Genomic DNA, 72089 nt, shown 5'->3' on the forward strand with positions numbered 1-72089 from the left:
TGGCTGGCAATGTGACCAGCACTGTTGGATTTATGTGGCTTTCTCTGCCTAGGTATGCTACAGTGACGTTGCTAGAGCTTCAAAGGTTAACTTCACTTAGAATTTGCCTCTGACAACTGAGGGACTAATCACACAAAGTGAAGTCTAGTGGAGTTACACCATAGGGTTGTGTGAGTCTGTGGTGGTGCTAAGTAGTGGTGGGATGTAAGGGTGGAGGTAGGTCAGCCTGACAGAGACAAAGAGAGGAAGACAGGAGTTTGGATGACATTTGGCACAGGATTTAGTGATGGAGGTGGGGGGTGTAAGGTAGGAACTGGGGTAAATTAGATTCACGAAATTGCAGCGATTGAATTGCAGCTGGAAGGCAGGGTTGTTTGTTCACTCTTGAGTAATCAACTGAATCTACTTCGTTTGTTGCTAGAAACTTTTGAATTTGAGCAGACAAAAAGTGTGAGTAGACAAATTTCAAATCTGAGTAGGCAAATTTCAAATGCAGCCCTAGTTCCTGCGGGAGTGTTGGGAGTTACTGTGCTTGAGTTTAAATAATCAAGTCCCTACGTGGCAGGCACAGTCTTATTTGAGAGCTACTTCCCTCCCCTGGACAGTTCAGTCATCTCAAGAAGGTATCACTGTATCACTGTAGCACTGTCATCCTGTTGCTCATCAATTTGCTCAAGTGGGCACCAGTAACATCTCCATTGTGAAACTTGTTGTTACTGTTTTTTTTTTTAGTTAGTCTTTTTTTAAAAGTTTTTATTTTATTGAATCACCGTGAAAAAAATTACAAAGCTTTCAGGTTTAAGTCTCAGACATATACTGATTAAACCCCCATCCCTTCACCAGTGCACATGTTCCACCACCAAGAACCCCAATATACCCCCCTCCCACCCTCCCACCTAAGTAGCTAATGATCTTCCCTTTATTTTCTCTATACTTTGAATACATTCAATATTTCAATAGAGAAATCACTATTATTGTTTGGAATTTCCCCCCAACAATCAGGCCTGCTGAAAAGGCATCATTTAATAATTTCTCTTCATTGTTGAGAGTGAAGACTCTGAGTTCACACGGCCCGTGCGGTTTTGGGTTTCTGATATTTTAGCTCAGTTCACAGTCTAGATGCATAGCTGCAAGAAGCCGCTCTGGGTGCCAAAATGGGTTAGAAGACCTCTCGATCAAAGTCTTTAGGAGCAGAGGGTCCGTTTCTCGAGCCGCAGCTCCGGATCATATCTGGGCAGAAGGCGTTTGTTGTTACTGATTTTGGCATATCGAATACGCCACGGGTACCTTGCCAGGCTCTGCCGTGTGGGTGGGATACTCTCGGTAGCTTGCCAGGCTCTCCGAGAGGGATGGAGGAATCGAACCTGAGTTGGCTGCATGCAAGGCAAATGCCCTACCGCTGTGCTATTGCTCCAGCCCATCTCAAGAAGGTGACTGATAGTGAATGGTGATGTGGGCCTGTATTAGTCGATGCCTTGATACTGGACATGCTACATTAGTTTCCTCTGTTGATGCCACAAACTGCCACAAACCGGCGGGGGGGGGGGCTTAAAATGAATAAAAACAAAACAAAAAACAAAAATAACTATGGAAATAAATTTCCTCCTCATTCTGAAGGGTATATAAAAAATCATGCACTTTCTGAGAGCTTGAGGCAAGACCTTTTCTTGACTTTGATAGGTTTTGTTAGCAATCTTTGGTATTCTTGGCCTGTATGTAATGAAAGCAGAACTTGAGTTTCTGTCTCTGTCACAGCAAGGCCTTCTTTCCTGGATCTCTCTTGTGTCTTATATTTTCTCCCTTATGAGAATATTTGTCATTGGACTTACTGCTCACTTTTCCCCAGCATGCCCTCATCTTAAACTGATTATATCTGCAGAGACTTTATTTCCAAGTAAGGTCACATTTATAGATAGAAAGTGTTTTGTACCCTTTTTTAGGACACATGATGTAACTCATAACAGATATCAAGGTGAAGAGTGGCTAGAAGAAGGAGAGAACATGGATGAGGGGAGCAGGGATGACATCTACTTGAAAAATTATTTTTTATTGAATCACAGTGAGATACACAGCTGCAAGGTTGTTCATTATTGGGTTTCAGTTATATAATGTTCCAACACCCATCCCTTCACCGGTGTATGTTTCCCCCCCCAAAAAAAATCATTGTCAAGATATTATCTTGAAAATGATTAGGATTGAACTCTCAAGGATGGAGAATATTTGGGTGGGGAAGGGGAGGGCAGAGCTCCACGGTGGGAGGAAAGTAGGAAGGGAAGAAGTGACTGTAGTGGCAGAAGTTGGAATGTGAGAAACATATCAGGTGAGACCAATGTGCAGGAACTGAGGAATCCCCTGGGAGGGTAGAGATTGATACTGGAGAGAAAAAGTGAGCCAGATTAAGGAGCCAATCAGGTCTCATAGAAGAATGGCTGATCTTGGTCTTTTTTCCATTACTCTGGAAAATCATGCTCAAAGGTCCCAGATGGCTTCAGAAACAATCCTGCAGGAGGAATATTGTACTCAATAGAGAAGGGAACCACCAAGTAAGTGATGCTTGGAGGGCTCGCTCAGGATGGGAAATGCCTGCTGAAAGTAGACTATGGACCGAACATGATGGCCACTTAGTACCCGTATTGCAAACCATAACACCCCACAGGAGAGAGAGAGTAAAATAGAATGTACCTGACACAGAGGCAGGGGTGGGGGATGGAGGGGGGTCATGGAGGGAGGGATACTGGGAACATTGGTGGTGGTGAATGGACACTGGTGGAGGGATGGGTACTCTATCACTGTATGACTGGAACGTAATCATGAAAGTTTGTAAGTCTGTAACTGTACCTCATGGTGATTCATTAAAAATAAAAAAATTAAAAAAAATTAGGCTGGTGAAACTCAAAATAATAAATAAATAAATTAGGTTGGTGAAACCTAAAAAGAAAAAGAATATTATACTCAAATCTTCTGAAATACTTCATTACTTCCCTACTTCCATTTGACAGGAGCCTATTTTCCACCTAGGGAAGTGGGTGCTTTGATTTTAGGCTGGAGATGATCTGCCAGATCTCCCAGGGCACAGTGATCTTGGCCAACATGTCATCATGTTGGTAGAGAGGCCGGGAAAGAGCCCAAGCGTTTGCCCTTTTGTCTCTTTGGGCGCTTCAGTTTCCCTAAATGTAAAGCAGTGATTTAGGCTGTGACACCTCCCAGTTCCTTGTCTCTATGGTACAATGGTGTAACTTCTCTTTGAATAGATTGACTTGTAGTTGATGTGTAAATATTGCTTCATTCAGTGTAGCATCTCCATAAATTGGATACATCAGGGGAAATTTTTTTTTTTTACTTTTTGGGTCACACCCGGCGATGCACAGGGGTTACTCCTGGCTCTGCACTCAGGAATTACCCCTGGCCGTGCTCAGGGGACCATATGGGATGTTGCGATTTGAACCCAGGTCGGCCGCGTGCAAGGCAAACGCCCTACCCGCTGTGCTATCTCTCCAGCTCCACATCAGGGGAAATTTTAACCTCATTTTGAGAGATGAGAATGGAAACTTGTATATTAGACTCTCCTGGTCTTTGAGAGAAGAAACTGTGAGTTTTCTATCTCACATTTTCTACAATATCTTTATTTTATTTATTTATTTTGCTTTTTGGGTCACACCCAGTGATACTCAGAGGTCACTCCTGGCTCTGCACTCAAAGTCACTCCTGGCGGTGCTCGGGGGATCATATGAGGTGCTGGGAATCGAAAGCCGGTTGGCTACATGCAAGGCAAACACCCTACCCACTGTGCTATCGCTCCAGCCCCCCTATAACATTTTTAGTCTTAGTGATGGAGACATAGCAGGGGAAGTCAGGCACTTGTCTTACACATAACAGACCTCAATTCTTTCCCTGGCACCTCACAGTGGTCCCCAGCCCCATGAGGGGCACTCCTGAGCACAGAACCAGCAATAGCTCCTGAGTACTGCTAGGTGGGATCTCTCCTCAAAAAAAATACTTTTTTTTTCTTTTTGGGTCACACCAAGCGATACTCAGGGGTAACTCCTGGCTCTGCACTCAGGAATTACTCCTGGCGGTGCCTGGGGGACCTTATGGGGTTCCGGAGATCAAACCGGGTGCTGGGATCGAACCCGGGTTGGCTGCGTGCAAGGCAAATGCCCTACCCGCTGTGCTATGGCTCTGGCCTCTCTCCTCAAAAATTTAAAAAAAATATCTTTTCTTATTTTTGTAATGTGGACCAATTAGTGAGGTATAACTTGGGTGATCTCAAGTAGATGGAGTCTTCTTTTTGTAGTGGCTTTTAATTTGGTCAAATTAGTATCTGAATTCATGAAATCAGATACCCAAGGTCATGACTGCTGATTTCGTGACTTCCAGTTCAGACTTCTTCCAGAGGGCCTGTTCCAAGGGAGCAGAATCCAGGGCTGGAGACATTTCTAGGCAGGTCAAAAGGGAGGTTTCTAGGAATCCCAGAGTCAGCCCCTTGCTCAGAGATCAGCCTGGAGAAATGACATTAAGAAGTATGGCTTTGTTTCACAGTTAATATTTTAACGGAATTTGGCAGAATGTCTCCAGACTGAGAACTAAGCCACGACCCGATGCTCGCCCAGGAGGGGAAAGGTATTTCTCTCTCTCTCTCTCTCTCTCTCTCTCTCTCTCTCTCTCTCTCTCTCTCTCTCTCTCTCTCTCTCTCTCGCCTCTTCCTTGCCAGGGGTGAAGGGCATAGTAACCGCCATATTATGACGCCCACAGATGGGGTTTACAAGCTTGCAGTGATCCAATACCTGGAAGAAATCTCCCTGGACTTAGTTGCTAAAGTACAGAAATCCAAAACCTCATATCTCTTCACAACAGGTCTGACTCTAGTGGGGTACTCCTAACAATAATGGTGAGGTTTGTGTTGAAATATTGAATGTAACCAAAGTAAATAGAAAGTGAAGTGAAATTTATCAGTTATAAGGTGGGCGTGGGGGCGGGATGGGAGGTGTACTTTTTTTTTTTTTGCTGGGATATGGGCACTGGTGACGGGATGGTTGTTTCAGCATTGTATAACTGAGACTTAAGCCTGAAAGCATTGTAGTTTTCCACATGGTGATTCAATAAAAAAATAAAAATAAATAAATAAATAAAAATATTTTAACGGAATTTGTTTGGTTCAGCTTGTCTGAAGTTTGGATTTGGCTATTACATAAGGATAATTGCTCCCTTCCTCGTCCTCTCTACCAGTGATAAAGGTGATCCAGAAATATGTGAAAATCCGGGAGCATTTAGGAAGAGTCCTTAAAATATGATTTGCTCCCAAATTGACACTCAGGGTCGGAGTGTCATGAGCATAAACATAAAATTTAAAATGAGGAACAGCGCATGTCTCAAAAATGGCAAAGCCAGGGAAGCAGGAATTACTCGTTCTCGGTCCTGGCACGGTATCCGGCGCTTTCTCGCCCTCTCCTACATCTCCGCGGGAAGCAAACCCACCAGAACTGGCCGCCAGGTCTCCTGTATTCTCCTCTGTTGGAAGCACGCCATGAATCTCGTCTCCTGTACCGTGACCTCCCAAGCCCTTTGGGATGGCGCTCGCTTTATGTTCATCCTGCACACCACTGTGCGGAAGACGGGCTGAAGGCCCTGGGGCCTCTGGACCCGCCTCTTGGCCAGGTGAGGGGGGGAATGAGTGCCAGGGGCTGACCTGCTGTGAGAAGCCGGGCTCCGTTGGTTCCAGCCAGCACTCAGGCTCACATTCTCACCACCACAGAGCTCCTCAGGAGGCCCCTGCTTTGGGAGGGAGAAACAGGGATGTCCTTTCCTCACCCAGTGAGCGGTTCCAGGAACGTACTGAGCTGCAGAAAATTGGCTGAATTGGGAAGATGGAGCCTCACCTTTCTGGGACTGTGAGGTCGTTAGAAACCTTTTGGATTTTCAGCTGGATCCAGGTGTGCCTGGAGAAATAATTCCTGTTCCTTTGGAAGAGGAGGAACACTGCACCAGGCTCTGGCTTCCGTGGATTCGAGGGGGGGGGGCCCTGGGACTATAAATCCAGCACCCAGGCTGAAACCTGATAGGGCCAGAGGAAGCAGAACCGGGTTCGGTGATGTTTGCGGGCTGGCCATGCCCCTGCCTGCAGGGCAGTGCCTGAGATGGGCGCTCCGGAGGGAGGCGTGGTGAGATTTGTGGCAGAAACAGTTGTCTTGTGTTTGGGTGAGAGGCAGGGGTAGAGGAGAGCGGAGAGGAGGCTCTGTCTAAAATGCTCAGTTGGACTAGAGACAGACTCGCGGGGCTGAGAGTATTTTGCCTGCTGGAGGCCTGACCGCCACTGCCACCACTGCATGGACCCTCAGCCCTGCTGGGGTGACCTTCAAGCACCAAGCCGGGAGCAGCATCTGAGCACTGCCAGCTGTGGCTCTCAAACCCAAACTGCAGTGCAATACGCAAACACGTCACCTGTCTCTAGGGACAGTTCAGTGTCACCTCGCTCTTGCCATCTTCCCAGCAGTGGCGGCGGTGCTCCCTCCTGTCCCAAGACCTTCAGAGTGCTCAGGTCACAGAGCTCATCCTGGTGTCCCCTGCAGCGAGTGCCTGTGGGTTTCTCCGGACTCTTCAGAGAGGCTGCAGGTGGCTTGAGGGTGCTTTGGAAGGCTCTTGCTCCTTCTCTGACTAAGCAGACCCCAGCAAGGAAGCTGATGGCCACCCCCCTCCTCCACGGCTCTTTATCCTGATCTTTTGCTGATGACTGTGCTCAAGGCAAAGACACCACCGAGTGGGGGGTGAGGGAGGTGTTCCAGCGCCCAGGGTATGAAGCGCATCCTTCTGTGCCTGATGCCCTCTGGAAAGTGGCTGGAACCGGGCAGTTCTAGGGCTCCCTACTCCCCAAATTTACAAGGACTTGGTGGGCCTCCTATCCCGGAGCGTATGCTTACATGGCTGCTAGCTCTCCTCTTGCCCGCTGGGGTTACCTTTCTGTTGTGGGCACCATTATCAAGGGTGACCCACACTAGCCCGCTTGTCAGAGTCAACCCATTCTCACCTTGAGTGTGACTCAGTGACTTTTAAAAAAAATTTTATTGAATCACTGTGAGAGAGTTACAAGCTTTCATGTTTGGGTTACAATCTCACAATGATCAAACACCCATCCCTCCACCAGTGCACATTCCCCACCACCAATATCCCCGGTATAGCCCCCCATTTCCCACCCTCCCCCTGCCCCCATGGCAGACAATATTCCCCAGAATCTCTCTCTACTTTTGGGCATTATGGCTTGCAACACAGACACTGAGAGGTCATCATGGTTGGTCCATTATCTACTTTCAGCACATATCTCCCATTCCAACTGATTCCTCCAGCCATCATTTTCTTAGTGATCCTTTCTCTATTCCATCTGTGTTCTCCCCTCCGCTCATGAAGCAGTCTTCCAGCTATGGGGAAATTGCCCTGGCCCTTGTATTTACTGTCCTTGGGTGTCAGCCTCATGTGATGTTATTCTATATTCCACAAGTGAGTGCAGTCCTTCTATGTCTGTACCTCTCTTTTTGGCTCATTTCACTTAGCATGATACTCTCCATTTGCTTATAAATCATTAAAATTATAAGCAAATTTCATGACTTCATCTATCCTAACAGCTGCATAGTATTCCATTATGCAGATGTACCAAAGTTTCTTTAACCAGTCATCTGTTTGTTCTAGGGCACTTGAGTTATTTCCAGATTTTGGCTATTGTGAACAGTGCTTCAATGAACATATAGGCACAGATGTCATTTATACTATGCTTCTTTGCATCCTAGGTATATATTCCCAGAAGTGATATTGTGACATCACTTGGTCATATGGAAGCTCAATTTCTAGTTTTTGAAGGACTGTCCATATTGTTTTCCAGAAAGGCTGGACCAGTCGGCATTCCTACCAACAGTGAAAGAGCATCCCTTTTTTCCCATATCCACGCCAGCACTGGTTGCTTTTGTTCTTTTGAATGTGTGCCAGTCTCTGTGGTGTGAGCTGATATCTCATTGTTGTTTTTATTCGCATCTCCCTGATGACTAGGGATGTGGAGCATTTTTTCATGCTCAGTGACTTCCTGTTCAAATTGAGTCATAACTGTACCTGCTGAGCCTGCTCACATCACTAAAAGGACCAGGAGATAGGCAGCGGTGTGGAACACTAGGACTGTGTGTCCTGATCACCAGGTCTCTCTGTTCGAATTCTGGCTCTACCATTGATGGACTGACTTACCCCTACTAGTGAGTACAGCTGAGATAGGAGAAGAGCCAATGAAAATGTGGGTAGAGTTTATCTCAATAGAGAAAGGCCTAGAAGTCTCTGCCTTTTCTGCAAAAGTGTTTCTGTGAGCAGACACTGCAGCCTAACAGCAATTTTACACTGTGACTCCCTGATGCAAGCATCTCTTTGCTGATAAAGGGACTGGTAACTATTGTGACCTGTCATTTGACATATGGGCATTGAGCAACATTGATCAATTCCCCTTCGCCTCTTTGACCCAGCTTTCTCTAGGTTCCTGCACAGAGCACAGAAATATGGTTCTGTGAATGTCAGCAAGGCAGATGCGAGACACCCAAAGGTGGAACAACAACAGGCCCTACAACTGGTTGAAACCAAATAAATTCAAGATAGAAGACCAATGGATCGATAGATGGCCCTCACCTCCATTCTATAGTCATCGTACTGAATATCATTATGTAATCGTACCCATCGGAGCCATGAGAGTTTATGATTGCCATGGCAACCCTGGGAAGCGACCACATATTGCTAGAATCAGAAGGCATTTTGACTTCGAGAACTTACTACCCTACTGTCTTCCCTCTTCTCTGAAATTTTATATATATTCTACCCCTTTTTTATCTATTCTGTTTATTTATATCACTGTATCACTGTCATCCCGTTGCTCATCAATTTGCTCAAGTGGGCACCAGTAACGTCTCCATTGTGAGATTTGTTGTTACTGTTTTTGGTATATCAAATACGCCACAGGGAGCTTGCCATGCGGGCGAGATACTCTTGGTAGCTTGCTGGGCTATAGACTGAAAAAATTTAGAAACAATGCCACTCTTGAGCATGCCCGAACATTTATTGTTGAGTGTGTCTCTTTGATTTAAAATACTGATTGCCACCCAAAAGGAGACAGAGGGTAAAAGGGAATGTGCCTTTTATAGAGGCGGGGGGTGAGGGGGTGGGGGCAGGGGAAAGTGGGGAAGGGGTGGTGGTGGGAGGGATACTGGGCACATTGGTGGTGGAGAATGGGCACTGGGTACTTGATCATTGTATGACTGAAATGAAATCACGAAAGTTTGTAAGTCTGTAACTGTATCTCACGGTGATTCATTAAAAAATACTGCTTATTGTTTTGGTAGCTCTAATGTGCTCTTGAATTCTTTCCTGTGGCAACTCAAGAAACAGAACTCCTGGGGAAAGGCTCACAGGCTTGGTTCTAACTCAACCTCTTTGAGCTGTGGATTTCAGAGGGTCAAAAGAGCTCCATAATGCATCTTCCACCTGGCCTGTGGCAAACAAAGTAGGGCATGTCCAAGAGTGCTCGACCTACCTCAAGCACATACCTTAGATTCATCTTGAGGAAGTTTCAAGGGATTCGGTAGATCTCTTGCCCCACCTCCTAGCTCCTAGCATTGTCCCGGAGCACGCATTATGTTATCAAAGGTGTTTCCACTTGGTCCTTTCCTTTGCTAAGTTCTGACCCCCGTGGGGCAAGAGACAGTCTTTTTCATCATGAGTGTGTTTGACAGAGAGAAGACATTTGTGTGGGAAACATCAGCAGGGAGGTGGGATCTTAATGATGAGAGGTATTGAGAAGTCTTGGCAGAACAGAAGCAGTTTTTATATCCTTTTTAGTGAGCATAGGCTGAAGCTAGAAAGACCTGGGTTCTGTCTTTTTTTTTTTTTTTTTGGATCCTCTTGTGCGTGTGTGACCTTGAGTCAGTTACTTAGTGTCTTTTATTCCTTCAAGCTCCTCTTTGTAAAAACGGGGAGAATGAAGGACTCCAATACATGAAGCTTACAGCTTCAATACATGAAGGTGAAATGAGATGATATAGAAGAATTTGGTATATAATCTATTTTGTAAACACTCAAAAAATGTCCTCTCTCAATATTGTTGGTCAACCATATCTGTAAAAACTATAATACATCATCCCCAACCCCCCCCTTTACCTTTTCTCTTGTTTTTTTTTTTTTTTTTAATTTTTGCTTTTTGGGTCACACCTGGCGGTGCACAGCGGTTATTCCTGGCTTTGCACTCAGGAATTACTCCTGGCGGTGCTCAGGAGACCATATGGGATGCTGGGGATTGAACTCGGGTTGGCCGCATGCAAGGCAAACGCCCTACCCACCGTGCTATCGCTCCAGCCCCTACCTTCTCTCTTGGTGTTGTGACCTGGTGTTTACACACTTGCTTGTGGTGTCAAGGATTGCACCGGCAGAGTTGAATATCACATTCCAGGAAGACTTGGCATTCTACCCATGACCTTATCCATGGAAGAAACTCTAGGATTGAGTCACAGCCTTGCCCCAGCATCCAGTACTTTAGTTTATTGAATCCTCGCAAGAGTTCACGGGTCGCCTGTTACCCCAACCTAAAGAAATTTAGAGGGGGTGGAATAAGACTATACATCTCATCGTGTCAGTGGTGGGGTCCAAGATACAGTGCGAGGTCTGTGTGTACTGCGGCCCACCCAGCTCTCTCCACCTATGAGCTTTGTGCTCTCTACTGTAGGATAACACTGGCTTGTCCTTTCTCCCTTGCTGCAGGGAGTTTAGGTTAATTGGATTGTGCCCATCACAGTGCTCCTGAGGTGCTCCCATTCCTCTGTGTTTATCTTTAACCTATCCTCTGTGCTCTGTTTCTCATATCTGTTAATCGCCGTTATGCCCAAATCAGACTCTATTATGACTTGTAAGGTCAGGTTCTTCTAAGGACTCTGAATTTTGTATTTGTGAGTGAAATATTGCCTTTCTCTTTCCCTTGTGTCCTTTGCATAGTTTATTTTAGAACAATGTCCTTTTTGTATAGACACAGGAAGACAGTGCTATGCTTTTGTAACTTGGGAGTTACAAAATAATATTCACACCTGGGCATTGGCCATATTTACTTGACTTAAACCTCAGTTTCCCTTAGTTCCTAACACCCCAAAAGCAGGGTCCCGACAAAGGGACTGGATGGACCCAGGGCAAGCTGTAAGCTAGCTTGGCATCGAAATGGGACAGGCCAAGCACCATAATACTTAACTCTAAATTAAGAGCATAGTTATGAACAAATTCTGTCATAATCCAAAGAGAAATAACTAGACAAGGACGCTGCTGGGTCTTTGTGCTCATCTGGCCTGAGCACTATAGTCTGGAATCTGTAGCGAGATGTCCCCAGGAGAGCCACCCTAAAGCTTAATGTGTCTCTTACTGTGTCCATGTAAAATGACTAATATTATTAAGAATTAGAGTTAAGATGAATGTTTGAATGGTTATTAGACTAAGGAAAGGAGAAAAGCACCTCTAGATGGTATTTCACCCTTAGGTGGGTCATCTTGCTGGATGGGAGTTTGTCCTAGAAGAAGCTGCCCCTGAGGGGAGGACTTTACATCTGTTGATCGTATAACCACACCTATGTGTAATTGCTACACCAACCCCACATGAGTTTGGGCTATAACTAAGACTGTAAGAGTGGGCACAAGGAGGAGGAAGATAGGAGGAGGAGGAGGAATATGGGAGTGGGTGAGACTGGAAGGAGGCAGTGAGAGATGAGGTTGGATTAAACTGCACCTGATCACCAACCAGCCTGGCCCTCATTTCCTCCTTCGTCTGCCCATTGCCTTCAGTAGTCCAGGGTGAGGGTCAGGCCCTAGACCACCGAATGCAGGTGGCAGGAGAGTGCCGTGTTTTTTTGTTTTGCGAATACACACCCTACCACATCCTGAGCTCTGTTCTCCTCACCCTCCTGAGCTATTCTCCCCACAGCCTCTCTCTGCCCTCTCCACCCTCTGCTCTCTCTATCCTCTGAGATCTGTTCTCTCCACCACATTATTCAGCGAGGATGTGCTTTGGGGCATCTGAAAATTTTCTGAGTGATGGTTTGCCAGTGCATTCCAGAGCATAACAGGATAATTTGTAGGACATACACACATATGTCTATGCATGTGGGCGCGCGCGCGCACACACACACACGTCAAAAACTAAACTTAGCCCCCTTACTTGCTGTTTCTCATTTTTGCCTTCTTCATGACCATTGTCTGAGTTCTTGAGAGTCTGTGGCTCTTTGAGTGTTCTAGACATTTCTGAAGCAAAAGAGAGTGCAGTTTTACCTGACGTGGTATATGCTGTCTAGCTTCTACTGCAGACTAACTCCACCTTCCCTTATTCCGTCACTGTTCTGATTTCAAAGCTAATGATTTGGGGATGTAAATGGCATCGAAGGAATAAAACAATTTTTGGTATTTTTGCATTAAAACATTACTAAGAGACTGGTATTTGATGTGACAGGATATTTGCTATCAGCACTGTGCATAAGAGAAATGTTTTCTTTAGTTAGTCTAGAGATTAAAACAACTCAAAGCAACTTTGCATTAAAACTATATTAAAAGGTTGATCCTGGTGTCACCTAGTAATTTCTATCATTAACGTGTATGAGAGAAACACTTTTCTTCGGTTGGTTTTCTCTTTCTGGTCTGTTTTGGGGAGAGCCGACGGGAGGTGCAGAGTCTAGAGGCAGTCAGATATGAGTTTGGATTCCTTTGCTGTCATTTACAGTGAAACTAGAACAAGTTCTTCCAGGTGTGAAAGCATCTGTGATTGTGAGAAGGGAAGGACAGTATGTGTTGGCGTGTTTATCGGAAGGAGCAGAGAACCTTAAAACACACGCAAGGTATGTGGTCTCCCTTGTCTTGAATGGGTTAGTATGGTGAGTTGTTTTCCTTAGGTCTTCTGAACTTACCGGTATTATCCTATCTCCCAGAAGATAGCCTTCCCATTCTGGGAGTTTTCCAATAACTGAAGCTTCTGTAAGAAAAGGAAGGGATTTTTAAAAAAAAAATTTAGGATTTTAGGACAGTGCCCATTGCAACTAGGCTTGCTGGGTCCTCTGTACTATGGAGAGGAAATTACTTACACATCATTATTATCATCCCCTCCTCACCCCTGTGATTCAGAGAGAAGCATAATAAAATTGCATCTCGTGCTCGTTGGGTCTTTAATCCTATCTATCCTTCCTTCTTACAGTTCTTACAAGGACTCCATGAAGAAATTCATATCCTCATTTTACACACCGGGAAATGAAGATTCAGAGAAATTAAACCAAGAAACATAGGAAAAGCCCAAGGAAACTCCGGCCACAAATGGTAAACCAGGGTTTGAATCCTGGTGGATTTATTATTTTATTTTAGGAATCCCAAGCACTCTACCATGATTTGAACTCATCTAATGGTAAGTTCTACATTCCCCTGTGGAGATAAGGTACAAACAGGAGAGGAATGGGGACTGCTCACTGATTAAAAAAAGTTTTAACTACAACTCACAGAAACCCACCACCTTGCTGGCCCCCAAGAAAAATGGTACAGTGTGGATATTTGTGCAATGAGTCTCATCTGTGGCTGGAGAAGCAAGAGCAAAGTAAAGCATCAAAGGCTCCTCTCTGGGGTCACCCATTAATTTTCATCCAAAGCACTATTTAGAATTAAGGGGCGTTTCTGGACTTTGGCCTTGGGGTGTCTACCTAGACTGCTAAAGTTCAATGCGTTCTCTCTTTCTCTCTTTTTGTCACTCATCATGGAGACCAGCTCACGCTTGATTGGTCACTTTGGCTTTTGCATCAGAATAAAGCAACCCCAATTGGCTTCCCATTCAACAACTGGAAGACAACTCCTTCCCTCTGCCCCAACAAAGGCATGTTCCTAAGTCAGAGCAACAATACCGCATGGGGAATCTGAGCTTTAATCAATGAGGAAACGTGCAGGCTTATGATTATCAGTGTAGGGGGTGGGGATTGGGAGGTTGGAGTGTTGGGATTTCACAATGAAGGGGAGCATTTTTGTGACTCCCTTAGAGGGACATGTTAGGTATCTGTGTAGAAATATGAGGCATCGCTCCAGGTTGAAAACTGTGCACCTAGGGAAATCTCTGTGATGGTGTGGAGTTTGGGAAAGACAAAGAGACCTTCATTCTTGGTGGAATGCAAGTGAGGTTTGTGGTAGGGGGCTGTGGGGGTGGGTGGGTGCTAGAAAAGTTCCTGAACAATGCATCAAAATACAAATATAGTCAGAGGCATGTGGCAAGATCAAGGAGAAGAGAGTTTTTGGCAGAGATTGCTCCCGTAATTTATCCCAGACCCTTTAATTCCTGACCATGAGCTTGGGGAGGATATTATCACCTTCCCCAGCCAGCACAATCAGTTAACTTGAGAAACGCACCAACGATAGTGGTGGGCAACTTCAAAGTCCACTGTCTTTTCCAATGAGCTTGTTGTGAAAGGGTTTAAGTGGAATACTAATAACAGCTAAAGATCTAGCTGCAGGTGGCTGTCTAATTCCCATCATCCCCTCTACACCCCATCTTAGAGGATGAAGGGGAGGAATTAAAAGGGGAAGGGAGAGCAGTTTTGGGTTTAGGTGCCAAGGAGGTTGTGGAGAAAGACTATTGGTGTTGTCACTGCAGTTAAGTTTCCCTCAGCAACACGGGGTCTCTCCCTTGCATGCACGGAGATAGCATGCAAGGTCTCCACCCATGTCCTCCTTGGACATGTCCTCCGCCCTGTGTCACTTGTACACAGCTGCTCACAGCAGCGTTAGTACCTCTTCACAGTCTGGATAAGGACTAGGCGTGTGCATTTGTGAAAACTCAGAATCATCATAAACAAGCATGGCGCTGCCATCTCTAGGAGCTTCCATGCAGACCTGCATGTGTTCAATTTTAGGATGATAGCCCTGATGTCATCCGAACTGCTCGCTTGTAGTGGTGGTGGTCGTGGTGGTGGTCTGGGTAGCGTGTGCCTCACCAATGCCCGTTCCAAGTTTCTCAGGCCGGGCTTCTCCATGGTGAGTATTTACTTGGGTGAGAGTGTCGGTGTCAGATAAGCCTTGTGCCCAGTGATCAGAGAGAACGGAGCCCGGATTTTCCTACTGAGGGGCTTTTCAGAGCCTTTGATTTGTCATATGTTTTGGATCGTCTGAAAGGGAGACAATTTGATTCCCCAGATGTTCTGACCCTTTGCTTCACAGATGCATCCTGGGAAGTGCTGCTTTTTTTTTTTCCCTTCAAGGGCAGAAGGGCCTCCGTGAAAAACCAGGTGGAGTGGCCTTTCACCATTGCCATGTGGCTGACAGAGTTCCTGTGTCATAGTGCCAGACACTGTGTGTGTGCATGTGTGTGCGCGTGCGTGTGTGTCTGTGTGTGTGATGTGTGTGTGTGCGCGTGTGTGTCTGTGTGTGTGATGTGTGTGTGTGCGCGTGCGCGTGTGTGTCTGTGTGTGTGATGTGTGTGTGTGCGCGTGTGTGTCTGTGTGTGTGATGTGTGTGTGCGTGTGTGTCTGTGTGTGTGATGTGTGTGTGCGCGTGTGTGTCTGTGTGTGATGTGTGTGTGCGTGTGTCTGTGTGTGTGATGTGTGTGTGTGCGCGTGTGTGTCTGTGTGTGTGATGTGTGTGTGTGCGCGCGTGTGTGTCTGTGTGTGTCTGTGTGTGTGATGTGTGTGTGTGTGCGTGTGTGTCTGTGTGTGTGTCTGTGTGTGTGTCTGTGTGTGTGATGTGTGTGTGTGCGCGTGTGTGTCTGTGTGTGTGATGTGTGTGTGTGCGCGTGTGTGTCTGTGTGTGTGATGTGTGTGTGTGCGCGTGCGCGTGTGTGTCTGTGTGTGTGATGTGTGTGTGTGCGCGTGTGTGTCTGTGTGTGTGATGTGTGTGTGCGTGTGTGTCTGTGTGTGTGATGTGTGTGTGCGCGTGTGTGTCTGTGTGTGATGTGTGTGTGCGTGTGTCTGTGTGTGTGATGTGTGTGTGCGCGTGTGTGTCTGTGTGTGATGTGTGTGTGCGTGTGTCTGTGTGTGTGATGTGTGTGTGTGCGCGTGTGTGTCTGTGTGTGTGATGTGTGTGTGTGCGCGCGTGTGTGTCTGTGTGTGTCTGTGTGTGTGTCTGTGTGTGTGTCTGTGTGTGTGATGTGTGTGTGTGCGCGTGTGTGTCTGTGTGTGTGATGTGTGTGTGCGCGTGTGTGTCTGTGTGTGATGTGTGTGTGTGTGCGCGTGTGTGTCTGTGTGTGTGATGTGTGTGTGTGCGCGTGTGTGTCTGTGTGTGTGATGTGTGTGCGTGCGCGTGTGTGTGTCTGTGTGTGTGATGTGTGTGCGTGCGCGTGTGTGTGTCTGTGTGTGTCTGTGTGTGTGATGTGTGTGTGTGCGCATGTGTGTCTGTGTGTGTGATGTGTGTGTGTGCGCGTGTGTGTCTGTGTGTGTCTGTGTGTGTGATGTGTGTGTGTGCGCGTGTGTGTCTGTGTGTGTGATGTGTGTGTGTGTCTGTGTGTATGATGTGTGTGTGTGCGCGTGTGTGTCTGTGTGTGTGAGGTGTGTGCGTGCGCGTGTGTGTGCGCACACGCATGCGTGCAGGTGACCATGACCATCCTGTGTACACGCAGGCCAGTGAGTGGTACCAGGAAGGCAGAAAGACAACGCTGGCAGAAGAGAGGAGCGTCTGGTCTCCCCTTCCGGAACACCCAGGTGTAGGGATTTCCTCACGCACACCTCCTTCCGAGGCCTCAAGTGCCCAAGCCTCATCAGAGGTGGAAGAATTAGAAAAGTTGTTCCCAAGAGGCTCAGTATTTATAGCTCTCATTGACGTCAGCAGATTTCTGTGGCTGAAAATAGCAACATGCAGCCATTTGGGTCAATTTGGGAATAGTCCTCAGGGACGTGTGCTCAGGGAAGTCATTTTACGGCAGAAGAAAGTCTCTGGAAATGGTTGTTTCCTGAGCAGTTTTGTTGGGAAAAACAGCCTGCAAAGTGTGTGGTGTGGTGTGGTGGTGGTGGTGGTGGTGGTGGTGGTGTGTGTGTGTGTGTGTATGTGTATGTGTGTGTAGGGTTGAGGAGATGCTTCCAACATCACTGGTTGAGGCACCCCTAACCCGGAGGACACTGTTTCTCGGTGGGGTCATTCCTCCACTTGGCTTATCCAAAAAGGCTGAAGATTTGAGGGTCATTGTGTGCTTCCACAGTTTCCATCTAACTCTTTTTTGTTTTGTATTGGTTTTTCAACCATACCCAGCAGTGCTCAGGGGTCACTTCCCCAACTTTTTTTTTATAGGATGGTGGGGGTGGAACCAGGGTCAGTGGGGTGCAAGGAAAATGCCCTACCAGCTGTACACCGACCCTTCTATCTCACTCACGTTTTAAAAATCTCACTGGACCACAGGGAGAAACTCACAAAAGCCCTCACTCACCCTTGGTTGCTATCACAGTGGCAAGGGCCATCCTCCCCAACACACACACACACACACACACACACACACAGACACACACATACACACACACACAGTAGCATGTGGAGCAAGGCAGCCTGAGAACCACACCGAGGCAAGTTTTGAAAAACAATCTGGAATCAGAGCTTTCAAAGGTTCTTGTTTGGCCACGCCAAATTGGATTCCCTCGTCGTTATGTAGTAATTATAGGGAAACAGCTCCCCCAGAACTGAAGACAGCAGCTAACTCAGGTCAAACAACCTGGGGGGCGGGGCGGGGGTGGCCGACAGATCCGACTATCTCTTTCCCAATAAAATCCCCTACGGCCTGCTTGGGCATGCTACCTTGACATTCTACCCAGGTCTGTTGGTTATTTATGTAAGATGTTTGGCCTGTTTGGAAATTAAACACTTTCTCAGATTTCATCTCCTTGGGCCCCCGGGAGACCTATGGGGGTGGGGGTGATCTTAAGAGGCTACATTGATAAAAGCTTTAATAGGGGAGCGCAATGGGAAAAAGCCAAAATGAATTAGCTTGCTGTGACATGGCTAACATCATTGCGTTTATATATGTTTCATTAAGCGGAGGCTTGACAGCTTTATGAGGAACCGGGGAGGCGTGGGGGGGGGCTTGCCGTGGAGGGAGACCCTGTAACCCTGCCAAAGCTGATTGCGGCCTGTGCCATGCGTGTTCTTTAATAGAATAATATTTGCGCAGTGAAAATGTCATTTTAAATGACTGGTTTGATAATCCCTTAAGCTTTTAAATGATCTGCAAAGTCTGGAAACTCTACCCTAGTGTTTAAAATTGACGGGAACATTAATGAAGGCAAACATTAAAGGATGGTCCCCAGCTTTGTTTCCTGAGCAGACAGTGCTTACTGGGGCGCTCTTCTCTTTTCCCCTCTCTCTCTCTCTCTCTCTCTCTCTCTCTCTCTCTCTCTCTCTCTCTCTCTCTCTCTCGCGGGGTGCTCTTCTCTTCTCTCTCTCTCTCTCTCTCTCTCCCTTTCTCTCTCTAGCGCGCACCACCTTTCTGCAGCCCCTGTGCTTTCTCCCAGCAGCTGTCTCTGCCGGGCAGGAGCGGTGTGGGGAGGGGAAGCTCAGTCTGTGGTGGGGCCTGAAGATCCCAGGGTGACTGCCAGCCCTCAAGCTGCTTCATGCAGAGTCCAAAAGGCACCCTCTGTGGGAGGGAGCTGGCAGAAAGGGCCCCCTCTGGGCAGAGCAATTAGCCAGGGCTCGCTTCTCTCCAGCTGGTGCTTCCCTCGCTGAAGTCTCAGATCTGGAGCAGAGGCCTGGAGCCACTACGGCTCCTGCACCCCCCTAGGGCATGTCCTGTACAACCTCATGCTGCATCCCTGTGAGATCTACCTTGTTCCACTCAAGCCCTCCTCTGGGCCAGGATAAAAGCCTCTTTCTCTTCCCTCGGACAACTGTTCTGTGTGTGCCTATGAAATTCCAGGATGGCGCTTTCCCTCGGGTGGATGGGGAAGTCCATTGCCCCGTTTCCCCCCCGCCCCCAACACCCAGATGCTTTATTTAATGAACTGGGAATAGTGAATAGGACCCAAAGGTAGATGTACAGATTGTTTCCCTCAAACAGAGTCAGTTGATGCAAGTCTTGGTAAATGTGCTACAGTCCAATACCCGAGTTTATAAATAAAGTTTTATTAGAGCACAGCCATGGGGTGTGCAATGGTCTATGGTGACTCTTCCTGTTACAGCGATGGAGTTGAACAGTTTGCAATGGAGACAGTATAATGCTTCACGATCATGATCACAATCATGATCACGAAATCCTGTTGATCATTGATTTCTTGAGCGGGCTCAGTAACCTCTCCATTCATCCTATCCCTGAAATTTTAGAAACCTCTCTCCACTCGGCCCTCCCAATGATGTGGATGTCATACTGGAGGCTCTTTCAGGGTCAGGGGAATGGGATCCAGCTTGTTACTGGCTTTAGCATATGAATACACCATGGGAAGCTTGCAAGGCTGTCCCATGTGGGCAGGAAACTCTCAGAAGCTTGCCAGTTTCTCCCAGAGGGAGAAGTAGGCTACGAGATATCGCTTCTGGGAGCTCGCTTTTAAGTCTCTGGATGTTGGCCGTTGATGGGATTACACACACCTGGGTTCCTCTGCCAGTACCTTCATGCATGAGGCCTGTCCGAACGTGTGGAGAGGGGCCTCGAGCATGGCTGTGGTTAGGTTCCGGTGGTCTTCGGCAACCGGGAGCTCTGCTTGGGGCGGGGAGGGAAGCTGGAGCCCATCCCCTCCGAGGGGCCCCGGGGAAGACAGCCAGGCATGCGGGCAAGAGACTCTCTGCTTCACACATCAAGATATTTGTTATCTGCCTTTTTACGGAAAAGTCTGTGAACCCCTGATTCAGAACACTATGCAAAATGAGGCAGAATCTCTGGTTTCCATTCTGACTGCCAATTCCTGGTGTGTTTGGAGGCAAGTTATGTATTTACTCTGTTCTTCAATTTCCTTGCAATAAAACAGGGATCATGTTTGTGCTTTATTTTTGATGGAGCTGGAGTGAGGATTAAAGAAAGGAATCCGGGGAAAGTGTGCTCTAAATGTTTTCTGTGCGAGATCAACCAGAGTCTCGTTAATGGAACTGGGTAGAATGCCCTTGGCCTCATCAGAACTGTTTTCTCATCTGTCAAACAAGAGGGCTGGCTGTTCTTGTTGAGAACTCCTTAAGCTGGAGAGTGCATACACAAGTTTCAGATTCTGATTCCATGGGCCTGGGAAGGGGGAAGGAGTGGAACAGGGAGTAGAGAACCTGAATTTCAGACCAATTATCCCCTCCATGCATACGCTGTTGAACGAAGAGCCACTTGTCAAAACATGACTTTTTGGGAAATATCCTGGTGGAGATCAAGTTGTGATCAATGAGCTCTTTGGCAAATGCTGCTGCAGCTACTCCAGAGATAGTCGCTTCCCATCACACCTTGGCAGAGGGGACCTACACAGTTTTCAGAGTGCCGCTGAACCTTGCACCTATTGCAGGCTGCTGCGGGATGAGATAGGTTTTCTCTCTCTGATTGAGGACTGTGCCATACTCCCCTTCTGGTCATCAGGTGGCTTGGCAGAGGAGTTGGTGGCAGGCCAGATGCTTCCTGACTGGCCTCTAGCAAGTCTGGGAGGAGGTGAACTGGTGGATGATGAGAGAGCAGCTGGGGTTAGCTCCTCTCCCTGCTTTTGCCCCAGACAAGAACCCACTAGTGAGTTTAATCTTGGCCTGTGGTCTAGTGCTTCTGCACTCAAGTAAGATGCTCCAACCAAATGCCAGCAGGCACAGCATATGGCTGAGGACCTTTCTCAGGTTTTCATTCCAATCCTAGGCCGAGGGATATTTCAAACTCTTAGTTACAATTGCAACCTGACACAACTTACAAACCTTTTACAGAGATGTTGTTCTATGTTGGTCTCTGAGCTAGAGGGTCGCTTCCATTGGGTGGGGTAGCTAGAGGAGGAGCAAGCTGGGGGTGGGTTAGGGAAGGTAAGGAGGATGACGAAGAGTAATTAAGGGGCTTGTTTATGGGTTGCCCATCAGATCATTCTCCATTCTCCACAGATAGATTAGGGATGCTACACGATTCTGGTGTGAAATCACATACCTTAATATTCAGAACACTGATCAAATCCTACCTTCATTTTTTTTTCACCTCTGCTCCCCTCTGGATCCTTAACCTGTGCCCTACCTTCATTTTACTTTTTTTTTTAAAATTTTTATTATATCACCATGTGGAAAGTTACAAAGTTTTCAGGTTTATGTATCAGTTATACAATATTCAAACACCATCCCTTCACCAGTGCCCATATTCCACCACCAAAATCCCCAGTATACCCCCCGCCCCCACCCCCCCAACTGTATAACTGATGAATTTCACTTCATTTTCTCTCTACCTTGCTTACATTCCATATTGCAAAACAAAACTCACTATTGTTGTTGGAGTTTCCCCCCAATGAAGACAGCCCTACTAAGGAAGCATTTGATAATTGGTTTGTCATTAAAAGATTGTATGTTTTCAGTTTTTAGAAAAGGTGTTCCAGTCCCGCAACCCGGAGCCGTGTTAGTTGCTTCTCAGTGTCACCAGGGCTCCATCCGGAGAAGGTGTGCCTGCTGTACCTCCTCCGTCTGGATCCCTGGTGTTGTTGGCCCGGATTCGGGTCCGGAGCATTTCTCCGGCCGCGTTGCTCACCAGACTGCCTGGCCTCTTCTCTGTTGAAGGTGGGAAGATCTTCATTTTACTTTTTGGGCCACCCAAAGGTGCCCTGGTTCTTTCTTTGGTTGGAGTGACTCCTGGCAGTGCCAGGGTACCAGAGATTAGAACCAGAGTGGACCGCATGCAAGGCAAACATAATGCCCCTGTACTATCTCTCCAATTCCCTGAACCTGTTTTTTCCAGTGGTGTTTGGCCAACATTTTCAAACTCTGAATTTCCTTTTTCTCACAGATTTTTGAAAATGAGATGAAACATACATATGTCTCTGTTCAAATCTCATCTGTTTCAGACATCCCTCTGACTGGATCTCAGGTCTTACTTAGCTCAGTTCCTGGCATGAATAGAATTTTAGCAACAATTCCAAGCTCAGAAAGTGGGTCATGAAGATTCTGTGCATGACATGCTTTCCCAGAGGATAATAAGAGGTCTGAAAAACGAGTTTGCACCATTCACAGTGGTATCAGATGTAAACACTCTGGTGAGATCTTTAACATCTTTGTGCCTCAGTTTCTTTATCTATGACAGGAGGCTTCATTGTGCTTGTTTTGTGAGATTCTAGGGAGTAGTAGAGGAGGTTGTACTGGAGTTTTAGTTCAGCCTGTACAGGAAAAACAATCTATGATCCCAGGGAGTCCTCAAATATGACTTTAGGTAAAAGGCTAGTTTCATGGAGGGAGGGAATGGAAGGAGGAAGAGAGGTTGACTTTGAAAAAAACATTTGCATGTAAGCTTCACCTTATATTAGGGAAAATCTAATCGGATATTTTCAATGGAGTAGGTGGATCTGTATAACTTTGTATTGGGGGGGTTTTCATTTTCTTGATAACCTATCCAAAGACTCTTCCCTCTACTTCTTTGTACCTTATTTTAACTAAGGTACTTAAAGATGGCATCTGAAACCATATGGCAAGATACTATCCTTGCTGGCTCTCTTTCATGGATAAGGGAAGTAGTCATGCTATTCACAAATTTCTTCTAAATTCATCTCATCAATCTGTCTGACATTTGTTTGATAATTTGTCTTGCCTCTGAAGAAATATAGGATATAGTTCAGTAGAAGATGAATTTCTTTGCTCGAAGTTCCCCTCCCCGCCCCCACTCTCCAGTCCCCCAACACACACACACACACACACACACACACCTGGCAGAGAGCAAACACTCAAGAGCTTTCAGCCCTCTTGAAGTTATTACTTCAGGCAGCTGGACCATGACAAGATAATGCAGCTGAGAAGTAGCTCTGAGTTCCTTGCACGGTTGTGGTCTTGAAGGTGCTTTCAAAACTGGCTGGGAGATTGGGATGAATGCCCTGAAGTGTGCTGCTTCCCAAAATATTGGCAGAGAAAGACTCACAACAGACCTTGTAGCCAGTTGTGGGGGGGACTGGAGAAGCCCTTGTTCCAAATCTTCCTAGTGCAGGGTGAACTCAGAGGCAGACTATTTCAGTATCAGTTTCAAAACTTTAGCTCTGGGCAGTGCCTCCATATCAAAGGAAGGGATGGGGAAAGAGGACCTGGGCAGAAGAAACCAGACTAAACCCATGTATGTGAGATAGATCTCAGCGCTGGCTCCTTGGAATTTTTATTTATTTATTTTTGCTCTTTTGGGTCACACCTGGCAATGCACAGGGGTTGCTCCTGCCTCTGCACTCAGGAATCACCCCTGGTGGTGCTCAGAGGACCATATGGGATGCTGGGAATCGAACCCGGGTCAGCCGCATGCAAGGCAAACATCCTACCTGCTGTACTATTGCTCTAGCCCCAATTTTGCCTTTTTTTAATGGGAAAAATTTTTAAAAAGCTCACCAAATAAAAATAAAGTAAAATTCATACTCAAGGGGTGGAGATTTAATAGGCTAATGAGATATAGGACCTATTTTAGGGAATGATTCTGAGCAGGTCCTGCAACTAAGAAATACTGTCTCCACGTGCTCTGACAGATCTGAGGGGCAGGAGTGTTGCTGCTGCCTGTGCTCAGACATGAACCCTGGGGACGGAGTCTCATGATATTGGGTTTCCTGGCTGTCTCTCTTTGTGCTCAAGCATGACGAATAGGAAAGTTGGGGACTGAGGAGATAGTAGAATGGGCAGGGAGCTTGACGCGCAGTGTTCAATACTCATATGGTCCTCTGAGCCCCACCGGAAATGGCTTCTGAGCACAGAGCCAGGAGTAAACCTTGAGCACTGCTGAGTGTGTCCCCCAAAGAAACTAAAAGAATAAGAAAGCTGGCATGAGTCACTGTATTTCTGTTTTCTTCCTCATTTCCATTTGAGGAAAATAATGACTGAACCCTACTATTGATTTGTAACAACCTGACTCCTATTGTCTCAACCCTGGACTCCTCTTTTTTCAACCTAATTCCTGCATGATATCCCTATGGCTGGTTGCCTCTTGCCCATTAGAATGGGAAAACCCACATTGAAAGTGGCAGCTACTGGGCTAGAGCCATAGTGCAGTGCTTACCTTGCACGAGGCCGACTCAGGTTCGATCCCTGACATCACATACCCTTGAGCACCCCTAGGAGTGATTCCTCAGTGCAGAGCCAGGAGTAAGCCCTGAGCATCACTGGGTATGGCCCCCAAACAACAAAAACTATGATAGCTACCATAGATTCCCAGGAGGGCCTTACCACAGTGGGACTTCATAGCTTTCTGGTGTCAGTGAAACAAGTCTTGGGTTGGTATCTTGACCTTCTAAACTGAGGACTATCAGGCCTGCAGAGAAATGAGGGTGCTGGGGGAAGGAGATGGTTAGAATTTGAAACTCTCCACTAGTTCTTGCCCTGTTGTCTGGCTGATGCAGTATTTCTGCAGCAGAAACCATGACCTCACCTGAAACGAGCCTTGTAGCTAAGCTGCTTTCTCACAGATGACTGTTGGATCTGTTCATCAGATGGCATCAGCTCAGGCATGTTCATGAGCCTCTGGAAGTCACTGACCACCTGCAAATGATGTGGGGGTACTAGAAAGCACTGGGTACTGGCATTCTGCCCAAGACTGTCCTTGTCCTAATATGCACACAGTCTCGATTGCTTCTTGACCTCGCCTCTGCTATTTTCTTTAGTCCTTGTGCCTAGTTTCTATCAGATCCTGATAGATCCTTCCTCCCCTATGCACCTCAGGGTCCAGCTGGTGTTTCCTGCTTCTCTCAGCCCCTGCTTGCCTTGGCCTTTCTCTGACAATCACTTGACACCAGCTGCTTTCAACTCTGACCACACCAAAGTCAACTGGCAAAGCTTGAAAAAGAAAATCCAATGCCAAATGCCCCCAATTCCAAGATCCTGACTCAGCGAGTCAGGGATGGACCCTCAGACATCTGTGATAGCACATCTCCCCAGGTGATTCCAATTTTCAGACTGGGCTGAGAACCTCTGTGCAAGGTTTCCCTTCATTCAGCTGCAAGATCAGGGGCCTGACAGCGTTTATTCCTTGACTTTGCTCACTCCCAGAGCAGAGCTCATGCATTTGGCTCTGATGCTTTAGGTGTAGCTGAAACGCCTCCTCCTTCATCAATAAGCACCACTTTCCTCTATGATCTATTATGCCTTCATTGCATTGACTGACTTCTGAACTTATTGTACATTGTTAACTTTTTTTTTTTTTTTTGCTTTTTGGTTCACACCCGGCAATGCACAGGGGTTACTCCTGGTTCTGCACTCAGGAATTACTCCTGGCAGTGCTCGGGGGACCATATGGGATGCTGGGAATCGAACTTGGGTCAGCCATGTGCAAGGCTAACACCCTACCCGCTGTGCTATCGCTCCAGCCCCACATTGTTAACTTATTGGGAAATTAAAAAACAAAACAAAATTGCACCTACCCCAATATTTAGAACAGGTCTTTTTCCCTAGTAAATATCTGAGGTACATGATCATTGGATTGATTTAGGGTCATATTTTCCATGCAGTTTTAAGAGCTTAATAAACACTCAGCAAATGGTTCATCACTGATTCTAAAAAGGATCCAGAGAGGTTTCTAGACCTGTCATTACTGAATGACTCTAGCCCAGTAATTTAATTTTGAATGACTTCAAATGACCTCTGGTGAGTACATGGGAGAGCTTTTGGAGACAGACAGACAGACACACATACACACACACACACACACACACAGCTCTTGGACATGCAGGCATTAGTATAGTTAGATGATCCTATCACTGCTATGTGAGGAAAAAGCAAACATTCAAGTGAGTATAATAGTTTTGGTTTAGTCATGCTTAACATATGATAATTTCACATCAAAATACTTTTGAAAAGTAGTACCCACATGCAAGTTGTACAAATAAGCTGGGCACTGGAATGCCCATGTCCTGGCCTAAGAACTATGTTGTGTGTTTCACACACAACATTGGCCGTGCCCCTTAGCTTCCCTCACCCTTAGTTTCCTCATCTGGAAAGTCAAGCTTTAGGTTCCATCAACAGTTCTGGTCTTTTGAAGGGCATTCCAAAGGACAGTGGCTTCTTACGCTCTGGGAGATGCTAATATGTGTTTAAAATTAAGCAGCAATGAAGAGAAACTGGGAGGAACAAACATAAGTTGTTTGGAAAAATCTTGGCCAAGATCAATGAAATGGCCTTTTTTTTTTAACCATAATTTATTTCTCTTTTGGTTTTGTGACTCACCCAGGGGATGGAGACATGCTTCTCTCAAACTATTTGGCTCTGAAACAGTCTACCTTCCCCCAACCCCTCTAATCCTGTCACGATCTGAAGAATGTGGACATCTACCCTCAGTGGCTGCGGCTGAGTGTTCCTGGTTTCCTGTTAAGACAATCAGCCCACCGCATTCCTATGTACTCTAAGGAAAATATTCTTTTTAAAATTTTTTTAATTTTATTTTTAGATTTTTGGGTCACACCCGGCGATGCACAGGGGTTACTCCTGGCTCTTCACTCAGGAATTACCCCTGGAGGTGCTCAGGGGACCATATGGGATGCTGGGATTAGAACCCGGGTCAGCCGAGTGCAAGGCAAACACCCTGCCCGCTGTGCTATCGTTCCAGCCCCAAGGAAAATATTCTTGCTGGGGGTGTTTTTGTTTCAGCTTCTCTGGCATCTCAGCCATACCTGAATTCCTTAATTCATCAATTCGTTGGATTGAGGAAGTCTTCCCACCTTGCTCCATCCCACAGAGATCTCCCAGGACTCTGAACCTATTGACAAGTGATCCATCCATGCAATGGCTCACTCTTGAGTATGGCTTAATGAACACACATTGCAGTACTGATGTCAATTGGGTTAAGGCGGGGCTTGGATCCCAATGCCACTAGCTGTACAGCTACCTGCACAAGTAACTGAGCTTCTTCTCTGAGTCTCATGGTGCTAACCTAGAATTCATGTCTAGTGCTATTTGTCATTTCTTTCTTCTCCTGCAAAGACTGCATTTCTCTTTCTTCTAGCACCACAGTAAATTACATTTCTCTCCAGGGCTTATGCCAGCCGTACTCTCACACCTAAGACAATGCAAACATTACATTTCAACTTAGTCTCAACAATGGTGGGCACCTGCACTCAGGACTAGTAACATCACTTGTATCGCTTGTCATCTCGTTGATTTTCAGTTTGCTCGAGCAGGCACCAGTAATGTCTCCATATGTCCCTGTCGTGTGCTAGTGTAGCCCAATGATATCTGCTCGCTCCAGGAACAGGAAGAGCCTCAAACCGTTCATTCAGCGTTTTGACGAAGAAGTCTGACTAGGGAGTTACAGGTAAAATTTTTCTGGCACTTTTAGAAGAGGCCTTTGCTCTTTTCCACTTAATATGAAGCTTAGGGAAGATAAGGTATGAGGATGCTGCAGCCATCTTATGACTGTGAGGGAGAGCCTTTCTGAGAACAAAAAACAAAGTGGAATGAAAACTGAATGGCTGGAGTTTCAGCAGCTACCTTGAGCCATGAGGGCCTTTGGAATGAAAGCTAGTAAAATGTTTGGATCCCTGTGACCAGGGACCGCTGGAGCACCATTGCAGTTTTAGCAAGTTCTTATCTTTTTGAAAGTCAGAAATAAACTTGCTATGTTTAAACTATGATTATTTTGCTCTGTTTTTCACAGCTGAAGTTAATCCTAATTCATCGCTGAAGATAGAAAATCTATTTTCTTTTTTTTTTTGCTTTTTGGGTCACACCCAGCATTGCACAGGGGTTACTCTGGCTCTGCACTTAGGAATTACTCCTGGCAGTGCTCAGGGGACCATAAGGGATGCTGGGAATCGAACCCAGGTCGGCTGCGTGCAAGGCAAACACCCTACCCACTGTGATATTGCTCCAGCCCCTCTTTCTTTCTTTTTTATTCTTTAGATAGAGCCCTATTTGACATATTTCCCTTTATAGAATTGTTATGGACTGAAGTTTTCCCAATATGTTCCCCCCACCTCTCTCTCTCTCTTTCTCTCTCCTTCTCTCTCTCACTCTCACCCACCCACCTACCCCCACACACACACACCACAGTTTCATATTTAAACCCCTCATATGAGTTAGTATATGCCTTCTCCTTTACCTTCAGAAAAAGGTCTTTAAAAATATAAGTTAAAATTAGTCTGATTCTGACCCGAGAGCCCGAGAATAGATAACTGGTTAAAGAAACTTTGGTATAACTATGCAGCTTGAAGCCATGAAATTTGCATATAGGTGGACCAACATGGAAAGCATCATGTTAAGTGAAATGAGTCAGAAAAAGAGGGACAGACATAGAAAGATTGCACTTATTTGTAGAAGTAACAGAATGGGAGACTAACACCCAAGAATAGTAGAGATAAGTACCAGGAGGATTCCTACACAGCTTCGAAGCCAGCCTCAATGCTGGGGGAAAATGCAGCTCAGATAGAGAAGGGACCAAGTAAAAGGGTTAGGAGGGCGTGCTCGGGATGGGAGATGCAGGCTGGAAGTAGACTATAGCCCGAACATGATGGCCACTTAATACCTCTACTGCAAACCACAACACCCAAAAGGAGCTAGAGAGAGCAAAAGGGAATGCCCTGCCACAGAGGCAGGGTGGGGTGGAAGGGACAGGGTGGGGGTGGTGGGATGGATGCTGGGACCATTGGTGGTGAAAAATGGGCACTAGTGGAGGGACGGGTACTCGACCATTGTATGACTGAAACGCAAGCACGAAAGTTTGTAAGTCTGTAACTGTACCTCACAGTGATTCACTAATAAATTTTTTTTTTTTAAAAGTGAGTGTGATTCTGCATGGCTGGCACCTTACTGGAAGAGACTATTTGGACACAGATATGCCTATGTCCAGAGAAAGACCCCAGGAAAATAGGGGAAGGATGATCGCTTCCAAGTCCAGAAGACACTGCCGAGCCCTTAATCTTGGACTTCTGGCCCCCCAGTCTGGAAAGAAACAAATTTCTGTTGCTTAAACCACTCAGCCCTTGTACTTTGATAAGGCACACCTTGAAAACACACACAGATACTCTGAAATCATCCAGCCCAGGATAGGGCACGGAGCACAGAGTTTGCACCCTGGGGGCCCTCAGCAAATGTTCCATCCTTCCCGCCCCCACCGCATACACTAACGCATGCTGTCAGGAACTCCTCCTGGAGGCAACGTGCTCCATTTTCCTAACTAGATCCTCGAAGGCTCCGCAGTACCTGACTCAGGACTATTATGCACATTGGAACACTCAATAAATGCTTATTGATTAATTAGGACTCCCCAGGCCATGCTAGGCAGGCAGAGATGGATGAAGTTGTTTAATAAAGTCTGTTCTAATGCAGCACAATCCTCTGGCAGCGTTTTCTTGAAAGGGAGAAAGCAGAGGAGGCAGCCTGCCCTGCTGGTTGAAATACTGGAAGGAGCTGTCAGGGGAAACGGTCCAGGAGATGAAATTGACAGAGGGATGGCCAGGCAGCCCTTGACTATTAGTTTTGAGCTACCAGTTAAGTCTGTTTTAATCTGAGAGCTGCTTTGGTAAGGAAGTGAGCCTGTCCGTGGCTCTGGGTAATGCTGAGTTAATGCTCTTAGCATTCCTGGCTACCATAACTTCACTTTTGTCAAACAGGGACTGTAGGTTTTTTTCGTGGTTTTTTTTTTTTTCGGTTTGTTTTAAAAAAAAATCTTTTGCAGAGCTGCAATGTGAGGGAAATATTCTGACTGTTATTTTTGAAAACTGTAAGCGAGTGTTGGCCCTCCTGCCCCTGAAATCCATAGCAACAAACCTATTCCTTTAAAAACCTAATTTCAAAATGATGGCTAGACCCAGAAATCTATCCTTTTAAGCTCATCTGTGGCATGGTAGAGGTCAGAGCTTTACCCCTGTAATTTTCCTCGGGGGAATAGCTAGGCCTCCGTTAACAAAGTATTGGGTAGAATTCACCCCCTGGGAAAAAGGAGCATTGACAAGACCTGTCAGGGTGTCTGGGCATGGGCTGTCGGAGGGGTCCCCCTCTACAGCTTGTGAAAATGTAAAGATGTTACTCCTTTTATCCTTCCCCGAGTAAAGGAGAGGAGAATGTATTTTATCTACATTACTAAGCAATTTGAAAAACAGAAGCACAAACATGTAGCAAAAAAAAAAAAAATAATAAAGCCTATTTTGTCTTGGTGCTGCCATTTTCCTGCAGAGGAAAGTGAGGTGGGATTATTGCGCTAACGGCCTCAATCCCCCAGCTCCCCGGGTCTGGCCTTTCTCTGGGGGTGACTGTTTTCACACTGTGATCAGGAGAAGCCATTTGAGCGAGTCACCTGTCAAACCAGGCAGCGGCTTCCCAAGGACCGTCCTGGTGCTCCGTGAGCTGAGGTCGTCCTGGTACAAAGAGTCTGAGAATCATCTGTCCTCACTGAGGTCATGGGCTGACCTGACACGCGTTTATTTTTCTATCCCTACATCAGATTCTGCCCAAATTCGTATTAGCTTTTATTTAATTATCTTCATGTTCAAGCATTCCAATAAATATCTTGAGGACCCGCCAGTTTTCTTTAATGATTAGCATAGCTAGTCTGTATATGTGAAAGTCTTTTTTCTAAAGGAAATTTTTCTTTGGGGGGAGGGGGTGATAAAGAACCATTTTTTTTCTTAAATTCTACATTTTGACCACAAATTAAGTGAGGAGATATCACAGGTGTGTTAGTTTGCAGGTTTGGCTTACTTTGGGGGGTGGGGGGTGGGGGACACATCTAGAGTCTATGAAGAGAATTGGTTCATGTGTGGAGTCTGGGCTGACACACAGGGCCGCTGCTGTTGCTAACTCTCAGACTCACGGGCTCCCCAAGTGCCTCTTCAGTGATAAGCCCCCTCTTCCCCAACCTCACCCAGAGACAGAAAGTCAGATCAGGCAGTGGGGCTAAGAAAGGGTTAAGCACGAAGGTAGCAACCAAAGGCGGGTATAGGGGTCTCTTCCAAGGGAGATAATGGACTCAATCATGCCCAGTAGGTAAGAATTTGCTGTCCATGGTTTATTCATAAGAGACAATACAAATGAATTATTTCAGTTCTGCTTTGGGACAGGGCTTAAGGCTCGGGATGGGAATATCCCAAATATGGTGGTGGGAAGCGGTTATGGGGGTAGGATTGGTGTTTGAATATTATATGTAATAAAATATTGTGAAAAACTTTATAGAAAATGAAAAAGTAAAACAACAACAACAAGAACAATAATAATAACAAAGCATTTGCTGTACAAATGGATCCCAGATGTCCCCTGTTTCGTGGCCTCTTGGTGGTTCATTTCTTACTGATGATTGAGATACTTCTACACCAAACCCCACAAATGTGGAATTCAAAGTTTTGAGATTAAAAAATATCTAGGTAACATTATTCATAGTTATTTACAGTGAGTTTCAGGTAGACATTTTCTTTTTTTTTCATTTTTAAAAATTTTATTGACTCACTGCGAGATAGTTACAAGCTTTCATGTTTGAGTTACAATCACACAATGATCAAACACCCATCCCTCCAACAGTGCACATTCCCCACCACCAATATCCCGGTATACCCCCACTTTCCCACCCTCCCCCTGCCTCCATGGCAGACAATATTCCCCATACTCTCTCTCTACTCAGGTAGTCATTTTCCCACACCTCTCCCATGACCAAAGTCAATTTTCCTTCATCAATGTTCTTATTTACCCATCCATGCCCCAGGCTGCCTCCTTGACTGGCACATTTTTCAGTTCGAGTATTGTAGTTTGGATCTCACATTTTCAGCTTTCTTGATTCTGTGTTTTAGCTTTATCACACTGTATCACTGTCATCCTGTTATTCACTGATTTGCTCAAGTGGGTGCCAGTAATGTCTCCATTCGTCCCTGTCTCGTGCTAGTGTAGCCCGATGGCATATTGGGGGCTCTTTCAGGATCAGGGGAATGAGGACCGTAGTTGTTACTGTTTTTGGCATATCGAGTACACCACGGGTAGCTTGCCAGGCTCTGTCCTGCGGGCAGGATATTCTCGGTAGCTTGTCAGGCTCTCTGAGAGCGACGGAGGCTTTGGGGGCGGCCTCTAACCGCCTTTACAGGTGTTCCCAGTCTATCAAATGTAAGCTTTTGGTCGACTGGCATATTGTAACGATCTGCACACTGACAAACATGCACCTGCCAGAGTTTCTGGGCAGCACCTGGGACATCTGCAGCCTCAAGTTGACCTCCTTTTTTTTTTTTTTTTTTTTTTGCTTTTTGGGTCACACCTGGTGGTGCACAGGGGTCACTCCTGGCTCTGCACTCAGGAATCACCCCTGGTGGTGCTCAGAGGACCATATGGGATGCTGGGAATCAAATCCAGTTTGGCCGCATGCAAGGCAAATGCCCTGCCCACTGTGCTATTGCTCCAGCCCCAGGTTGATCTCCTTGAGGTTGATGGAGTGCACCCGGAGGTTGTTGAGCAGCTGGCAGAGCAGGACTCTATCTCAGAGGGTCTGTGCCAGGTGGAACACCTGCATGAGTCCCAGGTCACCTGGTGGTTGACTGACAGCACCCCATAATGGATGAGCCACTGTGCGTACTGCCACCACGGCTCTATGTCCGATGGCTCTATGTCCAACGAAGATATATGTATAAGAGGAAATAATTACTGATTTGAGATTATTTTTAAATGGAAAATGCACAAAGCTCTAGGAGGATGAATAAATTAAAAAACAAAGAAGCAATAAATAAATAATAGTAGTAGAAAAAGAGGATAATAATTTTAAAGATCGTGAAAATTTAAAAGACGAGATTAGAAACTGTGGTTGGTTTAAAACAACCAAAGCTAAATAAATAAAAAAAAAATTTGAGATAATGTCAGTTACAAAATTTGATTCTAGAAGAGTCAGGAATTATCTGAGAGTTAATTGCAGAAATTGAACTGGGAGTCAAAAATCTCTCTTGAAGAAAGATGGAAAACTCATACCATTTTAGAAAATAATTTACCAAACTTTTAAGAAATACAATTTCAATCTTTTACAAATTGTTTGGAAGAGTCAGGAAAAAAGGAAATTTATCCAACTAATTTCATGAAACTAGACATTCTAAGACAAAAACTAAAGAGGAAATTGTAAATAAAATGCTAAATACATATATATTAAGGTCATAAAGCAGAGTTAATTCTAGAATGCAAAATAACATCACACCAAGAAAAATTAGCAAAGTTTTCAGCCTCATAGTTAAAATATAGCTCTTCATAGAAAAAAGGAAATTTATCCAACTCATTTTATGAAACTAGATATCCTAAGACAAAAACTAAAGAGGAAATTGTAAATAAAATGCTAAGTATCTATCTATCTATCTATCTATCTATCTATCTATCTATCTATCTATTTATAAAGGTCATAAGGAGTTAATTCTAGAATGCAAAATAACATCGCACCAAGAAAAATCAGCAAGGTTTTCAGCTACATAGTTAAAATATAGCCACATGCCCATGGACCCTGTCCCCTGCTCCTGTTACCTTCCATATGCCCTTCTTCTTTCCCTTCCAGTTTCTTTCCTTCGCTATCCTCAGTTTTATAGTCCAGATTCAGAAAATCCAGGTATCTTTTCTACTGATGCCTTCCTTTACCTTGATCTGTTATTCTATATTCCACAGATTACTGAGTTCATCCAATATTTGTCTTTCTTCTTCTGACTTACCTTGCTCTACATGCTATTCTCCAGCTCCAACTAAGTTGCAGCAAACTGCACAATTTTGTTATTCTTTGTAGTTGTGCAGTATTCCGTCATGTACATATATATATACACATATGATATATGTATACATATATATACACATATATGATAACTTCATTATTTGTACTCGTTCAGTGGCTTTAAAAATGATCTCAACAAGCATATATTTTTACTTATTTAAGGATCTGTCTGCTTTGTGTATCAAACAACCTCTTGCCTCAGTGTCCCTCTAATTCACCTACTGAGTTTTGAGAAGCAAGCGCCATATGAATATGCCTAACCTTACGAGTCTAGACACTACCTAGACATATAAGTCCCTCTCAAGCCCCCCTCTTCTGAGGATGCTCTTGCCCTCCTCCCCTTTGGAACCGCGGTGAGACACATTTCCTCTCATGCACAGGGAGGGGTTCTTCTTAGATGAGTCAAGAAAAAAAGTTGATGTCAGAAACATTAGTATGAAGTCAGTGGAGATGTAAGACCTGAAACCATCAGGCATGCAGAAGATAGGTGAAACATTCTGTGACATGAGCATTAGAGATATTTTTTGGGAGATTTGAGCCCACATCAAGGGAAAGCGAAGGGAAGATGAAACAGTTGGGGCTACATCAAAGAGAAAAGCTTTTGTCTAGTGAAATACAATATAAATAGCAAAAATACAGCTTGCTGAATGGGAGAAGATATTTGCATACTATCCATTTGTAATGGGATCATATTCACAGTATAGAAAGGACTCAGACAATCTAACAAAAAATGGAGAAAAGATTTGAACAGATACTCTCCCAAGAGGACATACAGATGACTGATAGGTAGATGAAAAATGCTCATCATCACTTCTCATCAAGCAAATACAAGTTATGACCACAGTGAATTACCAAGTCACACCTGCAAAAATGACTTACATCTTCGGTGGCAATAATAAGTGTTAGAAAGAGTGTAAGAAAGAATTCTCATGCACTACTGGTGGGACTATGAGTTGGTGCTACCATTTTGGAAATGTGGTGTGGAAATTCCTTAAGAAACTATAGATAGATACCATATCATCCAGTAATCCCACTTTGAGAAATCTATTTGATGATATAAAAACATTAATACAAAGTTATATTCACCCCAATGAAGCATCAGCATCATTTATAATAGCTGAAATACAGAAGCAAGAAGAGGGCCTTTCAGTAGGTGATTGGATAAAGAAGTGAGGTACATTTTTACAATGGAATACTATATAGCTGCGTGAATGATGGCATTTTATTGCCATTGGCAACAAAATGGAAGGAATGTGAAAAAAATTAATCTAAGTAAAGTGGAAGGAAAATGACAAGTATTGGATTATTTCACTTGTGCTTGCAGTTTAAGGATATGAAATTGATAAACAGACAAAACAAAAGCCGAAGTCAGTGAATAGTGACAACAGAAGAAGGTACCTAAGGAAAAGTGAAGTAGGGAGAGAGATAAAGGAAGGTGAGGGAAGGAAAGGAATTGTATTTAAAGAAAACAACCGAGAGCATATAATAAAACCAATTTACGATTGGCAAATTGAGAAAAAAAGACTAGTAGGAGAAAAGAACAAGTGTAATTACATATGTGTGGGGAGTCTGCACGGATGTAGATTTGAAAGCCATGAGCCAAAAACAGGGGCTCACGCTAAGGAATGAATGAGCGAGAGACCCGGGGCACCAGGTAGAGAGGATTTAGGACAGGTCTGTGATTCACAGGACAAAGATCAGAGGCTCTGTCAGGAGCCCCACCATGTAGATAGAGTTCCCTGTTAGGTTATTTTAGGGAAAAATGCTAATTCTGGGAAGAACCCCAATTTTCTTTCCTCCGGGTAGTTAAGGAAGTAGTAGCATGCCACCTGAGTTGCAGGGCCTTGCTTGAGCCCAGTTCAAAATGAGCCACCTGTTAAAGTGACATGTTTTGGGGAACTCAATTTTCCTGCGTTCTGGGAAAAATGGACAGACCATGTCCATCAGGATTCTGTCCAGGGGTGCCTGCAAAAAGCTGGTTGCGTGTTAGTGCCTCTTGTGGTCACTGTTTCCTTGCTCATTTCCCAAGTCCCTTGAACCTGTCACAGTATGTTACAGTCAGAGTTCCTAAGAGCTTGGCTGTCAGATCTGTCCTCTCTCTCCGAATCAAAAGATTGTCTCTCCAAAGCATAGGCTGGTACAGTTTTAAATATTTCATCTCTTCCTTGCTCGTTGGAAGAATACTTGTTCTCTCCAAACTTGTTCATTCTGAAACACACAGAAATAGCTGAGCTCACATACTTAGAGGCAGCCATACAGTAGCAATGTCCTTAATCAAACAGAAAGTACATGGTTGTTTATTTAAAACACTTTTTTTGTTGTTGCTGTTGTTGGGCCACACCCAGCCAGCACTTATTCCTGTTTCTGAATTAGGTGTTTCCCACCCCACGGGTGGCTTATGTGAGACAGGGGAGAGAGATGGTCACTTTCTCCTGATCGGCTTCCTCCATGCTGAGGCCGTTTGGGAAGGCTAGGGCTGATAAAGTCTTTGATAAGCCCCTGCTTGGCACAGGCCAGGCCCCCCGATAGCCCCATGAAATGGCCATCAAGCCACACCTGACGTGCGCTTGGTCTTCTCAGTGCGGGAGTTGATCCCTGGGGCCATCTGATTTCTCAGAGAGCCATGGACTCAGATTGGAGTGTGGAATTGCTCTTTGCAGGAAAGCAAAGCCACCCTAGGCCTTACCCAGGGTTACCGAGTTCTTGTCTTGCCTCACAGAAAAGAATTTCAGGAGTCGATGAGTAGTGAAGTAAGATGGATTTTATTTGAAGGGTTTTAGGAAGGGGGAAGAAAAGAAGAAGGGAAAGTGAGAGAGCATAGAGTAATGTGCTCAAGAGAGAATGCGGGCTTCTCCAAAGGTGGAGAGAGCCCCTACACACATCCCAGAATTAGATATAAAAGCATGAAAGTTACATTTCAAGAGGGGAGATGCGGGTGCCACATGTACTCGGTCGCCACATGTGCTCAGTCACGTGGGCACAAGCAGCACTTAAGCTGAGGCAGCATAGCAGCACGTGCACACCCTTTCTTTGTTCAAGGTGGCTTTTCTTTTTCTCCAATCTGCCCCCTCCTGGGGGTCTCTAGCTAGATAAGAGTCCATTGCTAGGGTTGTTGCTTAGGGGGTAGAGTTGGGAGTGGTTGATGATCCTCTTTGAATACTCCTTCCCTTGACCTTTGTTCTTGCTGGATCTTCTCTCTGAGGCTGGGTCCAGATTTCTCTGGTCTGGGACAGTTGAGGGTTAATCAGAGTAAAGGAAGGTATTGAGGGTTCTCAGTTTCCTTGAGACCCTTTCTGTGGGGAGGAGTTTGGTCTCCTTCGGGGTCTGTTGCTGGAGAAGGTCTTACCAGGTCTTGCTTTCTGCTTCCACAAGATGAGTCAGCCGTAGACTAGTTGCTTTTATTACTTCCCCAAAATTCCATTTCCATGATATGGGGGTTCCCTTCCCTAACCTACCAGCCTACATTAGTTCTGATTTCAGGGATCATTTCTGGAAGGACCATATGGAGTGCTGGGGATTAGAACCTAGGCTGACCACGTGTAAGACAAGTGCCCTAATCTTTGAATGATCACCCTCAAAGTTATTAAATTGTTTTCTATCAACTGTCATTATATCTAATCCTTGTAGATGAAGTTCATAATAATACAATGTGAAAAAAAGTGTGTCAAGAGTCGGGCTGGACTTTTGGAAAGCTATATGGATGATTCTCAAAAAATTGGAAATTGAGCTCCCATTTGACCCAGTAATACCACTCCTGGGAATATACCCCAGAGAGGCAAAAAGGTATAGTAGAAATGACATTTGCATTTCGATGTTCATTGCAGCACTGTTTACAATAGCCACAATCTGGAAAAAACCGGAGTGCCCCAAAACAGATGACTGGTTAAAGAAACTTTGGTACATCTACGCAATGGAATACAATGCAGCTGTTAGAAAACATGAAGTCATGAAATTTGCATATAAGTGGATCAACATGGAAAGTATCATGTTGAGTGAAATGAGTCAGAAAGAAAGAGACAGACATAGAAAGATTGCACTCATATGTGGAATATAAAGTAGCAGAGAGGTACGAGCTAGCAATGATGCAACTTCTGGCAGAAATCCCTCTGGACTTAGTTACTAAAATACTAAAATACAGAAATCCAGAACCTCGCAGACGCTATTGTGGCCACATGACCTCATATCTCTTCATTCTCAGCAATGGAAAACAAATTATCAAATGCTTCCTTTCCAGCAGGTCCGACTCTGGGGCGGTGGGGGGGGAACTCCAAACAATAATAGTGAGCTTTTTGTTTGTAATCAAAGTAAAGAGAAAGTAAAGTGAAATTTATCAGCTACACAGGTGGGGTGGGGGGCTGAGGGTCGGGGGGAGGTTTACTGTGGTTCTTGGTGGTGGAATATGTGCACTGGTGAAGGGATGGGTGTTCAATATTGTGTAACTGAGACTTAAGCCTGAAAGCTTTGTAACTTTCCACATGGTGATTAAAAAAAAAAAAAAAGTCAGGCTGGAGCCATAGCTCAGTGGGTAAGGCGTTTGCCTTGCACGCAGCCGACCTGAGTTCGATTCCTCTGCCCCTCTCAGAAAGCCTGGCAAGCTACCGAGAGTATCTTGCCTTCACGACAGAGCCTGTCAAGCTACCCGAAGCATATTTGATATGTCAAAAACAGTAACAACAAGTCTCACGATGGAGACGTTACTGGTGCCTGCCCAAGCAAATCGATGAGCAACGGGATGATAGTGACAATGACAGCAATAGTGACAATAGAAAGAGTGAGGTTTATGGTGGAGAAATAAAGAGTAGATATAGAACTAGTATTCAATTTCTTGATCCTTGTCTTTGACTAATCTTGTTTTGATCACCAGATTACTAACATTGTAGAGCATGGACATGGTACTTATGCCTCTATCAATTATACTCTAGCATAATATTGGACTTAGATGAGAGGAGAGAGAACTGCAAAGGCAATTTAATAATGTGACCTTAGGCAAATATGTGGGCTCCAAATTCCTAAGCTGCAGAATGGGGTCACATGGCAGTTGGGACAGAATACAGAAACTCCCGTGGAAAGGGAAGGACTTTCTTGGTGCAGAGGTAGATTCGTATATTTCATCTTTTCTTCTGTTAAAAACCATGAAAGTGATCTTCAGAAGACCAAGTGATACAGGGGCTCCAGGAATCACTTGGAAAATCTCTTGGAAAGAGAGTAAGGAGGAAGGTGTTCAGAGTCTACGTTGGAAGAAAGCAACTTCTTTATCTGGGGTGATATTGTCAATTAGGGTCTTTGTATTTTTAGGGTTCAGAATGCCAAGGCCGAACCTCTGGGTTTGGATACAAGGAAAGGAAAGGCAACTTCGATCCTATCATGATCCTATCATGAATGGGAACTTTGATTTTATCATGATCCAAGTTGGGGTCAGATTGATACTTCCTGAGGAGCCTAGCACCGAGGTCACTGGAAGAGGTTCCTAGGAGTAGCTGTGGGTCTCTAGAGTTTTTCTATAGGAATTGCCACCAGGCAGGAACGTTCTGTCAGTGTGGGTTTTCAAAGGACGGTAGTACTCTCAAAAGAGTTCCATTAGATTCCCTGCCAATTAGGCACTATTGGGAAATTTGAGGAATTGATTAAAAAAGAATTAGACAATGGAATTTGTTCTTGATATTTGTGGAGCGGTCCTGACTAGTTCAATTATGATTAAACACACTCCCTGCCTCCCACGAATGATGAATCAAATACATATCCAAGACAAGACAAGAACAACTATAAAAAGATTCAGGAAGATGCCAAGGTTATTGATTGGAAACATCCATTGTTCTGATTTCTGTGGCTTGGCTCTTTGCTCTGGTGAAATCATAATACAGACGGTCACTTTTAGCTGGGTTTCTGCAGCATGTGAGCAAACCCAGGTAGGGTAAATAGATGCTAGACTCACAATTCTTGGGTGGAATTGTGGAACCGTATACAACTGCTTTTTGAAGTTAGAAAAGAACACTTCTCATACCTACTCTAGATGCGTGCACTCTAGAATGAATAACTCTCCTTTTGCTGCACACCCAAAGAACAGGTAGACCCAAAAGGAGAGAGAGAGTAAGAAGGAATATGCCCACTACAGAGGTGGGGTGGGGGGGAGGGGGAGAAAGAGGAGGAGGGATACTGGGAACATTGGTGGTAGAGAATGGGTATTGGTGGAGGGCTGGGTACTCAATCATTGTATGACTGAAATATAATCATGAAAGTTTGTAAGTCTGTAACTGTATCTCATGGCGATTCATCAAGAACTAAACCTAAAATTAAAAACAAAAAGAGCAGGTAGTTTTTGGAAGATTTTTGACTTTCCAAGTTCAGCTTGGCTTGTGGAGGGCACCTAGGGGCTCTTTCTCTTCAGTGGCATTTTTATCACCTCACTCTTTACTATAGATAGCCCCCAGCACACATTCTATCTTTCTCTGGGTCCCTTTTCTTAGGAAAAGAAATATTCCAATATTGTCATGAGAAGCCTAAGCAAACTAAATTCTATTTTTTTTAAAAAAACTTTCCTTTTCCAGCTTATTACAGAAAGATGGAGAAAGTGGTGGAAAGTAGAAAGAATGAAAAAAACTCTTCCTCTGATTATACTATCCCAAGACAATCAAGCGGCATTTAGGCACACATACATATACATATACATGCGTGTATATAAATAATATGGGATCTGTAGTTAAATTGTTTTCATAATTGAGATCGTATGGAACTGAATATATGAATCTTCTTTTTTTTTTGGCTGGATATTTGACATAAGCGTTTCACCATATTACCAAAAAAGTCTTTATAAACATTTAAAATAAATGAATAACATTTTCTTTTGAATACACCATAATTTGCTTATTCAAGCTCCCATTCTGAAGCATTTCAGTTGTTTCCAGCCTCTTTGTTATTATAAATAGTACTGCATTTAGCATCTTTGTGTTTTTCCTGTTTTTAGGCTAGATGGCTTGACTGATAGGAATATTTTTTGAGCTCTGAATATGTATTGCCAAATCTTTTTGAAAAGATTAAACCACTTACAGTCCACCCAGCACTGAGTTCTCTCTTCACTACCTCATCAGTATGGGGTAATCCTATTTTTAAGAAAATGACTCATTGTAGAGCTAAAAAGCTCCATCAGATTACTTGAATTGTTGCTTGTTTTTTTTTCTGCTTATTTTTCTCTATTTTCGATTGTAATTTTCATATGTATTTTGTCGATTGATCTCTTGATGCCATGTATATGTAAAAGGTAGTCATATTTTTTGTCATAGAAATTAAAATTTGGGGATTTCACTTTCAGATGTAAATGTTATTTTAGATTGTAAAGTTACTTTTTCCTTAAAAATTTCTCTTAGAAGGGGCTTGAACTATGGTACAGTGGGTAGGGCATTTGCCTTGCATGCGGCCGACCCGGGTTTGATTCCCAGCATCCCATATAGTCCCCTGAGCACCGCCAGGAGTAATTCCTGAGTACAAAGCCAGGAGTAACCCCTGTGCATCGCTGGGTGTGACCCAAAAAGCAAAAAAATAATTCGTCTTAGATATTTAGAGATTATACATTACTCATATGTTCTCATGGTCATTTAACTTCTTATCTACATAGAATTTTCATTCTATATAGAATTTCCTTTAAAACATTTCTAAGATGATATTTTTGAAGGTTCTTCTCCCCTCAATGTCTGATTGCTACGGTTTTATTGACTGAATGGACCTTTATTTCCCTAATGATTTGAAATGACTCTTTTATTAGGTCCCAGATATTTACATATTTTTAGTGTATGGCTCAAGGCTAACTATGTGTGCTGTTTCATTGTTTGTTTTAAAATATGGCAGAGTTGGTACCTTTTCACTACCCTTGTTTTGAAAATTTCACATACAGTTATCCTTAAAGATGAGCTTTAGAATTCTTTTCCCCAGATTAAAAAAAAAAAGTGTTGTGAAAATTTTGGCTGATGTTACTGTAGGAATAACAAAGAATAACAAAGATCCGGAGGAAATGAAAGGAAAGCTTGTCATTCCCTTTGCAGTAGCAGAGGCTCAAGCTCCAGGGATGGGGCAGTTCTCCCAGGGAAGACCAGGAAAGGTGTCTCTGGTGGGTTAGGGGCTCTTTGTGGCTTTCTCTGGTCTCAGCTGTCAGTTGTCTCTGGACAAAGAGAAGCTGCCAGTTAATCATCAAGTCCTGAGGACTTGTGGCGAATGGTTAAGGAAGCTACTGTTTCATTTCCTAAATTATTCCTAGAGGTTCTAGCCTGATTTCCTGCTGATGGAGGCCGATTAGGTAGAGAATAAGGACAATCAAAAAAACATCCAATGTCAATCTGGGACTTTTCAGATCTGGGACGACAGCCCCCACCCAGACATTCCGTGCAGCCCACAGCCAGAAGGTTGAGAAACAGAGCAGCGATTTCCCTCGGAATCCTGTCCCACACCCCCGTGTGCCGATTAAGACCTGCCAAGACTCTCGTGCTGCTCTTCAGGCCACCCTGATACCCTCCTGGACACGCCCTTTCAGACCACAATGAAAAGGCCTTGAACTTCATCCTTAGACACGAGTGCCCCTCTGCCCAGTCTGCTCTACAGAGAGTACTTTTCACTTTCAAATAAACTCTTGCTCTGCTTTATTTTTTTTTTTTGAATTAAATTTTAAAAGATGTCTTTTTTTTTTTATAGTTTATTTTTAATTAGTGAGTCAACGTGAGGGTACAGTTACAGATTTATACATTTTTGTGCTCATGTTTCTCCCTTACAGAGTTTGATAACCCATCCCTTCACCAGTGCCCATTCTCCACCACCAGTAAACCCAACATCCCACCCCCCCTTCCCAGTCCCGTCTCCCCCCACCCCACCCTGCCACTATGGCAGGGAATTCCCTTTTGTTCTCTCTCTCTGGTTAGGTGTTGTGGTTTGCAATAAAGGTGTTGAGTGGCCATTGCGTTCAGTCTCTAGTCTATATTTGGCCCGCATCATCTTTCCCCCACATGACCAACAACCACATTTTACTTGCTGTTCCCTTCTCTGAGTTGCCCAGAGTGAGAGAACAGCCTCCAAGCCATGGTGACAACCTCCTGGTACTTATTTCTACTATTCTTGGGTGTTCGTCTTATAGTCTATTATTCTATATTCCACAGATGAGTGCAATCTTTCTGTGTCTGTCTCTTGCTCTGCTTTAAAACCTCCCTCCCTCCCTCCCTCCCTCCCTCCCTCCCTCCCTCCCTCCCTCTCTCTCTCTCTCTCTCTCTCTCTCTCTCTCTTTCTCTCTCTCTGTAGGGGGGCAAAGCTGATGGTGCTCAGGGCTTACTCTTGGTGCTACTCAGGGATCATTCTTGGCAGGGTTTGGGGAACCATATTGAGTGCTGGCAACTGAACGGGGGCTGACTGCATGCACGGCAAGCGCCCTCCCCACTGTGCTTTTCCTCTGGTCTCTCTGCTCCACACCATCCTGAAAGATGGCAGGTCAGGTGGCTTTCTGGATTGCTATCGATATGGGGCAGGTTTTCTGGGCAGATGCTGTAGGTTGTGTGTCAGGGTTCTTCTTGTTCAGGGTTTGGATCTTGCTGTCCCTGCATATTTTCAGTCTCTCAGTATATCAAAGCTGGAAATTAACTCAAGAATTGGTAGTTTAATACTAATTATTCTATGAATATCATATTACATCAACATATTATATCACTATAATATATTATACCTATTAATATAATAATCAAGTATTAGAATAATCACTGTATCATTGTAACACTGTCATCCTATTGCTCATTGATTTGCTTGAGCGGGCACCAGTAATGTCTCCACTTGTCCCTGCTGCGTTCAGGGTCAGGGAAATGAGGCCCATTATTGTTACTGTTTTGGGCATATCGAATACGCCATGGGTAGCTTGCCAGGCTCTGCCATGTGAGATTCTGCATTGCTCTCTTCCAGGAGCTTTGTTTTATAGTCTCTGGATCTTGGCCGTTGATGAGATTACATGGCACTAAGGGCAGAATCTCCTGCCCTAGCACCTGGCTGTCTTCACTGGGGCCCCATTGGAGGAGGGTGGGTTGAGTTTCCCTCTCTGCTCCAAGTAGAGCCCCGGCAGCTGAAAACCTCCAGAGCTCAGTCACAGCCATGCTCAAAGCCACTCTCCACATGCTCGGATGAGCCTCACCCATGAAGGAACTGGCAGAGGAAACCAGGTATGCGGGACCCATGGCTGAGATCTCCAAGCCTGCTTGGATTGCGACTGGGCCTCCTCCACCCAGATCCCCAGTTTTCCAGTAGCTTGGCAGTCACACCCACAAACTGCCCCTGTGCCATGTAATCTCATTAGAATAATAACACTCTCATTTGGGATCTCACATGATTTATTCTAATATTCAGGCTAATTTTGAGTTTGCTTCTTATAGATGACTGAAGTTACTTATACAAGTTCTTTCAAGCTGTTTTGTAGTTTTGGTAGCTTTGATGCTTACAAGTGTTCTGTATTTCTATTTATTTTAAAAATAGATTTAAAAATAGATAATTTATTTTAATAATTATATTAACATAAACAAATATTAATTTTTTGAATAAAGCCTTTCCCTTTCATGTGTCATTATTGAGATTTCTGGGGGTTGCAGACTCGATTGTGGCATGCCAGGGAGCACACTTGTGGCAATGGGGAGCATGGAGGCAGAACCCAGACTGCACTTAATGATGTGCAGTGGTGTCAAGAGATTAGACTCATGACCTCCTGCACACGAGGGAGGCATTCTACTATCGAGGCCAATCCATGGGCACCTATGGTCTGTGTTTTCTGTTTTGTTTCTAGCTTTTTTTGCTTGTGGGGGTGGTGGGGTGGTAAACCTGGAGGGGATTGGGAAGTAGTACTGGTTCAGTGCTTAGAGATCACTCCTGGTGGTGTTCAGGGGACATCTGGGCTGCTGGGGTTAAAGCCTGGGTCTGCTATATGCAAGCAAGTGTGTTTCCTACTGCACTACTGCTCCAAGCCTTATCTTCAATCCTTTACATATTGTATAAAGTTAATTCAAATACTTTTTCTGATATTCATTTGTCAAACCCTTGGATTTTCTAGGCACATATCTGTTCCTTTATAAGATGCCAATACTTTTGATTTTTATTTGATATTGCATTTCATCTGAAGATCTTCCAGACAATATTAATTACAGTAGTCATGAGAAGAATTTTAGTTTAGTCTCCACTTTAAATGAGGATAGCTTGAGGAATGTATTTTACTATTTAGTGGTTTGAGAGTATTCTCCATCATATTTGGGATTAGGGCAGTTCTAAATAAAGTGGGCTTTTAATTTTAGTTTTCAATATTTTTTGGATTTAACATTTTATTTTATTGAATGAATGCTATTCAGCCTCTTTTGATAGGATCAGATGTTTTAAAACTGTACTGACAAGATCTCCATGTCATGAATTTTTTTCTTTCAGTTGCAAGATCATTACTTTTATGACTAAACAAAGACTTGGCTTTGGGAAAAAAAATCATTTTTTTTCATTTCCTTTTAGGTAAAATTCTAGCCTCTCAGTATAAGACTGTTCACTATCAAGGACTCACAGAACTCAACACCTAGAGACTGATATATGTTAAGATTTATTACAGTGAAAGAATACAGAGTAAAATAGCAAAGGGACGGGTGTCTGGGGGAGAGGTCTGGGGTGGCGAGGCACAAGAGTGCCTAGTTGGGTCCAATGGGATGCACTTAATCCTTCCCAGCAGTGAGAGTCACAAAACAGAAGAAATGACATATCCCCAGGGAGCTCATTAGAGACATTATGACCAGGGCTTTTTATTGGAGGCTGTTCATATCAGCATCCTCTGTGACACAGAGTTCAAAATTTCAAATTTTCAAAGGAAAGAAATGGGGTTCAGCATAAAACAATTGTTGGAATAAACAGTTTTAGACACAGAGAGTCGCTCTTACGGATCAGGGGCACAGAGACATTCCTGAATGCCAAGTTCCTGGATGCTGGCCTGGAGCCAGACTCATAAATCCTTCAAGGATGAAAAGTCATCTTCACTGCAAACCTGTATTTGCATGTTTGCCCATGTTTTTGTGTGCTGAATTTTGTTGGAGTGTGGTACTCTTAAGAGCGGAGGGAAAATATTTCCCCTTCCTTTCTAGGTTCTTCTTGATTTACTTGGGCTAACAAAAATAATATCAGGTGGGCAGGGGAGAAAGAGAGATAGAATTATGTGCATATAAGAAATCTACAGAGAGGGCCGGAGCGACAGCACAGCGGGTAGGGCGTTTGCCTTGCACACGGCCGACCTGGGTTCGGTCCCGGCATCCCATATGGTCCCCCAAGCACCGCCAGGAGTAGTTCCTGAGTGCAAAGCCAGGAGTAACCCCTGAGCATCGCTGGGTGTGACCCAAAAAGAAAAAAAAAAAGAAATCTACAGAGAGCCGGAGTGATCCCAGAGTGGATGAGGTACTTGCTTTGCATGCAGCTGACCTGGGTTTGATTCCCAGTACCACACATGGTCCTCTGAGCCTTGTTAGGAGTGGTCCCTAAGTCCAGGAGTAAACTCTGAGCATTGCTCTGAGTATAATCTCCCTCCACCCCCACCCCCCAGAAAGAGAAGAAAGTAAAAGAGAGAAGCAATCTATCGAGAGTGAAGATTGAGGAGGCGGTTTACATTCCAAGCTGGAGAATGGAACAGGGCCTTGGGCTTTAAGGAGACAGAGGATCTTCCTATGACAGAAAGTCAATTAGTCACTAGCAGAATGATTCCTCTGTTCTCTAGTCAGCCTTCTTTAGGAGTAAAGTTATTTCTGGAAGAATCCTTGAATCTGTGTAGTACTAAGCAAGTGTATTACTAGTTTCTCTAATGGGATGAGATGATCAATGGTACATCTTGAGTTGGGGGAAGGGCTGGACGAAACCCCTTCAATAGCGCTGTTCACTCACTTTATGAAAAAGACTGGGAAGGGTTGTATGTTTTGGTACAGCCCAAATGGCATATATACAAAATAAGATTATTTGCTCTTTAAACACAGATAAAAGTTTACCTATAAAATCACATGACTCCAGATTTTTTTGTTGGGAATAATTAAAAATGCCTTTCTCTTCTCTTTGGTTTTTGAGCTACACCCAGCACACAGCACACACTGGGATGTCGGAGGGTGGTGGTGGTGACATGTGCTCATGGCTCAGGTCTTGGGGTATGCTCCTGGCAGTGCCCAGGAACTAGGCTGTGCTGGGCATTAAACCCAGGAGTCCAGCATGCAAAGGTGCCCCAGCCCTTTGAGCTGTGTTCCTGTCCCTTAACTTACTTCCTCTGAAGCCAATTTGCTCCTCACCTTCTCTTGCTCCTGCTCCTGCCAAAAGCTATTCATTTCATTAAGATTTGCTAATCTATTTACATACCTGGTGACTTTTTCACATATCATTTAAAAATATTCTGTGTCTACTCCTCTATCATCTTTCATTTTGAAATTTATTTATTTATGGCTCTACTTTCTATTTTTATTGATTGGCTTATCTTGAGATTTGCTTGTTTTATTGAATTTTCAAAGAACCAGTTCTGGTATCATCTATCAAGTTTGCTTTTTTTTTTTTTAGAATTCATTTATGTGTTTATTTATCTTGATTATCTTCTTCCTTTGCTTGAGTTACATTTTCCCTCAGTTTTCGAGTGGACTAAACTTTGTGATTTTACTGTTTTTAAAAAAGTAATGAGTATTTGAGGCAACAAATTATTTTGAAAAGCACTGTTTTAGTTATATCCTGTTAATTCATATTCTTCCTTGATGATATCATTATCAGGAGAAAGATTTCTCTTTTATTTTATTTCTTTTATCTCAGCATCGCTGGGTGTGACCCCAAAAGCCAAAAAGATAAAAATAAAAATAAAATTGAATCACAGTGGGACACAGTTAAAAAGTTGCTCATGACTGGATTTCATCATACAGTGTTCCAACAGCTGTCCCTTCACCAGTGTACGTTTCCCACCACCAGTGTCCCCAACTACCCTCCCCTCCCCCTCCACCTGCCTCTATTGAAGGCAACTCTCTCTCTCCCTCTCTTCCTCTCTTTCTCCCTCCCTCTTTCTCTCCCTCCCATCCCCCATTTTAGGCCTGGTTTGCAATACAGATACTGAAAGGTTATCATGTGTATCCCTTTACCTATTTTCAACACTCAGTTCTTGTCCAGAGTGATCATTTCTAACTATTATTGTCATATTTGACCATTCTCTTTCCTAACTGCCTTTCCCTAGCGCCCCCTACACACACACACACACACACACACACACACACACACACAAACACACACACACACGTGACAAGCCTCTTTGGGGAATATTCTTCAGGGAAGAATATTTCTCTTTTTAAAATTTCCAGGGAGTTAGAAATGTTTCATTTAGGTTTTGTTTATTTAAACATTTGTTATTAACATATAGATTTACTGTGTTGTGTTTAGAAAGCGTGGCCTAAATAATTTCTAAAATTTTAATTTTCTAAAATAATTTTGTAAGAAAAAGTAACTCTCAATTTAATTCTATTTTATTGTGGGGGGGAGGTGATAGGCCGCATATGGCTATGCTGAAGGGTTATTCTTGGTTTTGTGCTCAGGTGTGACCCTTGGCATTGCTCAGGTGACCATATGAGGTCTGTGAATCGAACTGATATCAGCGAGTAAAAAGTTGTATCTCCTGTACTCTTTAAAATATTCAAATTTTAAAGTGGACTATTTTCTAACTTTTAAAAATTTTGACTCATTACAATTTTAAGTACAATTTTTTAAAAGAAGGTTTACGCATAGATCATGGTGTTTAAGTTTTCTGTTGCATGTGAAGGGAGCTTGAACTATAAAGAATTTGAAATCAAAAAGGCTTGTTTCAAAATTCAGATTACGAGTGGTGTGACTGCCTCAGCTTTGTTTTTTCCAGATTCAGAATGTGTGTCAACGGTTTGAGGACAAGTAAATTATTTTTAGAAGTAAAGAGAAGAACTGAGTCAGGGAAGGGAAGACAATAATAATTTGGTTAAGTATAGGTCCTTATAGCATTTGCTACTTATCATTCACTTATCCATTCATCTATTCTCTCTTTTTAAAATTGGATCATGAGAAGCAAATATCTTAAACATACAATACAATGAGTTGTTTTTTTTTTTTTTTTTTTTTTTTTTGCTTTTTGGGTCCCACTCGGCGATGCACAGGGGTTACTCCTGTTTCTACACTCAGGAATTACTCCTGGCGGTGCTCAGGGGACCATATGGGATGCTGGGATTTGAACCCAGGTTGGCCGCCTGCAAGGCAAACACCCTACCCGCTGTGCTATCGCTCCAGCCCCCAGAATACAATGAGCTTTTAAAACTATATTCACACAGATCTCTTGCATCCCCATCGAGTTATAGAACATTTCTACCACCCCACAAAAAACCTTCTTGAGTCAACCCTCCTCCCTAGGGAAACTTTATTCAGACAACATTCCCCACGGGCTGGTTTCTCCCACTCTCTAACTTTAAAAACGGAAATGTTGCAGAGTATATTCCGGTGTTCAACATCTTCACTCAGTAGAATATTATCCATGATGTTGATGCTGTATCAAATGTTGTTTTGCCTTGCCAAGTAGTATTCCTCTGTATGACTATTTACGAGTTATTTACTCATTTGACTGAGTGCAAGGCAAATGCCCTACCCACTGTGCTATCACTCCTGCCCCTTGTGGTGGACATTCTTGAACATTATTTGTCTTGAGTAACTAGCTATGGATGGAATTGTTGGGTCACAAGACAAAGTGATGTTTCACCTTTATAAGAAACTATTACGTAGTTTTCCAAAATGACTGTACATGTGCCTCCCTTTGTCAGGATTTTGTCAAGGTTCTAGTAACTTCACATTCTCATCTTGTTTTTGCACTGTTTTTTTAAATTCTAGCTGTTTCAGTGGATGGGGGATGACTTATGTTTCTTTTAATGTGCATTTTTTCTGATGATTATTGACACTGAGAACTGCTCCTATAATATTGTAATATTGGTAATCATTGCAATATCTTCCTGTTGAGTGTTTGAGTCTTGGGTATTGAGTTTATACTCTTTATATACACTGCATACAAAATAGCTGTGGTATTACCAACAAACTGTTCAACTCTATAGTCCTGGGAGATGGAGAGATAGTCCAGGGGTTAACTCACATATCCTGCATATTTCTGACCCTGACTCAATCCCCGGGATCACATGGTTCCCTGAGCATCAGAGGGTACTGTCCTGTAAGCTCCTGAAAACTGCCAGGGTAATTAAAATTATCTTAGCATCCAGGGCCCAAACAGAAGAAGCCCTAAGCAGAAGAGGAAAAGGCATATGGGGTTGGTCCTTGATGGCCAGGGTTGACCCTGGGGTCTGCATTAACCCAGCTCCTCCTCTGGGGTCTCCATCAGTACAGTAAGGGAGGTTACTAGTTGGGCTTCAGGTATTCGGGATTGCCAGTGGCTCTATTAGAACCATGGGGAGGCAAGTACTGGAAACAGAAAGCGTAGCTCCGAGGACCTGGCGGAACAGTCGTTGGCAGGAAGTTGTCAAGTAGCAGCTGGTTGGGTCTATGAGCTTCTCACAGCTGTTTGTGATATGTCAAATGAATTTTTGTTTTTATGTGTTAATGTACTCTGAGCTATTTTACAGTGTGTTTGACATTTTACAGTATAGTAAAGTGTATACATGCCTAATTAAAACAGATGTGCATTTGATAAAATAATTACTGGATATGCTGAAGAAAAATGACTAATTATATATACAGCATAAACACCTAAACATACGTTATAAATATGTACTCGGAAAGTAGGTGTAACTGGCTGGATTCTCTTTGTTTCTGAATCGGGACTTGGAGTCTTCCGTAGATTTTCCTGCCTTTGGGATCTCTTGGCATTATAATTTTCTGCCTAGTTTTTATTCCTGTTCCACTGGCCCTCCACTGAAGAGTAGTTATTACAGCAACAAAAAAATAAAGTGGCAATAACATTACTATGTGCTAAGTACCATGCTTGACACTTACAAGTCTTGTTTCATCTTGACAGCAGTTCTGAGAGGCAGCTGCTGTACAGGCCTATAAACAGAATGGGAAACCGAGTCTCAGAAAGGTTAATAAATTTCCCCGAATCTTTAAGCTTGGAAATGAAAGATCAAGAGTTGAACAGAGATCTGATAAAGGATCCCATTTTCCCAAACATTTTTATTTCTTTTAAAGGTTTTTTATTTGGGGGCTGAAGCGATAGTACAGCGGGTAGGGCGTTTGACTTGCACGTGGCCACCCGGGTTTAATCCCCAGCATTCCATATGGTCCCCCAAGCACCCCAATAATCACCAGGAGTAATTCCTGAGTGCAAAGCCAGGAGTAACCCCTGAGCATCGCTGGGTGTGACCCAAGAAGCAAAAAAAAATATTTTATAAATTAGTTCACAATATTTGATCACATTTAATATTCAAACACCAATCCCACCACCATTACACCTTCCCACCACTATAGTTCTGATGTTTATGTTTTTAACCCCAACCCCAGTCAAAGCAGAACTGAAATAATATATGTTGTATTGTTTGTTATGAGAAACTGCTGAGAATGATACAAAAAAAATTCCTTAGAGGAAAGACTGTGAAGATTGTTGTATTTCACACGGGGTCATTATGCCCTTCTACAAAGAATCACTAACATGTTGTCCAAGGTTGAGCCTTGTGATCTTTTACATATCGGTTAAAAAAAATATTTTCCTCTAAGATCGGTTGCCTCCTACTTTGAACCCCATCAACTGTGGTGCGGTACTTTTGGGGTATGGGTGGAGAGAGGTATGAGTTGGCTGCGCAGTCCAGGTATAAGTTCACTCGTGGGTGAGGCTTAGCCCCAGCGTGTGGAGAGTGGCTGTGAGCACGGTGGCGGTTGAGTCCTGGAGGTTTTTTTTTTCTTCTTAATTTTTTATTAGTGAATCACCATGAGGTACAATTAGAGCTATAAACTTTTGTGCTTGTGTTCCAGTCACACAATGATGAGTTCTGGAGGTTTTTGACTGTAGGGGGCTGGTCCTTTGGGGCAGGGAGGGGTCTCACCTGCCCCCCTTCAGGGTGCCCCGAATGAAACAGCCTGGTGCGGGGGTCTGGTGCCATTGTTATGGTGAGTGTCATGTTATGCTCCCTTCCTGGAGAGAAGGACATGTGACTATCCACTCAAACTTTTTTTGTGTGTGTGTGCGCTTGGGGTCACACCTGGCATTGCTCAGGGATTATTCCTTGCTCTTTGCACTCAGAAATTACTCCTGGTGGTGCTTGGGGGACCAGAGAGGGCTGAGAATTGAACCTGGGTTGGCCATGTACAAAGTAAACACTTTGCCTGCTGTACTATCGCTCCAGCCCCTGCTTCATCCTCTAAACTTCTCTCTACCTCCTCCCTAAGACTGATTTTCGGCCTGGCCACTTCTCAGCCCCCTGAAGAAGAATATTGATGGGAGGGGGGAACTTCTCTTTTAGGCTTTTTTGCATTCAGTTTACATTCCTGATTGCAGATCAAACTTTGTCAACAGAAAGCCCTTCTGCCCTTTTCTCCTAGATGCATGGGGGAAGCTGGGTTTGAGGCGTGAGTGAGTAGAAAGTATTTTCGCAATCCCATGAATTCTGGGGGCAGCTGGTGCATGGGGGGGCTAAGGCTCCAGATGCTGTCAGTCAGCCCAGGGGTGGGTAGAGTGAGAGATCACACCCCTTGGAGGTTACAGGGTCGAGAGTGCTTGGGAGGCAATGTCAGTGTATGCAGGGATTATGGAGGAGTTCCTTAACACCAAGCAAGGGTGTGTTTTCTGAAGGCTTGGTCAAGCAGCCTTGGCCTTTCTGGAGTCAGTTCAGCTTTCTTGGTGTACAGAGCAGACCACAGCCCCGAGTCAATGGGCTCTGACTCAGGGGCAGGCTGGCACACTGTCCTGTCTGACATTTTGGAGAAATGGCTTATCTTATTTGTGTTCATATAAGCTGGACTAGGATCTCTACTTATTTTATTTATTTATCTTGTTTTTTATTTTGTCCGCACACCTGGTTTACTCCAGCCTCTGTGCTCAGGGGTCACTCCTGGCATGCTTAGGGGACCATATGGGATTCTGGGAACAGAATCAGGGTCAGTCACGTGCAATGCACTACTCACTGTACTATCAGTCTGGCATGCTCATCATCACCATCATAATGTTTTTTTTTTGTTTGTTTGTTTTTTGGACCACTCCCAGCATAGCTCAGTGCTTAGCCATGGCTCTGCCCTCAGGGACCGTTTCTTGAGGCAGAGCTTGAGGGATCACATGGGGTTCTAGGGATGGAACTCAAGCATCCTATCCATGGTACTATCACTTGGCCCCTTGAAAGTCATTTCTACAGGGAGGATTTAAGAGGTACTAGGCCCATAATAGGCTCACTGAATATTAATGAGTATAGATGACATGACCAAAGACTGGGACTCCTCTCTCCTCTTGCTCTGTGACTGCCTGCCAGTGGCTTAAAACATGCTTTAGTTTCTTCAACTTTTACATGGGAATGGTAAGAGTGCACCCCTCTGATCACAGGGTAGTCAGGAGGTTTAAGTTAAATGGTCTATGAAAGGCCGTACACGCCTATCACTGGTCATGTGACATTATCATCATTGTTGATTCCATAATTTATAGCTGTTTGTTTTTAAATCTTATGGATGGAGATGCAGAAAACTCTGTTAGACCAACAGATTGATCTTGGATGCACTAGTCTCTCTTGGCATTGGTGATTTCTTCTATACAATATAACTGTTGGATTAGAGAGCTTCCTAAATTATTCTGGCTCTGTGACTCTAAATTACATCTTTCCTGGCCTTCCAATTTGTGTCTTATGGGAATCTTATGGAAAGCATGCGTAGAAAGAGCCTTCGTAGAGGGAAGGAGATATCGATGTTGCAGGAGTGACTGCTGTAGAGATGGTCATGGAACAGCTCGGTTGGAAAGGCCACAGTCTGAGCTGTTTTCCTTTCTTTTAAATTATTTCCACTTGATAGTTGTACTTGACAATCAGGGAGGATGATATTGGGTGACCCCAGAAATCTCCCCTGGGCAATATGGAGGCAGTGTCTGGCCAAACAGAAGGGCTGAGCTTTGTGAATCTCTGGGGTCTAGAAAGCTTAGCTGGTTTAATCAACAGGACTGACAGCAAGTGTTTTCTGGCAGCAACTTGAAGTCAGTGCTATTCCAAAGTGGCGCTGTCAGAGCCTTCCTGTAGTTGTGGAGGGAGGTGGGGAGAAGGAAGGAATGTGTGCTGGACAATTCTAGGGTGCTGGTCCACCCTAGGTGCATCCCAGGGCTCTTTCTGGCCTCTGGGTTCTGCTGCTGCAATTCTCTGGAATGCCATGATTTTCTCACACCCACCCTATCCTAATCCAAAGGTGGACTGATTATTCTAGGAAATCATCATTACTAATGACATTATTTGCATAATTACCATGTATGGCTGTTGGATCTTTTTTTTTTTTTTTGATGGTAGTGATGGGGCTTGGGGCCACATTTGAGCTCAGGACTTACTTCTACCTCTGAACTCAAAGATCAGTCCTGGTGGGCTTGGAGGACCATATGGAGTGCTGAGGATTGAATCCAGGTCAGCCATGTGCAAGGCAAGTGCCTTACCTGCTGTACTATTGCACCAGTCTCCTGATATTTTCTTTCTTTAAAATTTGGCCTATCAGCACCACTGCTATTTAGGATGGTGTTCTGAGTTGAATACTTTTTCATAGTTCTCCTTCCCTTTTTTCCCATTGTCTTTTGAATTGCTGCACACCATTTTGTAATAGCAGGGAAAAGGGCAGAGGTGGATTCGAGCGTTTTTTTTTTTCTCTCCTTCCTCTGAATCCACAATTAAGAAAGTAAAGGATGGCTCACCAGTGCCCCAGAGGTTGGGATTTTGGAATATATTGGGTTTCCAGCAGAGGCAGATTCTTGGGGCTTAAAGATCTTGGAGATGGTTCGGTCTCAATGAACTCTCGAGAAATAATAGAGGAAGCAGCACTCCACAATTATGTTTATAAATCTTTCTGGACTTTTCAATTTATTAGATGCCTTTGATTTCCACAGAAGACTAATTGATGGATGTCAAGCAAAATGTTTTGAGGGATCATCCTAGTTGGAGTAATTAACACATAAATGTGTGAAATGCCATAGTGCTCTCATTTGATACCTAGTATGTATCTTGGCCAAGTCTCAGACTTTCAAATTTATATTTGGATTTAAAAAATGGCATATACCAGGAGCTGGAGCAATAGCACAGCTGGTAGGGCATTTGCCTTGCAGGCGGCCAACCTGGGTTCAAATCCCAGCATCCCATATAGTCCCCTAAGCACTGCCAGGAGTAATTCCTGAGTGCAGAGCCAGGAGTAACCCCTGTGCATGGCCGGGTGTGACCCAAAAAGAAAAAAAAATGGCATATCTCATATTGGAGTATGCTTAACAAAGAAAGAAGTAAGTCAAGTATTGAACATCTATGAAAATAGATGAGTCTCCTTATTCCAAAAATGAAACCAAAGTCCACTTGCATGCACACAGATATAATTACCAACACAAGTTGGTAATTTATAAAAAAAAAAAAGCATAGATATAGTTCCCCACACCAATGGCTTATAAAGGAGATGGGTCCCTTCAAGCTCCCCCAAATAAAAACTCATTCATTTATTATAGTTGTATATTTATACACACGGAGTCAAACGTGCATTGGCCAACTAAATTCCCATTCCCCAACCAGATACAAATGAGATTAAAGTTACAAGAAGGATAATGCAAATTAATGGCTCTCAGCTGCAAGTAGATATTTGTCTCATGTCTTTTCTTCTTTTGTTGGAAAAAAAATGAAACTATTCTATAAATTACTTCGAAGGAGCCTTCCTGCTTTTGAAAAAAAAAAAAGAAAAAGTCCAATTTATTGAGCTTGAATTCTCCATCTTGAAGCTGGAGAGCAGATGTTTGAATCCACAGTTGGAACGAAGAAGGGAACTTGGGAGGAGGGACCCAGGTTTTTGCGCCAGTTTCTGGTTGAGAAGTTGGAAGGATTATAGACACAAGTTCTCAAACCCCCCCTCCTTTTTTTTTTTTCTCCAGAGGGTCCTGGGAAGTACATAGTTTAATACCTGGAGAGGACAGGAGGACAGTCAACGGGGTGGGGGTGGGGACGACACATCACGACAACACTGGATGTGCTCACGGCTCTAAGGGTGAGTCTCCTGTCCCGAGACGCTCCTGAGCATGGCAGGGGGAGGCGGCACAGGGCGTGAACAGAGCATGTGGGGATGGATCGGAATAAGGGAGGAGCCTCTCCAGGACATGTTCCTGCCCTGAGACCAGGTGGAGGAGCTGGGCAGACGGAGCCCGCGATTCCTTGGTCTTTGTACAGCCACCTCGGACGCCTGAGCACCTCCCGGCACGTGGAACTCAGGCGCGGGGGCAGATTCCGAGGAGGTGAAGCAGAGTGGGGACTAGGGGGGACAGGATCTGGCACCCGTGTCCCTAGGCGGGCCCCCTAGGCATCACTGAGATTGCTATTGGTCAGGAGCACCTGTTTGAGGGGCTTGAAGGCGGGCACCCCGAGGTAGGGGATGATGGAGAGGGTAGTACTGGGGAAGAGACTGATTTGTTCTCTCTTGAGTGAAGGGGTGATACTGTTAGATGTCCTGAATGAGTAATTTACTGTACTTTGAGTGTATGGAAAGCTACATCTTTTATTTTTTTTTTTAAAACAACAAACTCCAAATGTTTAGGAGTTGAACACATTTTCCGCCAAAACAATGTTCTTGCTCATAAAAATATATATATTCCTGGTGGGTGTTTTCAATCCCATTTGAAAATTAGAAGATGAAGATAAAACTGAAAGCTGTAAGGGACTAGTGACAAGTGTTATTGGATAACACTGGGTTGTCCTTGCTCCTCCTGCAGGGAGCTTAGGTTTATTGAGTTACTCCCACAACAGTGCCCCTGAGGCACACCCAACTCTATCAAGCACTAATAATCCTATATTACTTTTCTCTTTGTGTCATTTGCCTGGTTTATCTAGCAATGTCCTTTATGTATAGACAGAGGAAGACAGTTTCATGCTATGCTTTTGTAACATGGGTGTTAATTGACTTCAAATAATATTTACTCATGGGCATCCATTCATATTTACTTGACTTATGCTCAGTTGCCCTTAGTTCCTAGTACTCCAAAAGCAGGGTCCTGGCGAAGAGGCTAGATGATGATGATGGCTAGAAAGACGAGGACTAGGATGAGAGAACTATGATGACTAGGAGTATGACCAAAACTACAACTACGATTGTGCTGAAGGGAGAGATTGGACTATACTGGGGAGGGGGAGAGAGAGAGAAATAAACTGACTACCAACCAGCCTGGGGCTCTGTTCCTCTGTTCATCCATCCATCACTATGGACCAGCCTGGGGCGGTGGCTCTCGGCCACCCAACGCTCAAGTCCAGCTTGAGTTCAGCATGTCCCCATGCTTTTCCTTTGGAGACTCACAGTATGTTGTGTAGTTTAACACTTGGTTCTTTTGAGAAGCCACTTGAAGGGCTGGCGCAATAGCACAGTGGTTGGGTGCTCGCCCTTCATGCGGCCGACCCATGTTCGACTCCTCCGCCCCTCTCGGAGAGACTGGCAAGCCACCTAGAGTATGGAGCCCACATGGCAGAGCCTGGCAAGCTACCCTTGTGTATTGGATATGCCAAAAACAGTAACAATAAGTCTCTCAATGAGAGACGTTACTGGTGCCCACTCAAACAAATCGATGAGGAACAGGATGACAGTGAGAAGCCATTTTAATGTTCTGAAGCCTTCAGATCTCATATGGCCACCTGATAGCTAGTGATATACTACGTGGGGTTGTCTGTGGGAGAAAGAACTACTGCATCATTTCCAGATCTTTGCGTTTGTGACAGAGGAGTTTTCCTCCCCCGCCTCCGTACCTCTTTCTCCTGAGGAAGAAAAGGCAGATAAGTCATCTGCTCTAAAACTATTCAATTTTAGTTTGGAAAGATTTTTCTGAAGTGTGGCTCATTTTCGGGTGTGTTTCTTCTTTAAGTGTGTTTCAACTTGAGACAATCATCCTATGATCAACAGAGCTCTGCAATTATAAATGAGTATGTCCAGGGAGAAAATGTGTGATCCTTTGGATTCTGCTTTGGAACTAAACCACACAGAATGTAGTGATCAGAATTGCCTTTTCAAGTATACAGAAGTGATATTAGGTGGTAGGGAGATATGTATTAAAAACTGCACAAGATATCATGCACCCACCAGTGCCTCAAATGAAAAAAAGAAAGAGTAATCATACCAAATATTTTTTCTACTTTATTTAGCACTGTGGTTTGCAAAGTTGTTAATGATGTTTTGTTACAGGTATTCAATATTTCAACCCCAATCTCACCACTGCTGTGACCTTCCGTCCATCATTGTCTCCATTTTCCCAACCATCCCTCAAACCTGTCCCCCTGAGAGGCAGGCCCACAATAATTTATTTTATATTGTTTGTTACTACTAAATGGCTAACAGAGTGATCAAAAAGAAAATTTGTGAAAATTGTTGTATCTCATTTCATGGGGAAATTAAGTCCTTGTCCGAGGGTTTACTAAGCTGTTGTTGCAAGTTAAGCTTGCTATGTTAATGTTTTTGTTAGTTGAGGTTAGTTGAATTCTACATCACATTCCCATCCAATCTGGTGTGCTGAGATGTTAATATTATAGAATTTGGGGATGTCATGCACCTGCGAATGTGGCCAAGCACTCCATAAAATCCAGAATATTTGACTGGGCAGTCTAGCTGGAGACACATGAGCAGCTGTTGGGGTGTAAGTAGGGTGTTTTGGTGGGGTGGGAATTTGACCAGCCTACTTCTTGGGATTGCCCTGGAGGTCTCATCTGGGACTGGGTATCGGAGAAATTTTTGTGGCCAGTTGATCTCTTTTGAGATTTATTTATGAGTCTCTGGAACAGGGATGGGAGAAGAGCTTCTGTGGAAGTAGCGGGGGAATATGAGTGTGGCTGCTAGGCTACCGGAAGTACAGGGAGGTGTTTGGAGGTCACCCATCCTGACTCTGATTGAAGGCCTGAAAACGATACCAAGTATTGACTAGAATATAGAATAGCCACAGTTCTCATCTGCTGCAGGTGGGAAGGCAAAATATCACAGTCACTTCGGAAAAAGTTTGGCATTTTATTATAGAATTAAATATACACACTCACACATCACCTAGTCATTCTGCCTGAGAATCTATTTGATAAAATGGAAAAGGAACTTCCATCCAAAGACATGTGCATGCTTGGTTATAGCTGCTGTATTCATACTGCTCAAAATTGAAAACATTCCAGATACCCAGTGGTGCTATATACATACAATGAAATAATGCTAAAGAAATGAATGTTCTATTGATACACACAACATGGATAAATCTCTTATGCATTACGGTAAGTGAAAGACACCAGACACAAAAGACTACAGAGTGTATGGACTCAATTTGTAGGAAATTCTAGACAAGGGGAAACTATCATGATAGACTGTGGTTTTCTGGGACCAGAGAGTGAGGTGATACAGTTGATTGCAAAGGAACAGGAAGCACTTTGGATGATGGCAGTTTTCTACATCCTGATTGTATTGTTGGTGACAATGGTTATTACCATTTGTTAAAACTCACTGTACTCTTAAACTTGATGAATCTGATTTCATGTAAATCAAATTTATGAACCTGCAATCATATAGATTGTTGGTTCGTAAAGCTGGTTTCATAAAAGAACTACTTTGTTCATATGCAGCCATGGAGAGTTTAACTGCGCCAAATCGGTCAGGTGCAATGGGTAGAAAGTCATAAGAACTTGTGGACTTATTGCTGGGAAAAAATGCATTTCTACATATTCTGTTAGAGAATCAGAGCATGTCTTCAAACACAGCTCTATGTACTTATAAATTTATTTATCTAAAACATTTATCAAGATATTATTAAACCAAGCTCTAAACAAAACACAGTGATTGCTGATGATCTAATTGTTGCTCAAAATATACTCAACTAAATGGAAAATTGGAATGTTTATGAAAACAGTATCTGGAAATGCACAAAGTTAGTCCTTCTTGAATTCAATTGTTACGTAGGGCTCAACCTTTGGGGTTTATTTGGTGTGTGTGTGTGTGTGTGTGTGTGTGTGTGTGTGTGTGTGTGTGATTCTGTGAGTTAGCTGACACTAACAATCTGGATGCAAAATCGAGTCTTGAGCCAGAGACATGAAATTCTTTCTTGATTGCATTTTTCTCTCTCTGGCCTTTGAAGACTGTGGGCACTCCCTGTAGGAGAGCCTTTCTGATTAGAGACAGGATGAAGTGGAGGTATTTTCACTCTGTATATTCTTAGAACTTTATGGTTGGTTTTCCATGTGATTATATAATCTCCATGCAAATGCCATCTGCCATGTTTGGCACTTATGATAAAATATTTGAGATATTTTATTCATTTTGCTTGAAAAACAGATTTTGAGAAATCAGATCTCTCCCTTCCTGAGAACACAGTTCTGTAGAGGCTGTGTAAGTGTTCTTCCATGCATGACGATGATTTCTATTTTTATCCCCGGTTTGGGCTATAAACTTGGTTTAATTTTTTTAAGTTTTTGTTTGCCATTTTGAAGCCATACAGTTAAAAGTCAACCTTACGGGTTCTCTGCTAATTGTTTCTTTGTTTGGTATGGATTTTTACTCTTCCTTTCAAAGGCAATTTTCATGTTTGGAATGACATCATAAATACTAACTTCCCGATTTGGGTGACTGAACTCTTAAAAATTTTTTTTAAATAAAATAGATGAAAAGTCATATTTTCTCTAGCGTAGTTAGACCTTGATTCATAAGCACATAATTTAAAAAATACACACACAGATACCAATCGTTCCAACAATTGCTGCCTTCCTTACCTCTGCCCTTCTTCCTTCTTTCTACTCACAAAGTATTCTCAGGGAGAAAAACAATAAAAATAAAAGAAATGCTCATTGAAAATTCTGTACCACCTGTGGCTCACAGGCAGAGGAAGAAATAAGAGTAAATTGGACTGTGATTCAGAAAAGCTACTATGCCAGCCTGACCTCTCCAAGTGCAGCCAAACCCCTCCACTTCCCTCCCTCTCCCTCTCCCACTCCCCATCCCTCTCCCCCTCTCTCTTTTTTCTCCCTCTCCCTCTCCTTCTCCCTCTTCCTCTTCTTCTCCCTCTCCCTTCCTTCCTCTTCCCCTCTCCCTCTCCTTCTCCATCTCCTCCTTTTCCTTTCCTTCCATCCAGGGATTGTACTTGAACCTCACACATCTGAGGCATGTCCTCTCCATGTGGATGATGGATTCCCTTCCGTTCATATTGTTGGAATGACTTGAGGTCACACACAGTTGATGGTGGTGCACACACACTCAGCTGAAGTGCTCCCCATTCTATTGTAGTGTCAGAGTTCCCGGACAGCAAACCTCTGTGCCTATGGTTGGTGCCAGAGATCAAACTTCTGGCCTTATAAGCCAGACACTTAGAGCCACTGAACCCCCCTCCCCCAGGTTTAGTAATATGTATTTTTGTTTTAATTTTTATCAGTGCCAGGAATCAGACCCAGGGGCTTACACACTCAGGGGCAGTGTCCATCACTCAGCCATTTCTGTTCTATTAATATGTATTTTGAATAAACTCTTATGTTCGATACTTGTGGTACTAATAATTCTTTCCTTAAGTGGTTTTTTCTTTGGGGCAGGGGGCATATCCGGAGATGCTCAGGGCTTACTCCTGGTGCTTCACTCAGGGATCACTCATGTTATTGCTTGAGGGATATGTGGTGCCAATGATTAAGCTGTGTGCAAGAAAAATGCCTTACCCACTGTACTTTCTCTTTGGCCCCCTTCTTGATGAGGTAAATTTTGATTTGGTATCCTTTCCTTTCATTCTAAATAACTTACTCTAACATTCATGTATTGCAGGTTTGATAACAATGGACTCTCTTAGTTTACATATCTGGAAAGTATCTTTATTTTCCTTTTTTTTTTGCAAACTGTTTTTGTCATTTAGATTATGAATTAATATATTTTTCTTCTTACTGTACAGATTTCATTTCACTGTCTTTTGCATTCGTTTTCTGCACTGCATTGCATTCATTTCCTGGCCCTAAGTCAATGATTCTGGGGAGGTAGCTAAGAAGACGAGCTCATGATTGGAATTCGGGACCCTTGGTTTGTTACCACACGGCCTTTCTGGCATTAACAGTTGTAGCCCTGATGATCCCCAGAACTTCTGGGGATCCCTGAAAAGGAATTCAGGGATCATTCTAATATTGTCCAGTTAAGAATTTTCCTTCCTCTTTGGTTTCAGCAGCTTGCTTATAAGCATGTCTAAGATTTTCTTTGTATTTATCTTGTTTGAGTCCACTAGGATTCTTGGATCTGCAAATTTATTTCATTCAAATTTATTTCATTGAAACTATAATGAATATTTTGCTCATTAAAGTTTCAAATATGTTTTACCCCATATTTTCTCTCATCTTCTTCTAGAAGTCTAACTACTTGTATCTCATATGTGAGTTGATATCAATAACCCCTTTCTCCTTCCCACCTTTTATTTCAATTATTATTTTTTTGGATTCTACTTCAAGCTGAATTATTTCATTGATATCTCTTTAGGTTTACTTGCTTTTTATTATGTTATCACCATGTTTTTTTCTGTTTTTATTTTTATTTTTTCTAAACCAGTTACTGACTTTTTAAATTTCAGGTGTTCCATTTCATAGTACTAAAATTTCAACTTAAAATATGTGTATATATATATTTTACTAAACTTACTTGTTTATTAATTGTGATTCTAACTCATGAATTGTGGCTATAGAAACTACTTTACAATTCTCAATTGTCGGTTCTAACATCTGGTTCATTTTAGGTTTAGTTACTATTTCTGATCAGCTCCTATTTCTTTTAGTCGTGGTAACATTTTCCTGTACCATATGATTGCAAAGTGTGGCATGTGTTCTGTGCACATTTTATAACTATTATGTTGTCGAGACTCTGTTATGTTCCTCTGAAGATTACTGAGGACGTGTGTGTGTGTGTGTGTGTGTGTGTGTTTGTGTGTGTAACTCATTGCATGTAATCTCTAAGCTCTCTCCCCTGAGGCAGGCGGAAACTGAAATATCCCTTCAGTTCTACCCTTAGCTAGATTCTCAGAGCCAGCTTGTCCATACGCAATGCACTGCTGAGTCATAGTCTTGGGTGGACTTTATAAAACTGACCACTCCTCATGTGGCTCCCTGGTTTCCAGAATTTCCCTTTTCGCTTTCTAATGTTGCCACCCCCCTGCCCAACTCCCCCAATGCTGTCCTCCTTAAGCAATACTTGGATCATTTTCTCTCCTACTTTGGTTGCTGCTAACTGGGTTTGGTCTAAAAGTTATGAAGGTGCTCAGGGCTATTATAATTGAGGTGGCCCTACTCTCCTCTATTTCTTTTCTTTAAAAAAAATTTAAATTGAATCACAGATATACACAATTACAAAATTGTTTATGATTGGGTTCAGTCGTATTATGTTCCAACACATTTCCCACCATCAATGTTCCCAATTTCCTTCCCCATCCCTACCTGCCGCCATGGTAGGTACTTTTCTTCTCTCTTTCTCCCTCTCTCCCTCTCTCCCTCTCTCCCTTCCCCTCCTCTCTCCTTTTGGGCATTATTGTTTGCAATACAGATACTGAAAGGTCATCATGTATATCCCTTTACCTACTTTCAACATTCAGTTCTTGCCCAGAGTGATCTTTCCCAACTATTATTGTCATACTGGTCTGTTCTCAGTACCAACTGCCCTTTGCCCCCACCCCCCCAAAGCGTGGAGACCAGTCCTCCTGGCCTTTGCTTTCCCTAGCTTGGATATTGGTCTCATACTACTTTTTTTTATCTGGTAGTTTTTTTTTTTCTTTTGGGTCACACCTGGCGATAGACAGGGGTTACTCCTGGCTCATGCACTGAGGGAACATTCCTAGTGGTGCTCAGGGGACCATATGGGATGCTGGGAATTGAACCTGGGTCAGCCATGTGCAAGGCAAACACCCTACCTGCTGTGCTATTCCTCCAGCCACCATACTGCTTTTTCTTTATATCCCACAAACGAATGCAGTCATTCTATGCTTGTCCCTCTCCTTCTATTTCACTTCGCATAACACTCTCCACGTCCATTTATTTATAGGCAAATTTCAGACTTTGTTTTTCCTAACAACTGCATAGTATTCCACTGTGTCTATGTACCATGGTTTCTTTATCCAGTTTTCTGTTCTTGGGCACGAATATCCCCCATTTTTTACTGCTGGGACCACTCTCTAGGGCTTTACAATTAGTTTTTCTATTTTGTAAAGAATTTATCGTTATTGGGGTTGGAGAGAGAGCACAGAGCACTTGCCTTGTATGTGGCCCACCTGGATTCCATCCCTGGAACCCTAGATGGTCACGACTCTATTAGGCATGATTCCTGAACACAGAGCCAGGAGTAAGCCTTGAGAAGCATGGGGTGTGACCTCCCTCACACACAAAAAAAAAATTAAAAGAATTTGTAGTTATCTGGGGGAAGATTTGTTTGGCAGGAGTTAAAAATTTTAGGCAAGTTCTTAGTGCTCACATGGGGGAGGAATGAAGGTCACTTGGGGAGGCATTGGAAATGCAGTATAGAAAATTAGGCCGAGAAATGTGAGACAGCTGAGCAGTTCATATTTTGTTTCAGGCCGACATATTATCCTCACCGTCTGCCTTCTACTTCTCACTCTGTCTTATCTCTTCTCTTGTCCCTGTATCACATGCTACATCTTCAGCTTGGAACCCACACCACGGGAGAGGTAGGGGATGCAATCACAGTCTGTAAAATTTGGAGTTCTCAGGACTGTCTATACTTTTTTTTTCTGAGGGAATTACTGACTTAACAATAACAGTGGGATGGGTCACTTTTATATTAATAGGGAGTGTGTGGTGGCAGAGATGGAGGATACTCAGCCCCTCGTATTTCCATGGAACTCTGGGGATCTTGGTATCTGGGAAGATCCAATTGAAAGAGGGAGGACATGGAAGCTGTTATGGTGGAATTCCAGAAAATCTAGTAAAGACAACTGGTCATTTTATATCTCACCTACATGAGATGGAACTAGACAGATGGACAGTGCAAATGGCTATGCCTATACTTTTTTTGTTTGTTTGTTTATTTTTTGGGTCACACTGAGCGATGCTCAGGGGTTACTCATGGCTCTGCACTCAGGAATTACTCCTGGCGGTATGTGGGGGACCATATGGGATGCTGGGAATCGAACCCGGGTCGGTCGTATGCAAGGCAAACACCCTCCCTGCTGTACTATTGCTCCAGCCCTTGCCTATACTTTAGAACTCTAGTTTCCTAAGGTTTCATTTAGCAGCAGTGTATTGTTATTTATTTATCTCTAAGTAACTCTATCCTCTTCTTGTACCTGTAACTCCTAAGAGGTCGTGGCTGTCAGGGCTTGAGGCTGTAACAGCTGTAGTTGTTTGCTCAATTACAGAATAAATGACTTTTGCAGTTTCCCTTCTAAAGAAGCAGTGTGTTCTAAGGTTTTGCCTGTGGTGCATCCAACAGAATCGTTTGCAGTGCAATTAGGTTTTTCTTGTATTACTAATGGCGGAGCACAGAACGATCAGATGCTGTTGATTCAGGACAGCCCAGGCTATTATTGTAGCCAAACAAGTGCCCCCACCCCTGCTCCAGCCCAGCTTCTCAGCAGACAATCAACCCAGTTGCCACAGTGATAGGAAATTGATCAGAGGAGCAGGAGAGAAAGTACAGAGGTAGTAAAGTGCTTGCCGTAGACTGTGGCCTACCTGGATTCAATCCCTGGCAGCCCGTATGATCCCCTGAGCACTGCCAGGAGTGATTACTGAGCCCAGAGCCAGGAATAAGCCCTGAGAACTGCAAGGTGTGGCCTCAAACAAACAGACAAATTTGATTAAGGAAAGGCCGTCTAAGTAAGATGGAGCAACAGGATCTTAAATTCTATAAGATTCGGACATTCCTCTGAAAGGAAGAAATGACTCAAATCTTGCAACTAGAAAATCGGAAGGGAAAAATGTCTTTAAAACTAATTTATCATCATTATTCTAGTTTTAGAGCAGATTTGGGGCATTATTGCTTGTACTCAGATCATTTAGGTTTTTATTTTCCTTTTGGTATTTTTGGACCATACCCAGCTGTGCTTGAGGCTAACTCCTGTCTCTATGCTCAGGAATCAATCCTGCCCAGGTTTGGGAGTGCCAATGATTGAACACTGCATCAACATGACTTTGTTTATTTTATTTAAATTTTTTTCCCCTACTTTATTTAAACACTGTGATTTACAAAGCTATTCATGATGAACTATTACAGGCATTCAATATTTCAACACCAATCCCATCGCCACTGTTACCTTCTCTCCACCATTGTCTCTATTTTCCCAACTGCCCCTCAAAGCTACCCCTGTCGCAGGAACACAATAATTTAATTTATATTGCTCGTTACCACTCAATGACCAATGGAGTGGTCAAGGAATGCTTTCGTAAGAGAAACTTTGTGAAAATTGATGTCCCTCACCATGAGCACATTAAGTCCCTGTCTGAGGGTTTACTAAGCTGTTGTGACAAGGTAAGCCTTTGTGTTGTTAAACAAGGTGTTCATGTGTTTGTTAGTTAAGATGGGCTGGCTTCTGCATTACATCCCATCCATTCTGCTGTGCTACTACTGGGATGTCAGTGTGGTAGAGTTTGGGGATGTCGTGTAGCTGCAAATGTGGCCTCATGCTCCAGAAAAATCCAGAATATTTAACGGGGCAGTCAGGCAAGGGGTATGCCGGTGGCTTTGGAGTGTGGGAGCAGCTTCTGGGATTTGTTTGGCAGGAGCTGGCATCTCCCCCTCTGAGATCACTCTGTGGGAGGGGCGGGGGTCTCAGCCAGGAACGGGTGTCTGAGGAATTTTTGTGATTAGTTGCTCTCCATTGAGATTTATTTATAAGTCGATGGAACAAGGCTGGTAGATGAGTTTATATGGCAGCAGTGGTCTCAGCACTACTTAGTTTCTTAAACCTCCCTCCCTCCCTCCCTCCCTCCCTCCCTCCCTCCCTCCCTCCCTCCCTCCCTCCCTCCCTCCCTCCCTCCCTCCCTCTCTCCCTCCCTCTCTCTTTTCCTCCTCTCTCCCTCCCTCCCTCCCTCCCACTTTCCCTCCCTCCCTCCCTCCCTCCCTCCCTCCCTCCCTCCCTCCCTCCCTCCCTCCCTCCCTCCCTCCCTCCCTCTCTCTCTCTCTCTCCCTCTCTTGCTGGGATCTGCTGCATTGGAATCAGATTCAGTAAGCAAGAGGGAACCAGATGCTGCAATGGGAACCCCTCCCACACAACAGTTCCCTAAAGAACATTGTGCCCAGTACTAAAGGTCATTTGTTTTATTGAAAAGATCCTCTGACATGTTCCCTAAAAAAGTGCCTATATAATCCCATAGTGCCTATAAAATCAGAATTACATTTCAAAAATTCTATTTAAAAAAACTGTCTGGGAACATGCAAGATATGATTGTAAAAGATTAAGACTGATTTTGTTTTTTTTTGCTTTTGGGTTACACCCAGTGATGCTCAGGGTTACTCCTGGCTTTGTACTCAGAAATCACTCCTGGCGGTGCTTAGGGGACCGTATGGGATGCTGGGAATCGAATGCGAGTCGGCCACCTGCAAGGCAAATGCCCTACCCGCTGTGCTATCACTCCAGCCCCTATGACTGATTTTTTAAAAAAAACTCCCAAACTTAAAAATTAAAAGAAATGTTGTTTCCTTCAAAGAAATCACAGTGGAAGTCTCTAGACTTTCTTCATCTGAGAGGGGATGGCAGCGTCTGCCTCAAAGTGAAGGTGAACCCTAGTATAAGCAAACAGGAGCATTAAGTTCTAGGGAGTCTTTTGGGGTCACACCCGGCAGTGCTCAGGGATTACACCTGACTCTGTGCTCAAGGATCACTCCTGGTGGGCTCAGGGACCATGTGAGGTATCAGGGATTGAACCCAGGTTGGCTGCATGCAAGGCAAGTGCCTTACCTACTATATTATCTTTCTGGTCCCAAAATGCTGATTTCTGAGCTCCTTGAAAGACTGACCTAACATAGCTCATATATATCTATGTATATATGCATGTGTATATTATTATATGTGGTCAACCAAGAAGAAATCAGACTATCACAGAAGCAGGAAAAGTGTCCATTTGAGATGGGAATTATGTCCAAGTTCATCATTCAGGAGCAGGAGCAGACCAAAGGAATCAATGCATAAAGAATTTGAGAGGATTAGGCAGAGGGATGATATAGAGATTAGGGTCATTTGTGGCAAACCTTTGGGGTTGGATCTTCAGTTCATTTGCATGAGAGATTGGAGGGCAAAAATCCTCAGCCAGAAGACTGTAGTGTGGGGTGCACTGTTGATCAACACAAGGTCTTTCTCTCTCTCTCTCTCTCTCTCTCTCTCTCTCTCTCTCTCTCTCTCTCTCTCTCTCTAAGTCACCAAATATTTGTCAGGCTAATTTTCATCTGAAGTCTCAGTGTGGCAGCCTCAGCATGATTAGTCTATTTGACTCAAATACTTTTATGTGTATGTATATTCAGCACTATGCATATAATATAGATATGCATATACTAGGATATATGTATCGTTTGCATGTTTAATTTGGCAGGGTGGAGAAATGAAATTAATTAAGTACTGTGGAGGTTGGAGAGATGATACAGCAGGTAAAGTGCTTGCCTTGCATGTGGCTGACATGAGTTTTGATCCCTGGAATTCCCATATGGTTCCCTGAGCACTTTTAGGAGTAATTCCTGAGCTCAGAGCCAGGAGTAACCTCTGACATCACTGGGTATGGACCCTCTCCAAAATAAGCATTGTAGTTTTGTACCTGGGGATACAACTTCAAATGCCTATGATTGAAGGTTTTCATCTTTGCAATTTATTTAATTATCTATCATTTAAAAAATCTTATATTCAACCCATCAGAGGTTGTTTTAAGAGTCAGTTGTTTTAAGGTTCTCCAGGTACAGCTGAGCCTAAGAACTGGATGTCTGGGTTGATGGTATTCAACGTTCAACACCCATCAGACACCAGTGGAGTCCATCAGAATGACCAGCATTGGGCCCAGATTCAGACTCACTGACTCAGTTATCTGGGGTGGAGCTTGGTTTGAGAATATTTTTAGAAATTTCTAGAGTTGATTTCAATGTGCAGTCAAGGATGGGATCCAGTGGTGACAAGAATTTTGGCTGATGAATCAGAGATCTAGCAGTGGCTTCCTCAGCTCTGGAGGGTATCAGCTCTATTTAAAGGGGGCAACTGTGCTTTCAGAGCCCAGCTACCAAATTTTTGATTCTTCAAGGACACAAGAAATCTGAATCCTTATGTGGAAAACTCGTTTTTTAAAAATTGTGGTTAAATAGCTGTAACACGAAATTGAACATCCTAACCATTATGTAGTGTATGGTTCAGACCCATTAAGTCCATTTGGTTGGTGTATGACCATCACCACCATCTACCCACAGAACATTCTTCATCTTCCCAAACTTAAACTCAATCCCTTTTATTTAATTAATTTATTTATTTTTGCTTTTCGGATCACTCTCGGCGATGCACAGGGGTTACTCCTGGATCATACACTCAGTAATTACTTCCGGCAGTGCCCTGTGGGATCATATGGGTTGCTGGGAATCAAACCCGGGTCGGGCACATGCAAGGCAAATGCCCAAGCCGCTGTGCTATCGCTCCAACTCAAACTCAAAACCCTTTAAAGAAAATAACCCATGTCCCTCTCTCCCTGGCCACCATTCCATTTTGTGTCTCTGTGAATGTGACTACTCTAGGATCCTCACATCAGTGAAACCATTTGTTATTTGTACCTTTGTGACAGACTTATTTCACTTCTGGCGTGGTCCTCTAGGCTGAGCCACATGGTAAAATGGGGCCAAAATACCTTTTGCTTTAAGGCTGCAAAGTGTTTCTTTGTATCTATAGATATAATATATGTAAAAATTATACTTATTCATTCCTTCATTCATGGGCCCTTGAGTTGCTTCGCCATTTGGCTATGAATAAAGATCCTCTAAATATGAATTTGTTGGAGTGATCTGCTTTAATTTCTTCTGTGTATCATCTAGGAAAGATACTCGATTGGCTTTCTTCTGGCATTTCTGCCACATGTATAGGACTTGATTTCTGTCACAGATATGTGGGCTTTTCCTCTACATCAACCTTTTCAGTGACACCAGCGGGGTGCTCATTCCTGACTAATCAGAGTTAGCGCAAACCTCAGAAGGGTAAGGACTCAACTCAACCTCACAAGACTGTTCCTTTCCTTCCTCCTGCCGGCCAGCATCTCAGAAAGTCCAGGCTCTAGTTCGTACTGTGCTTCTGGACAGCTGCCTATAGATCAGGGGTCCCCATTACCCCACCCTTGGGTACAGTCATTTTCTGGAACAGCGCACAGAATTTGGAGTTGATGTTGACACAATTAGGATAGGATAAAGAATGTGATAGTTATTAGGTTTCACCAGACCTCCAGGAGGACCTGGATTAAAGATCTGGTCCACAAAGCATCACTTCTCTTACACCAACTACTTCACTACTGAGGGGGGAGGTTTGAAATCCATGAGTAGAAAATGAAGGTAGGGTTGCTATGTCAAATGGATATCCCAAACAGGATGCCTTTCTTTCCTATCCTGTCAACACAGAGTATTAACCTGGGAAGGATTGGTATAGGGTGTCTCTTTGCTAAGCTGATACCTCCAGTACTCGGAGACGGACCTCCAGACTCAAAGGAGTTCAATTCATTTGCTCTTCAGAACCCCTTTGTTACATTAATTTAGGGAGTGAAAAAAAAGAATGTGGTACAGGATACAGAGCAACAGCCAAATGAAGGTATAACCAGAAGAGATCCCAGTTCAGGAGCTTCTATATCTTTGGAATTGGGCTGTCCCACCCTTCCAGTTGGAAGATCAGTTCATCAACCAATAATTTCTCTAAATATCACAAGTGAGAGAAGGAATCTGGAGTTCCAACCACCATTGACGGTCAAGAATCAGGGACGCTGTCTTGTTTGACAAGACATCAAAAATCAGCTGGGCACTGATTTGATTCAATGTGATTCAGAGATGACCGCTGGATTAGAGCTCTTACTGACTAGATTCACGAGATATCAAAAGACTGCATGGCCGCCCACCAACGAGATGGTCAGACTTCTTCGTCAAAACCCTGAATGAATGGTTTAAGGCTCTTCCTGTTCCTGGAGCGAGCAGATATCACTAGGCTACACTAGCATGCGACAGGGACAAATGGAGACGTTACTGGTACTGCTTGAGCAAATCGAGGATCAACGGGATGACAAGTGATACAAGTGATCACAATTTTGGGATTTTTGGAGGCTTCTGTGTGTGGTCACTCATGATTAATCAGTAACAGTCTCCAGAACCCCTTTCCAGAGGGTGGGGGCGAGGTATGCACTGGGATTGAAAACCCTATACTTTGAACAACGATTTGTTGCTTCTGATGAGCCGTCCTCATCCCCATCCTTGGCGGAGGAGCCACCAAGAGTCACAGTTACACAGAGACACTGTCATTCAGGAGCTCCTTAGAGACTCAAGAACACGGTGTCAGGATCCGGTGTCAGAGACCAAGTTTTCAAACAACAAATAAATAACTATATGTAGTTTTCTTTTCATTCAGGAAGTTATATGAGTTTTGTAGCCCTGTTCCAGGAACTACAGGGTGGGGACCAGCCCATTCCTCTTTGTTTCACAGATCTCTTCTCAGAAGTGAAAAACTGCTGAACCATGAAGTAAATTTTACATTCAGGAGCCACCCTTCAGAATTTCTCGTTTTGTGGAGAGGGGCCTATTAAGAACTGCTCAGGGGGGTCTGAGGGCCCCTCCTGGCTAAACAACCTGGAATTTCAGACCTAGGCACTGAAGGTGCCATAGTGGTTGGACCCTGCAGTGCTGGGGATTACCTGGGCCACCCCAAGTATGCACAGTTCTTGGAGAACTGCTTCCCAGAGTCACACCCATTGATGCTCTAGAGACCATATCACACTCTGGAATTGGACCCCAGTAGGGGCACATGCAAGTCTTGTGTTTCAACTTTTGTACTATGTCCCTAGTTTTGGACCTCCATTTTTTTTGGTGCTTATAATTAGATTCAATTAAAAATGATTATATTAAAAAACACTTCCATTGACACATATCTCCTAATCTCAAGAATTTATCATGACATAACTCCTTTGCTTGAAAGATTTATAACCCTTTGATTTATAACTCTTTATAAAGATTTGTAACTCTCCAAAATGTGGAGATCAGACAGA

Source organism: Sorex araneus, chromosome X, assembly GCF_027595985.1.
Source record: "Sorex araneus isolate mSorAra2 chromosome X, mSorAra2.pri, whole genome shotgun sequence".
NCBI classification, from domain to species: Eukaryota; Metazoa; Chordata; class Mammalia; order Eulipotyphla; family Soricidae; genus Sorex; species Sorex araneus.